The sequence below is a fragment of the Ursus americanus genome, chromosome 14 (assembly GCF_024610735.1).
Source record: "Ursus americanus isolate L20-20 chromosome 14, mUrsAme1.1.p, whole genome shotgun sequence".
Taxonomy (NCBI): domain Eukaryota; kingdom Metazoa; phylum Chordata; class Mammalia; order Carnivora; family Ursidae; genus Ursus; species Ursus americanus.
In genome coordinates, this window is record NC_142140.1 from 41,658,506 (window position 1) to 41,723,501 (window position 64,996).

General features: G+C 46.0%; 1 protein-coding gene across 1 annotated transcript; it reads right to left on the bottom strand.

Annotated features, from left to right (window-relative positions):
• Window positions 1-32,578: 32,578 nt before the first annotated feature.
• On the bottom strand, window positions 32,579-52,102 carry LOC123780036 (C-C chemokine receptor type 3). Its single transcript, XM_045778798.2, has 2 exons — window positions 51,924-52,102; window positions 32,579-35,602 (listed from the first exon to the last, which is right to left on the bottom strand). The coding sequence occupies exon 2, from the start codon at window positions 35,590-35,592 to the stop codon at window positions 34,513-34,515; it is 1,080 nt and encodes a 359-aa protein (XP_045634754.1). The 5' UTR covers window positions 35,593-35,602; window positions 51,924-52,102; the 3' UTR covers window positions 32,579-34,512.
• Between the last annotated feature and the right edge of the window lie 12,894 nt (window positions 52,103-64,996).

Genomic DNA, 64,996 nt, shown 5'->3' on the forward strand with positions numbered 1-64,996 from the left:
ATTGTGTTTCTATATACTAACAATGAACGTGTGGACATGGAAATTAAAAGTACAATACAATTTTACAATTGTTCAAAAATGAAATATTTAGGCATAAGTAACAAAACATGCCGAGGATGTATATGCTGAAAACTATAAAATGCTGATGAAAGAGATAAAAAAAGATCTTCATAAATGAAGAGACTTACTGGGTTCATGGATTAGAAGGCTCAACATAGTAACAACCTCAATTATCCCCAAAATGACATACAGGCTTAATGTAATTCCTTTCAAAATCCCAGACAGGTTTTTTTGTAGATGTGAACAAAATTGTCCTATAGTTTATATGGAAAGGTAAAGAAACTAGAATAGCTATAACAATTTTGAAAATGAAGAAGAAAGTGGGAGGAATTAGTCTATGAGATTTCAAGACTTATATAACCACAGTATCAATGTTATACGGAATTAGCAGAGCTATAGTCACATAGATAAGTGACACAGAGTAGAGAATGCAGAAATAGACCCACGTAAATATAACTAACTGATTGTTGACAAAGGCACAAAAGCAATTCAATGGAGGAAGAATAAACTTTTCAAGGAACAACGCTCAAACAGTTCCCCCCCAAGAGAAAAGGACCTTTATATCTTATACAAAAATCAACTCACAATGGATCATAGACTCAAATGTTAAATATAAAACAATATAGCTTTCATAAAAAAAATATCTTCAGGATCTAGGGTTAGGCAGAGTTCTAGACTTGACACCAAAAGCACGATCCATAGAGGAAAGACATTGATAAATTGAACTTTATAGAAATTAAAAACTTTTGGTCTGCAAAAGATTCTCTTAAAAAGGTGAAAAGACAAGTTACAGAGTAGAGAAAATACTTTCAACTCACATACCCCAAAAAAGGACTAGCATTAGAATATACAAAGAATTCTCAAAACTGAACAGCAGAAAACCAAACAATCCAATTTTTAAAAGAACAAAAAACATTAACAGACATTTCACTGAAGAGGATATATAGGTGGCAAAAAAAAAAAGCACATGAAAAGATGTTCAATGTTGCTTCCTGTTAAGCCATGAGGAGCTATCACTAAATACGAGGCCAAAATCAAATGCTGGTGACAATGCAGAAATAGAGCTCATACCTCACATTGCTGGTGAGAATGTAAAATTTCACAGCCATCCTGAAAAAAGCCTGGCAGTTTCTTAAAAAATTAAACATGCAAATACCATGCGATGCAACTACTGAATTTCTAGGCATTTATTCCCAGACAAATGAAAACGTATGTTCATACAAAAACCTGTACGTGAATAGTCATAGTAGCTTTATTCATAATAGCAAAAAACTGGAAACCACTCAGATGGTCTTCAGTGGTAGAATGGGGAAACACACTGTGGCACAGTCATACTGTGGAATACTACTTAGGAGTAAACAGGCATAAACTCTGATACCACAATAGGGACGGATTTCAAGGAAATCATGCTGTGTAAAAGAAGCCATCAAAAGGTTACATGCTGTATGACTCCGTTTACATAGCATTTTTTAAATTACGAAGACTAGAGACTAGATTAGCTGTTGCCCAGGCTAAGGACTGTGGGTGAGGGTGGGATAGGGAGGGAAGGGGGTGGGGCTCTAAAAGAGCAACATGGGATCCTTGTGGAGATGGAATTGTTCTGTATCTTGACCGCATCCATGTCAATATCTTGGCTGTGATATTGTATTTGACTTTTCCTAGATGTTACCATAAAGGAGACAGGGTAAAGGGTACATAAGATCTTTCTGCATTATTTCTTATAACGAACTGCCCATGAATCTACAATTATCTGAAAATAAAAAACTTCAACATAAGAAAACACACAAGTAAATGGATAATCGCAATATGTGATTGGAGGTCTGAAAGTAAAGAGGTGTGATCTATTAGAATAGCAACTGACACAAAGTTGGGGGTGATAGGCGGTGATTTAAAAAACAGGATTAAAATTCAAAAACACATAATAGGCTGGAATAATGGACCAAAAAGAATGGGATGAAATACATTGGATTTTAAGGTAAAGCCCTGTTTTTATACACATGAAAACCATCTGCTCAAAAGTTGAAGTAATAGGGGCGCCTGGGTGGCACAGCGGTTAAGCGTCTGCCTTTGGCTCAGGGCGTGATCCTGGCGTTATGGGATCGAGCCCCACATCAGGCTCTTCCTCTAGGAGCCTGCTTCTTCCTCTCCCACTCCCCCTGTTTGTGTTCCCTCTCTCACTGGCTGTCTCTCTCTGTCGAATAAAAAAAAAAAAGTTGAAGTAATAAAAGTCCTGTCCTCAATCTTGAGAATTTAGGTCCTTTTAAGTTATCAATTTTAGTGAAAATTGTCTAAGAAAAATCAGAAGTGAGAAAGTCTTTCTCCCTTTCTCTATCTCTACCAGCCCCACCTCCCAGCAGATGTAGAAGGCAAAGTTCTGAACAATTAAGGAGTTCAAGAGTCAGTTCTAATAATGTATTAAGTTAAAAACATTCACAAGAATATTGGTCCTACTCTTGTCTGTTAACAAGGTGAGAAAATTCATTAACTGCGATCACCTTTTACTTGTATCATGAAAGGTCATTCTTGCTTTGCATTTCTAACAGATTTCCAAGACATCTAGACTTTAGACATGGCTATAATTGCTATGAAATGCAGCTGTAAGTATCTAAATGTCTGGTTTGTGAAATTGGTTCTCTTGCTTTGTCATCTGCTGCCCTTGGTAATAATATTCAAACTGGCTTTTTCTGATTTTGGAAGGTATAAATACCCATAATGAAAAGGGCACATATATTTTCTTTGTGAGCTTGAAGAATGTAGAAGGTAAAAGAAACTAATGATGCAGGTAGATTTATCTTAAAACACTGTGTATGGTTGGTTACGGTCATGTCATTATCTTACCTCTGGACCTCTAGTTTTATGAAATAAAAACACTCCTTATTGTTGAAGCTGTTATTTTGGTTGGCTTTTCTGTTAGTTGTGTCTAAAATTATGCAGCTTCAAATGTACTCTGGATGAAACTAATTATTAACTGAAAAAGACTTTAAAATAACTATATTAAGTAGTTCACAACAATATGTCTAGGCACATCTTGAATGGAACCAAAGTATGCCCGAACATATTATTGTGAGAACATAGCACATCAACGGTCCAGAGAAATTCTTCCAAGGTGTCAGAGGGAAAAGATCCAAGTATTTACAGAAGATGACTGTCAACCTAGAGGTTTGATACCCAGCTAATTTATCATTCAAGAGGGAAGACCAATTTAAGAGATCTCAAGACATACAAGGATTAAGGAATTTTACTATCTACAAACGATAAAAGGACTATCCAATAAGAATCTATTGGCAAATTTAAATGCTGATGGAAGAAAACTTGGTTGTTGTTTACAAAGGTCAAACAAACATAAAAACAACCCTCAAGGCAATGATCACATAGTAAGGAGGGGATGCTCGATTAGTGAAAAAATTGTACAAAAATCTATGTTGTGCTTAGGAGGAAAATAAAAATATCAAATAATTTTAGAATCTGTTGGAAACATCTGTAATTAAATACGCACATTTAGGAGCACCTGGGTGGCTCAGTTGGTTGGGCATCTGCCTTCAGCTCAGGTTGTGATCTCGAGGTCCTGGGATCGAGCCCCGCTTCGGGCTCCCTGCTCAGTGGGGAGTCTGTTTCTCCCTCTCCCTCTGCCCCTCCCCCTTGCTCATGCTCTCTCTGTCTCTCAAATAAATAAATAAAATCTTAAAAAAAAATATGCACATTCAAAAACATAAGAGGAACTGCGAAGAGAATTGAGTATGATATCTAGCTTCCAAAATAACACGGGAGAAACAAACACTAAAAACACGGAAAGAGATTTAAGGATGAGCTAAAGGGGAAAAGCTGGTAAACAAAAACAAACAGAATGGCTAGGGTCAGTCTGATCATACTGGTAATCACAAAAAAAGGTAAAAAGTAAACACACTGATATCATTTGTCAAAAGGCATAAGTTATCGGGCACTGCTCACACAGAACTGTAAGAAAACCACACAGGCTGGGGCGCCTGGGTGGCTCAGCCGTTAAGCGTCTGCCTTCAGCTCAGGTCATGATCCCAGGGTCCTGGGATTGAGCCCCGCATTGGGCTCCTTGCTTGAAGGGAAGCCTGCTTCTCCCTTTCACACTCCCCTTGCTTGCCTTCCCTCTCTCGCTGTCTCTCTCTGTCAAATAAATAAATAAAATCTTAAAAGAAAAGAAAAGAAAACCACACAGGCTGAAAATAAAGAGTATTCTAGAAAGAGGTGTTCTGGAAAAAAAATAACCAAAAAGAAAATGCTGAAGAATATCAAAATAGAACTTAAAGCAAAATCCCTAAGAAAAAAAGAAAACTGTATAATTTTAAACAAATGATCTATTAAGAAAATAAGACTCACTTTGTTAATATTACAGTTATAATAAACAATGTAAAATTCACAATTATGTAATTAATTAGAAATTATTACAATTTTATCTTCTTTTATAATTGTCTTATTTAATTTTTCATTTATTTTTATAATTGTATTATAATTATTATAAAATATCAAATATTGGCTTTTTATCAGTTTCACAAATAAGGTATTTTCCCGTGTTTTTTTTTTTAAGATTTTATTTCATTTATTCGACAGAGACAGAGACAGCCAGCGAGAGAGGGAACACAAGCAGGGGGAGTGGGAGAGGAAGAAGCAGGCTCACAGCGGAGGAGCCTGATGTGGGGCTCGATCTAATAACACCGGGATCACGCCCTGAGCCGAAGGCAGACGCCCAACCGCTGTGCCACCCAGGCGCCCCTATTTTCCCGTTTTTTAAATGAGATATGAAGTTGCCCCGACAGACATAAGCCTTTACCATATTTTATGCTTGAGACTACTGGTCACCTTGCAGATCAAGACTTTTGATGACAATAATTTCAAATTCTTGATCATTACCATCAATGATAAACTTTATTCATTTGAGCGGGTGATAAAAATTAAAGCATAACGTTTACAACCATACAAACTTTTGCAACAGTTGAAATTATATTTGAGAAATCTAGCAGTTCTTTCGCTTTCATGAACACATGTAATGTTGAAATTTCTTGTCATACTGAAAACGAACGACTCTCAAAGGTCATCAAATGTTTCATACTGAGTTTAAAAAATGCAGCTGTATTTTACAAATCATACATACATGGTGAGAACAGTTACCCCTGTGGCTGGTTTGGATGCCAGTAAAAGTGCACATCAGCCACAAATGAGCAGAAGCGACCAAACATGTAAAGCAGAGAGTCGGTGCTGTTGCCTAAAGTCGTGTCTGCCAGGAGCCCCAGTAGAGCCTCCCTGTCCCCGCAGCCTCTACCAACCTCTACCGTGCCTTAGCGGCGCTCTACCTCGTGGGCCCCTGGAATACGAACAGACTCTCCTATAATTCCGTAGACCCCTTGTCTTTGATGGGCAGCCATGAGCTCTGCAGCTGGCTGGTGATGTGGGTGTCCACCGACGGACGCCTCCTCGCTCAGGCTCAGCCCATGACCATAGAGCCCAAAGCCTGCAGGGATGTCGTGCGCTTACTGCGCATGCGGGTTACCAGGTGCGCTACCCGGAGGAGGGGCTGCCTGCCAGGACCCCAGAGGAGGTTGCTTAGGATAAGGCCCCACCCATCTGTCCTGAGGGCTGAAGAAATCCATCTGTTGCAATACACCCACAGCCCATTCACGGCTCACTGGCTGGGAAATTCTAAAACTAAGATACAGGGAACTTTGATAAAAGCTGACCATGTCCAAGTTCATAATAGACTTACTAGCAAATATGAACGAAATGGTATCACACAGACCGCATTCCCTGACTGCAATTTATTAAATTAAAAACCATCCTTATATAGATTCTAAAAAACACACAAAAAACACGTTTTTGGAAACGGAAAAATACGTTTCTAAATGCATTATGAGTTAAAAATAAAAGCAGAACACAAATCACCAAGTAATGAGAGTTGAATGAAAACGAAAGCATTGATCCGTAATCCTTGTGGTCTGCAATTCTGAAATCCAAAAGATTCTGAAAACTGAAACTTTAGTTCATAACTCACTTGATGGCAAAAATCTGACCTGAGACTATTTGGTCTTCATTTTCCCACTTCTAGCAAGAAAATGAAGGGGGGGGGAGGACTAGGCACAAATCAGCAATATTAACAACCACAACCACAAAATAAATAACTACATAGAACAGAGAATAACCATCCTAAGAGTAGCTGGCATGACTTTACGCCAATACATCTGGAAATTCGGGCAAAATGGATAATTTTCTAGAAAATTACACATTGCCAGAATTAACTCCCGAAAATTATAAAAACAGAGTAAACCTTTGGAGAAACTGAACTGTTCAAATTTCCTCTCTACCCCAGCAGACTCCCAGACGAGGAGCCATAAATGGCCCATAAACATGCAAATCCGCTGAATTTCCATCATAACCAAGAAAACATAAACTGAAACAGTATTGGGCTCACATTTCCTACCCGTCTGATTAGTAAAGATTACAAATCTTTCCTAAGCAAATGCTGTGGACGGTGTGGAGAGCCAGCCCTCCCCCCGTGGTGTGGGCAGGAGTGTCCGTGGACGCATCCATTTGCAGAGCCATCTGGTAACATCTAGAAAATCTACAGATGCGCAGAGCCAGCACTTCCATTTTGAGGTATCTCTCTGGCCTGGAGAAATGCAACACTGGTGCCCAAGGAACCGCCAGGAGACCAGAGCAGCCGGAGCATAGGGGAGGGAGGAGGCAGGACCCACACTCGGCAGAAGCGGAGTTGGGCGCCATGTCTAGTGGGGGCCGGTGGGGACTTGGGTGGGGCTTTGCCCTTTACTGGGTACCAGCTGGGGAGTTACTGGAGGCTCTGGGTAGTAGAGGGATTGATGTTTTAACGGGATTGCTTTGGTAGCTGCGTTGGACATGGCCTGTTTAGGCACACAGGAGGAGGAAGCAAGTCTCAGTCACGGTGGGTTGGCAACCATAGCAAGCAGGTGGGGGAGGAGGGGTCAGATCCTGGGTAGAGCCCGGGGCCGCATGATGGCTGCTGAGCCCTGCGTAGCCCTGGCCTCACTCCCACACACTGTCCAGTTGCGTGGGTGAGAAATTTTTGCATGGCCTTATGGGAAACCGGTTTCTCTTGGGGCGAGCAGCCTTCCTCTCGCGTTCCCCGTGGAAGTGAGGAGGCCGCTACTGTTTCTGTTTGCTTATTCTGACCCTGTAAGGAGTGGGTGTTTGAGAAGGATTCTAAGAGTGAAGTGGTCTGACGATTCCTAGTCCCATAAAGCATGGAGGTGTCTTGGAATGAGGTAAGAAAGCAAAGCCCGAAATAGATCATCAAAATCCCTGAGATCTTGAGAATATTAGTGGCAGAAATAAGCAAGATGAAATTTTTTAAAAGAATAATAATAGTAAGGGGAGTTTGACTCCGGCGCCAGGAGCAAAAGGCACCCTTCTTCAGAGCAGATCTGGGCACTCACAGTGTTCTATCACTTTGTTCCAAGATATTGAAACGTTTGGTTGTCTCTCCTGAGAGTGTGGGACTTCATAAAGAAAACACAGGAGTTATTTGAAAAGAACCCAAGGCATTTTTTTTTTTTAAGTGAATGGGTTGCCAGGTAGTTACTTTGAACATACATACATCAAATTCCAAATCTCAAAAGGCAACCCAACAGTGTTCAGGGCACAATCTGCACAACCGTCCTTGCCCACCCCTCCTCCAGTCTACATGTTGGTAAAACCCAGAGCTGAGAGCCTTCCAAGATTTCTTGGTTTGGGTTCAGGCTGCTTCCTCTTTTATCCTTGCTGCGGTTTTTTTTGTTTTTTGTTTTTGTTTTTTTGTTTTTTCCTGTTTGTCTGCTCACCTCTTTCTGCATCCCACACATGCCACGCTAATCTACCCTCATTCAGACTGGACTTGCCCCTTCCTTTTATTAAGGCTGACACGTTAACTGCCAAGAGTATTTTTCTTTTTGTAGTTTCCCAAAGGTCAGACTTAAAAGTCGATCATTTCCACTGCTCCGTCCGCGGTGTTTTAGCTACTTTCCCCTGTGGGATATTTCACAGATCCATTTAAATCTGAGAATTTAGAAGCTTAGTTTTCTTTTGCTGTGGTTCTGCAAAATGCCTCCTACTTCTCTCCTTCCTCTCCTCCTTCCCTTTCTTATGAAAGCCTTATGAATTTTCCAATTTTGAGGTAGCCGTGGGTTTAGGCTTGCCGGGTTTATGAAGAGCTCTTAAATACAATGGTGGCCTCTGAGGCTTGGCAGTGGATGTCGGTTAGTCGTTTTGGCTGGGGATTCCACAAAATGACACCGTAGATGTAACCCTTATGCCAATTCCACTGGCTGGTGCTGCGTGGCTCTTAATTATTCACGCAGGTCTCACTTGGCTCTGTTCTGATCTACCTTCTCTCAGTGACTTTCCTCTTTGACCGAGAAAAGTTCCATTTTTCATCATGATGGGTGGAAGCCGGGAGGCCGGAGCTTCCGTCCTGCCTCTGTCAATGAATGCGAGACATAGGCTGTGGCGTGTGACCCCTTAGGGCCTCAGTTTCCCCAACAGTTCAGAGGACAAGATCAGGCTCCATCCCAGCCCTGCCGGTCCGTGGCATTGGGAAGTCAGCTCTTGCCACGCACACTGCATTAAAGCAAGAAAAGTAAAGGGGATCCACCCCCCTGGATGGTGTTTTTTCTGGTGTCTTCTTTGCCTATTTCACTATGACTTTAAGGAAGTGGGTGAGAGACAGACGAGGTTATAGAGATGATTCGTCGCTCTGATCAATGGGGTTTTCGCACCTTCTCCGAGCCCGCCCCGAGAGCGGTTCTCTGACTCGTCCTTGCTGAAGCACAGACGGACAAGCCCACCGGAGAGCTGCTGGTTCCGTAGGTCTGGGGTGGCGGGGCCCCAGGCTGTTTTTCTAACAGCATGTCGCTGATACCACTGCTCTGTAGGACTGCGCCCAAAGCTTACAACTCCTAAATTTCATCCCCTCACCTTGACCTCCCATTCACCCGACTGGCATTCCAAGCACAGAAGACTCACACTCACTTCCATCCACTTGGGGAGTAGTTGGGGGGGAAGGCACCTGTGCTCAGATCAAGTGACTCGGTCTGTCTCTGGCAGGGCCACTGAGTCGCTTCCAGAAGGACTTGTCTAAGAGTTGAGCCTCCTGGTCTGGCCACACTCTGTGGCAGGAACTCCCCGCCTGTGGAAGGAGACTCAGAAGAAGTCTTTGCAGCTGCAGGGGGAGAGGGGCAGAGGGTGAGAGAGGAGAGACAAGGCTCCTGTTGCCTTGGGCTCCCGTCTTGGCTGCCTGTCTTTGAGATCCTGTTGCCTTCTGTCCTTGGATGCCCTGAGGAGCCCCTGTATCCTTCAAATATATTCCCCTGTTGGCTGAAACAAGCAGTTTCGAGTTTTAATGCATCTTGGCTTCCCCAGAGGGCTGGGGTGCTGCCTCCGGAATTTCCGATTGAGTAGGTCCACGGGTGGGACCCTGAGAATCGGGCTCTCTAACAAGCCCGCAGTTAATAGGGTGCTGCTGGTCCGGGACCCTAACTTTGAGAAGCCCTCCTTTCAATAGCCACGTCCTCACTATCTTCTGCTCGTGTGATAATTACTTAAGCCTCATGCCATTCCAGCATCTCTGCGAGGCTTTACAGATTGTAACTACAATCTTGGGAAAAGGGGACGTGTCACTGCTATTTTACAGATGACCAAGTCCTGGTTGTGAGAGGTTAGTCACCCGCCCGCGGTTCCTCTCTCCGAGAGCGCGGAGCTGGGAGGCGAGCCCCCGGCTGCCTGACTCGGAAGCTCGTGTTCTTAGCTGGTGCTCGATTTCACTTCCCACTCTGGCCAAACTGGGTCTGTCGCCACCCGCTGGGCACAGCCCTGTCTGGAGTGCTGTTCTGCCCTGTCATCCTCAGAGGCTGTTCCAAAGGCTCCCTCTCCCGTAAAGCTCCTCTGGATTTCCTCATCTCTGCCCACTCACAGTCCAGACCTTGGATAACATCGTCCTCAGCGCATCCCCTGCACTTTTTCAAACTTTAAATTCAATTCATTAACATATAGTGTATTATTAGTTGCAGGGGTAGAATTCAGTGGTTCCTCAGTTGCAGAGAACCCCCAGTGCTCATCACAACACGTGCCCTCCTTAAGGTCCATCACCCGGTTACCCCATCCCCCTACCCCCTCGCCTGCAGCAACCCTCAGTTTATTTCCTTGAGTTAAGAGTCTCTTATGGTTTGTCTCCCTCTCTGATTTCGTCTTATTTTATTTTTCCCTCCCTTCCCCACCACCTCACATGGGTCAGAATGGCTAAAATTAACAAGTCAGGAAACGACAGATGTTGGCGAGGATGCGGAGAAAGGGGAACCCTCCTACACTGATGGTGGGAATGCAAACTGGGGCAGCCGCTTAGGAAAACAGTACGAGGTTCCTCAAAAAGTGAAAAATAGAGCTACCCTACGACCCAGCAATCGTACTACTAGGGATTTACCCAAAGGATACAGCTAGTGATCCGAAGGGGCACCTGCACCCCAATATTCATGGCAGCAATGTCCACAATAGCCAAACTATGGAAAGAGCCCAGATGTCCATTGACAGGTGAATGGATAAAGAAGATGTGGTACACACACACACACACACACACACACACACACACACACACAGGAATATTATGCAGCCATCAAAAAGGATGAACTCTTACCATTTGCAGCAACGTGAATGGAGCTAGAGGGTATTATGCCAAGTGAAGTAAGTCAGCCAGAGAAAGACAATTATCATGTGATTTCATCCCTTGCAGCTTATATTTGTCTTAGGGTGTTTGGCTTGTATCTTAGCTGCTTGTTTTCCCAGCTCCATTGCACGAGCTTGAGCCCGGAGCTCCTTGAAGGGGGCTGGTGGTGATGCTTCTTCATGTTTGTATTCACTGCCCCGCCCCCCACTCCCAGCACCGGCTCCAGGCTTCAGATCTATCCTGCCTGTGGCAGATGCCTGTTAGGTTGAACTACAGAAAGAAAGAAGGGCCTTGTTCTTGGTGCAGGCTGTGCCACTGGCAGCCAGCAGGGTGTTTATCAGGAGTGGATGACCCTGGGGGGGAAGGAAGGTCAGGAAGCAGGATGGGGAAGAGGGAGGAGCTGGGCTGCCACGGAGTCTCAGCAAACCTCACCAACTTCACTGGAGCCCACTGGTCTTGCAGAGCCACGAAGGGCCAAGGCAGGGGAGGACAGCGGTCCTGGGCAGGGGGTGGGACTCTTTTCAGCCAAGATGTGCCAAGAAGTCTGACAGCTGAGGCTGTGTTGGCAGAACTCCCCACACCAAGCGGCAAGAGGCCCTCAGCCCTGTGGGGAGCTCGGGGTACAGCATCCCTGTAGTTGGCTTGGCCCCCCTCTGGGCCCTGGTGCTCCCCTTCCAGTCCCTGCCACCTGCTTTCTGCATTTTGGACTCGGGCACTTGAGGTGGTCCCTGGTGAGGCAGACCACCCCAGCTGACTGCCCCAACTCACCTCCCCTTCTTCCTTGCCAACCGTGATGATGTTCGAGACAGCCTCCCTTGCAGCTAGAGTAGAGGTGGTCCTGGGGCCACATCCTGGCCCATGAGGCCAAAGTGGTGTCTTCTGCACCCCCCCCAGAAACTCGTCTGTCCTCCCGTTGCCACTGCCCCGTCCTCCTCTCATGGTTGATTTCTTCTTTTTCCTTCCTGCTCAGAATGCAGCCGTGAGGCTGACAGTGGACGGGCCATCTGCAGCCCATGTTGCAGCCAGGGCATGACAACTTTCTCCAGGGGTGCAGAGCAGAGAGATGGCTACAGCAGCTGGGGTGCCTGTGTGAGCAAGACAAGGTCATAACTAGTCAACCCCCCCCACTCCTGCTGCCGTGGCTGGGATTCTGTTGTGTGCAGGTGGGAGACACTCGGTGGAATATGCTGGCTGGAACACTCTCCCCTTTGCTCTAGCCCGAGTCCGCGCTGACCACTCAGTGCATTGTTCTGGAGCATCCAGTTTTCTAGAAACACGTGGGCTGGAGCTGGAGATTTTGGGTCTTGGACATGGGGTGCTGATGAAAAGTCTTAGAAGATAGGGAAGGGGTTCTACTGGGTGGATGTGGAGGGGGTTAGGCAGCATTAAACAAACACAGGGAGAGGGAGAGATTAAGTTCAATCACTGTGGTTCAATCGTGGTCCATTTCCACAGGCCCCACACAGGACTAGGGAGGGGGTATGGGAGACAGTGGGCCTCAAGCTGAGGCTGAATCTTGGGTTCCTCATGGATAAGCTGTGTGATCTTGGGCAAGTCACTTGGCCTCTCTGAGTTTTTGTTTGGAAAAAGATTTAAGGTGACTTGCAAACAGAGGTAACGCCCAGAAAAACATCTCAAGGAAATGACCGAGGAAATGGGGGAGAACAAGCCGATACCGGTGAGTAAAGCCACAGAGGCTGTGCTCGGAGGCTCCACACACTTGCTAGGAGGTCCTCCAGCAATCTGGGTCTCAGTCCAGCAGCCAATAAAAAGAACCAAATGCATCTAGTTTCAGATTCTCAGGACTCACAAAATCGGGCAAGGTGCTACTGGATTCAAGGAGAGAAAGGTCTCCACGGGTCTTCTTAGAGAGGACGTGGGCACTGGGGAAGCCTGTTCTGAAGTATTTATTCAAGAGCATCTTTCAAAAAGTGGCCAAGTAAGTTTGGAAAGCCCCGTCTGTCAGACCTCCTCCTCCTTGGGGAGTCCCACATCAACGTGTGAAAGGCTCCATAAATCTCACAGCAAACAAACTAGCTCCCAGAGCTTCTCGAGCACAGGAGGGCGCCTTCATCTTCTTCCTCCTGTCCTTGTTTCTCTGTAGCACCTGCCAACCAATGCGTCATGGCCGCATGCCGTCGCAACTGCTGGGGCAGTGTCATCAATGGCCTTAACAAAATCTACGGAGTCCGCGCGGCAGGGCGCTGGAAGGAGCCATTTTAAAACGAAACGCTCCACAATGTAGGTCAGTGATGACACGCAGAAGCACAGTTCAGTAGGGGTGTTCCGAGTGGGGGAGGTAGGGACAGAGGGCAGCACCTGCCTGCCTCACACCTGCCTCAGTACATGTGTGCAGATGAATCTCCCCTTCCTGGACCCAGAGGCCAGTCCCCTGCTGAGGGATTAGGGCCCTTCTTAGTGTCTGAGCTCTTCCTTTCTTTCTGGATTACGTGAGTTGAAATTTGTCATTTGTGGGTGTCCTCAAAGCAAAAGTCACCGTCTAGGACACCTTAGTGAAGTGGAAGTATACTACTTAGAACCACACACACATTTTTCCCGACGGGAAGGTCATGCGAGTGGGAGAAAGAGAGGCCTGGTGTGGGGGGTCATTCCCTGGGGCCCCCTGCAGAAACCCTGGGCCTGCTTCTGGAGTGTGGCCAGCATGGAATGGCGGTCTGCAGCCTTGACCTTGGCAGTCCAGGCCGGTTTCTTTGGGTGGGTCAGTTTGGAAGCTTCTACAGAAGCAAAAGTCTGCCTCTCAAAGTCACCCCACCGTCCTCCAGCTCATTGTCTTTCTGGGCTTGGGCGAGGGCTCTTCTTCCACCCTCAGAGCCTGAGGATGGGGTGGAAGTCATACGGCCCTCAGGTAGGAGCGAAGCCTGACAGGTGTCTCCTGGGGACGGGGCTCAGGGACCTGTCTCATCCAAGGAATGAACTGAAGACCTAAACCAGGGAGGTATGAAGCTCCCAGGCTCCTGATAAAAAGTCAGATACCCCGGCGGCACACCAAACTTCTCTGTATCTGAGTTTTCAGGGGGAAGATCCTGGGTATCTGTATTTTAACAAGCTCCAGGCAGCTCTTGTGACTGGGTGGGGCTGGGGGCTCACCGTCCTGCTCCTTATCTCTGCTGTGAAGGTGGCTCCCCATTATTGCTTCTCATCTGGAAATGTCCCAGGGAAGTTGGCTGCGGGGAGGGCAGGCCAGATGGAGGTGTCTTCCTGAACTGGCAGGTGTGCAGCGCTCGAATGGGCCTTTGCAGTCCCAGCACTTCTCAGTTTATTTGACCTCTGCATCTGGGGTTTGCCCAGACCCAGCTTGCCCACGGAGCTTTCGGTAGGACCCCGAACCCCAGGCACCCTCTCCCTTCCGCCTTAGTGCCTAGCTGTGTTTCTCAAACTTGAACCTGCCGTCTGGGGATCTTGCTAAAATGCAGATTCTGATTCAGTAGGTCTGGGGTGGGGCTTGACAGTCAGTCTTTCTGCTCAGCTCCCTGGTGATGCAGATGGTGTAGGTCCACGGACCTCACGCTGACGAGGGAGGCCCAGGCCGGCTAGCACTGTTGTTTGGTGCCTTCTGACTGTTCCATGTGCAGAGTAGGTCATCCATTTCCCCCTACGCATCCCCCACGCTTAGCTCAGCCTGCGACCCCCACCCCCACCCCGGACATGTTGTTTAAGTTAAGGTGGGCCCCAGGGGAGCTACCAGAAAATTATGAACCCGACCCAATCGATCTGCAGGGTTCCATGGCCCAGAGCCGGGACCAAGGGAAATTAGAGGAAAGCATCTTTGCCCCTCTCTCAGCCCTAGGCTGCCTCAATTTTGATTCCCGTCTCTAAATCCCCTCACCCCACTCATTCTTTGCCTTTCTGTCTTCACTTCTATGGGATTGAAACTAACAACCTTCAATTTTCAGTACCTAATTTCCTTCTTGCAGGTTTTAAATTATCTGTGTGACTCATCTCTCCCTCTGCTTTTTGAAAGTCTACCTCTCCCTGTCCCCTGCCCATCCCCACACCCACTCACTCCCTGAATGTGTCACCTTGCTTTGTCATGGCACCCTCCTCTCCAGGGCACACAGCCTCTTGATGCTTCCCCTGTCCACACCTTGTTAACCCCCTCTTGGTTGTTTCCACACCCGGCCTCAGCTGTCACTCTCTTCTGTCACTTGTTGTGTTTCTGCAGAAGACCCACACAGCCTCTAGGAGGAAGGGGATCATTCACTGGTCGTGGAGGCTCCCACACAGGCTGGGACCCAAATGCAGCTTAGAAACTCATGGATTCTTACGATTTCATTGCTCTTCACCTCACCCCATGTCACCGGGTAATGTCCAGGTTGTCCTAACTGGCATCTGTGGGTCAACCCATAATGGGAGGAAGTGGGGACTGGCTTGGAGCTGGGGTCGGGGAAGTGGCTGGGCTGCCCAGTTGCACCGTAAGGAGTGTCCGTGAGGGTGTCCTGACCCAGGTCCGGGATTCCACCCAAACAGCTCAGTGCAGTGGTTGGTGCCTGGTGGCTAAAGTTACAGACACCACCTTAATGTGTGTCCCAAACCCACACGATCTGTCCTTTAGGGCCACACCGTGGATCGGGAGTATCAAGAAGGCCGGGGTCATCCAGGACAAGGGGAGAACGCCCTCCATAGCTCAGCAGGATTTCAGGCCCCCCATGGATGCACTAGAATTCACAGGGTGTACTCTCAAGCTAGAGCCAGAAAACATTGCTCCAGAGACTTAAGGGGTGGGTGCCAGAGTTTCTCTTTTCTCCGCAGTGAAGACAGCCTGGTACAAGATACAAGACTAGCATTGGAAGGCATACCATTCCAGGTGGTGCTGGAGTTTGAAAGAAGGTACATACGCTTTCCCCTTTATATTATTATTTTCAGTATTATTTATTTACTCTTTATTATCTTATGATTTATTCTTATGTTATTATTATTTTTTAAGTGTGTCGAAAGCGGAGTCGTAAGCTGATAGATGATCTAGCACAGTTTGCTTTGCTAGAAGCCACCATCTGGGGGGAAGCCTGCTTTCTGTGGTGGAGACAAGCTCCTTATCTCATCAAGGTGTGACTTTCAACACGTGTGTCTGTTGGGTTGTTTATCCTTTCCTAGCACGCTTTTTAGAACTCTGTACATTGCAGATTTCAACACTTTATTGGCCGTGTTGGTGACAGTGTTTTTCCCCAAACAATTATTTTTACATTGAGCTTGCAATGGCCTATTCTGAAAAAATTTGAAAAATTTATGTCATCAGACGTGTTTATCTTTCTTTGATAGCTTCTGAATTCCTGGGCCATTATGGCTAGTCTAAGGCAAAGCTATTGATATTTGTGTGTTCCAGAAGTTTCTTTTTCTTGGGTTTTCTAGGTGTCTGGACATGCAAAGTTTTACCGATGTTTTTTCTTGTTGTATTCATCATTTTTGTTAGACCCTCTAATATAACATTAAATTATAATGATGGTGGCAGGCATCTATATTTGGTTTCTGAACCTCATTGGTTTAGTTTTAATATTTTACCATTTGGGGGGATATTTTTTGAGGATTTTTGGTAACAGATTTCATCACAAATAGTTCCATGATTTCCCTTACTTTGGAACTAACTGCTGCACTTTTATCAAATAATTCCTCAATTATTGCAATCATTTGGGTATTGTTCTTTAATTTTTTTTAAGTTTTTACTTATTTATTCCTTTAAGCAATCTCTACACCCAGTGTAGAGCTTGAACTCACAACCCCGTGATCCAGAGTCACGTGTTCTCCCCGCTAAGCCAGCCAGGTGCCCCTGGTTTCTGTTCTTTAATTTGTCAATCAAATGTATTAGGAGAATGGAGCTTCTAATTTGTACCACCTTTGCGTGTTTATGTAATACCACGTGACCATAGATTATTACTCTTCTGATGCACTGCTGAATTTTATTCAGTCATGTTAGGGTTTTTACGAACTTACATAAGTAAGATCCACATATAGTTGATTCTATCTTTACAACAGGCTGACCTCACAAAATTAAATAGGAAGCTTTCCATCTTTTTCTATGAGCTGCAAACATTGAAATATCATAAAAAATATCATTTAAAAAATCTATTCTTAAAAGGTTGGGTAGAACTTAGCTGTGAAAACATCTGGTTCTAGTGGGTTTTTTTTAAAGAAAGTAGATATTACTTTTCTACTTTTCTATTATTAATTGATCTTTTCATGTTTCCCTCTTCTTGGCTGAATTTTGGTAATTTTGAACTTTCCAGGTAGTCTCCTGCATCCTCAAGATTTTCAAATGTATTGCCATGACGCTGTATGAGAAGTCACCTGTAATTGTACAGTCCCGCCCACATTGATGAGTATGTCTCCTTTCTTATCCCTGATGAATGGTCAGTTTATGGTAGGGCAAATCAAAATGGAAAAAAAGAAAAGACTCCCCCCCCACACACACACATGTGCAAACATACATAAGCATTACATTCAAAGCAAAATACCACTTTATGCCCATCAGCCTAACCACAATGGGAAGAGGGGGAATGCCCAGGTAAGGAGTTTGTGAAGCCGAGGCAGAAGTGGGCTCTTTCCTCATACACAGGCTGCAGAAAACGTAAGTTATTGTAATGGTTTTAGAAAATAATGGGGCAGGGTCTTTTTTTTTTTTTTTAAGATTTTATTCATTTATTTGAAAGAGAGAGAGTGAGCACAAGCAGGGGAAGGGTCAGAGGGAGCGGGAGAAGCAGACTCTCCTGCTGAGCAGGAAGCCTGACGTGGGGCTCGATCCCAGGACCGCAGGATCATGACCTGAGCCGATGACAGCTGCCCAACCAACTGAGCCAGCCAGGTGCCCCGGGCAGGGTCTTTCAAATTGAGAACCCATATCCTGTGTCTGCCCCAATCCCACTCCTGGCATTGATGCCATAGAGATAAAAGTACCAGTGACTGGTGTGTAAGGATATTTAAGTAGGGGGGAAAAAAGCCTGGAAAGTGATTAATTCTAAATACAAGAAAGGTTTAATCAATTGGGGTCCATCCACAGCCTGTTATAATGCCTTTAAAAAGAAGGAATTCGAGCTAAACCAGCTGATTTGGAAAAATTTTCTGCAAGGTGTTGTTGGTTGAGGAAGTCAGTTGCAAAGAGCTACGTATAGGGGTTGTAAGCAATGGCAAAAAAAAAAAAAAAAAGAAAAAAGAAAAAACAAAACAAACAATCCTGTGTGTGGATGTGGAGAATTGGGACAGAGAACGTGGTCCTCGTGGGGACTATAGGCAAGGTGACAGGGAATGGAGAGACTGGTAGGAAAAAGAAACAAAAGCTATGCTAAAAAGAAAAACATACCATCACCCATGCATGTAGAAGGTAATACCATAAATATAAAATTATATGTGCAGATGTGTATTTTTTATGAAGAAGCTAGGAGAAAGGTGGAGATTTAAGTATCTACCTGTTGAATGGAGGGATGCCCGTAATTTACAATACAGTGAAAAACTAGCAAGTTGAATCAGTACCGTACAGTTATATAGCCACGAGAGCAAGCAGAGAGAACTCCGTATGTGTGGGTATGCTCGTGTTTCTGTTTGTAGGAGCGGGGGGCGGGGGGGCAGAAGGACCGATGACCACTTTTGCCAGTCTCATCTTTATCCATCTTTATGTATTAAGATTTCATGTGCTACGACATGTATGTATTATTTTGGTGATCTGAAAACCATCAAAAAAGGAAAAAAAGCACAAAAAGAGAAAGAAAAACGAATCTGTAGTTATTACTAACATTTTAAAATATAAGCTTCTGGTGCTTTCTTTATTATGAAAGGCTGTCAGATACTTACCGATAGGAGTAGGTTGTCCCCTTCTTGTGATGTTAGCAGCCACCGATGACCGTTGCCTGTGCGTACTGATTGATTACAGGTTACAAAGTGGTGATATTACCATCCTATTGTTGCTTCTTGATTTATTAGCTGAACTCCTTCTAGAAAGAGAAACGTCCTCTCCTCTACTATTTGATTGCAATAGTAACTTTAAGGACTCTACTGGTTAGATCATCTTGCCATGCAGAAGTCAGTACTTAGTCTTTACACACACACACACACACACACACACACACACACACACACACCCCATGGCAGGTAAGGTAGCCGCAGATTCTTTGGCGTTTTCCCAGTGAGACATGAGCTCTATGTCCCTTCCCCTGAATTGGAGTGGGCTCTGTCCCTGCTTTGACCATTATTTCAATGGCAGAAGTGATGCTGTGCCTGCTTCCGGGCCGAGGCCTCAGGCCCTGGAGGCTTATCTCTTGGAGCATTGGCGCTCTGAGCGGAGGGCAGTTACAGAAGCAATCTGGCTGTTCTGCTGGAGATGCTGTGCACGAAAGCCCGGGAAACCGCCTGGGGCGAGAAAGCCCAGCTGAACCTGGCCTCTCGGCCATCCCTACTAAGGGGCCCAACTGGGAATGAAGCTGTCCCAGGTCCTCCAGACTCACCTCGTCACCACGTGAACATCATGGGGTAATCCCAGTCAGTGCCACACGGGGACGAGTTGCTCAGCCAAGCCTTTACCAAGTTCCTGACCCACACAATTGTGAGACATAACGCAGTTTGTTGTCTTAACCCACTCGGGTTTGGGGTTTTGTTATGCAGCCCTGGAACACACACACACACACACACACACACACACACACACACACACACAAGCACCACATTCAACACCTGTTCCTCAGAACTGACACATCCCAAAATCACCCTAGTCTGAGCACCATGCTTGACCCTATCCTTGTATCTTATCCCCCAACGACTCTACACTTTCTCTGAACCCACCGTCTCTAGTCCAGTCCAGCGACATCCTCTACCAGATCAAACTTCTGGAAATAACCCACCCTTCGTGTCCACATCAGTTAAGTTTCTTCAGCAAGCTACTGATTCTGACACTTACGCTCCAGATAGACTTGTTGGAAGGACATACAGCAAGGTTACAGAACAGAAGCATGGTCTGGGCAGCCTGGCTTCGGGAAGGACAGCCACTGTGAAAACTCGGGGAGGTCTCAGCAGCTGGAGTTCATGGACATGCTCTCCAGAGCCTTGAGATAACTCACTTCTACCCACCTTTGGCCCCACAATGGTTTCATTCAAAGGTTGAAAACGATTTTGTTTGAAATTTTCGAATCTGATCACTCAGCATGGGTCAGCTGCACAGCCAGGGAGCCGAGCTGGGTGGCACGTCCATGGTCACTGTGGAGATTTCTGTGAGCTGACCGACACCTTTCTGGAAGTTCATCATAGTCCACCTGTTGGCTACATGCGCTCACACACTTGACCTTTCTTCCCGATGATCCAGAGGTGACCCTGGATAATAGGTCAACTGCAAAAGCACTCAGCCCTTCCATGGGGGGCGGTGGGGAACCGCCCAAAGTTGTCACCCACTGCTGCACCTAGAAATACATTCTCGAGTTCCCTGTCCATGCTCTCCCAGGGGTGCCAGTTTCTACTGGGGTTTCACTGTGAGCCTGTTGATAGTCTGCAGCTTGGGAACCAAGTGTTAAATGTAACTGTAACCAACATTACTGATACACAATACTGTGAGAAGTAAAGAGGGAAGAGAAGCACAGGCAGAAACAAGACTTGTTTTTGCAACTGGTATTTAAGACCCTCCACAACTGTTTCATGTTCCCCTTTCCTTTGGCCACCACCTCCGTGGGTGGAGTCCTTTGGAGCGGCCCAATTTATCATTCCTCAGCCATCTGAGCTGTCCCTGGATGGTCTGTATAGGACTACAGTAGTTTCGGTTAACTCTTATTTTGGGATATAATAATACAAGATGCATAAAATGTTCCACTGGATGTCACATAGAAAATTTCCAGAATATATATCTTTTGGGGGGTGGGGCATTTCTCTAATTGTGCAAGGAAACGACAGCAAGGTCAGGTGGCATTCTCAGTTTCCAATGAAGGGGAACTTTTTTGGGTCACTTGGCACTAACACCCTGAGACCAGCGGGGCCTGGAGGTATGAGGACAAGAAGTCACATTTATGAGTGGATCGTTAGGTAAAAACATGAGATATGTTATCATCTCTTGTCTATGTCCACCCATCTCCACCTATGCTTCTAGCCTCCAGAGGCTAGGTCATCTTAATCTTCAAGATCCTATCTCAGCTGCTAACTCAGCTGAATGTCGATACAAGTTTAAAAAAATCCAGTGATTTTTCAGGCACAGTTAAGAAAAAGAAGAGCATTCTGCCAATGCATCTTTAGGTATCTCTTAAGACTTCCCGATACATCTATAGTTCTTGAAATAACCACACAGATGTTGCTCTCCTTTTTTCTATTTTAACTCCTTCTGAGTCACAAGAAACAAAATAGCACACAGAGATTTTGACAAGCACCCAGGGTGGATATAGTTTATGTGAGAATTCAAAGCCATTCAAAAATGTGGTTGAGGGGGTAGGTAAAAAGCATGGTTAAAATAATCTAATTTTGACTTCGACTTTGACCTTAGTCACTGAAAGGGCAAAAATCTAGATGCCTGCCTCAGTGTCATTTTGGGAATTTCTGAACTTATGGCTGCTTGGCGGTCATGTGATCATGCCAGTTCCAATGGGAGAAATGCATGCAACAGAAGCACAAGCTCATTGTAAATAGTCGGATACTCACTTCCAATAATAGGAAGCATTTAGCGGTCACTGAGAGTGAAAAATCTCCTTCCCTGCTTTATGTGTTGAGGTCCTATCAACCAATTGAAATATGAATGTACATTGACTATTGCAAGAGCAAAATGTGGCCAAAACTAATGATAATACCAGCTGTCCTTTTAAGGTACAAAAATTAAGATGTTTCAAATGGTTAAACAAATAGACAAAACAAAAGGGAGTTAAAACAAGTAAAAAGAGAGAGTGCATGTCACCTGCACAATATAGTAAGCACACTGTGTCAGCTTTGGGCAGAGAGATGTATGTGAGCATATAAATAACATTAAAAGGCAGACAAGAAAGAAAGGAGGTCACGGAGATTCAGTGGAATCACCCTGAATTCTCTTATGCTTTTACTTTATTTGCCTGTCAAGAGATTTCTGGGTCTTCTACAGATAACAAAAAGCGAATCTGAAGGAAAAAAATATGTATTTAATGGAAAACCTTGACTGATGCCAAGTGTTGTGTAAGTATCACAGAGAACAGAAAACACGGGGTAATGTGATGAGTGGTTTAGGGACCACAGGAATGCTGTGTTTTATTCACACCTTTCAGAAAGCACCCACAGCACAGCATAATGCAGCAGAACTGCTGGGCGTAAGCAAAAAGGTAGAAGGCCGCTTGTAATGTTCGGTTTTTAGCCAAAGGTAAACTACATGGCATCTCCAAAACAGTGAAACTGCTTTGGTACACATTTATCCCAAATGCTCAAACAAATGGCATAGCATCTATGCTGTGTTAGAAAGACTGCTTGATCAAAAGAAGTAGAATCAGGGTATCTGGGTGGCTCAGTCCCTTAAGCATCCGACTCTTGATTTCAGCTCAAGTCATGATGTTGGGGTCATGCGATGGAGCCCCACATCGGGCTCCATGCTGGGTGTGGAGCCTGCTTAGGATTCTCTCTCTCCTTCTGCTCCTGTGCTCTTCCACTCATCCCCCACCCCCTGCTCTCTTTCTCAAAGAAAGGGAAAAAAAGAAAGTGTAATCATACACTTGACAGATAACAGTACTGGCACAGAATCTGCTAACAGCCAACAGTTGCATGTGGAAAAATAGCTGATTTACTGGAAGCCTTTGAAGAAGTCATCTTGAAAGCACAAGTATTTTGGACTCGACATGCTATAAGGTCCTGCTGTCCTTCCATTCCAGAGCTGTGCATGCAATGAGAGTTGAAATGCAGACAGAATCTGAGACAATTTTTTAAAATATTGAATGCTGGTCACATTGCTTCATGGCACGTTATTAGATTCAAGGTTTAAGAAGAAAGTTTCTCAAGCACTTGTAGGGAACCCCAAGTGCATGGGGAAATATTAGAAATTTAAAAATGAAAGTGAAGGTGATCATCATAATCCTGTGTCTTCGCTTGGGTTCCCTAGAAGGCAGAGCCCAAGGTCCAGGCTTTTGTGCCAGAACCTCATCAAGGTATGTAACCTTACGTGGCAGAGGTGAGGGACGGGGTGGTAAAGCAGGGAGGGAGCAAGAAGTACAAGGGTGTGCTGTGGCCTTTGCCACAGGTGCTGGAAACTGAGGTGCTTCTCGGGATTGTCCATCTGGGGGATAGAGGCAGACACATTTCTCCACCAACTGCTCTCTCCCATTGGTCAAAACTCCACCCACTGGACCTGAGTCCCTTGCATTTCCAGCTTGCACATGTATGGGTGCCTTGTGTGATGGATGTGTCCTGGGATAGGTAGTGAGAGGCATGGCCCTGGCCTGGACTAAGTGCCACCAGGCTGCACCTGTTGTGAGGTGGGCTGGAGCCCCAGCAGAAAAAGCTGAGAAGATTGGAATTGGCTCCTAAGAGGTGTTCAGATAGTTGGCTTCTGAGAATACTGTACCAAAGGCACCTTCTTCAAACAGTGCTCAATGAAATTGCATTATCACTAGCGATGGTATCTTTAATTCCAGGAGTTGAGGAAGAGATAAACCTTGGTTGATGACCACAAGAGATAAAGAAAGGAAAGCTTAGTAATTTGGTGATAACAGCACTTTCATGGGCGCTTCTCCCAAATGGCACAGCAAACACAAAACCTTGCTCCTCCACCAACCTTGGTGGGAGGTGGTAACTGTGTAGTTTCTTACATGTGCCACGTACTGACCACAGGAGCCACGGAATGCTGATGGTGCAGGGGAGTGATGATCTCTGCACCATGATGTCAAACATTAAGAATTAAAGTATTCACTTTGAAAAATACACCTGCAGTGATAATTACACATTTTGATTTATTCTTCAATATCAGCAATTTTTTTCTTTGGTGGTGTCTATCCATTCAGGCCTTAGATGTGGCCAGGTATTGAGTTTTCAGCTAACACCGAACCATTCAGCATTTACCTAAAATGTGCATTTGGTTGGCCTCTAATTAATATTATCCTAATACTCTAATAATATTTTAGTGACTGTACTGGGCACTGTTTGCTTGGTGTTTGGGTTACTGAAAAGCGCGTGGTCAAGTGTGTGTTCATCTCTGTCAATTGTTGGGCCCTTAGAGTGGGCAATAAGGAATTCTGTTATGGCTTAATCTCACTCTCCTACTTTTATTTTCTTTTTGCTCTTATTTCCTCATCTAATAACATCGAATACTTCAAAGATACTTTTTGTGAAAGTTGTAACAATGTGTCATTAAGAAATACCTCTCCCCACCCCTGCGGATGACTCCGAGGTGACCACTGGCATTCCTATTGGCCATTTCTCCTGGAGCGTACCTTGTTGGTGTATCATGGTGTATCACTTTTAGACATTTTTGATTGATTTCCTGTTCTTGTAGGTGAGGGTTTTGCTCCCTCACACTTCCTTCCCCTCCCTTTATCTTCTCAGTAGGGTTATTTTCCAGTTTCTGGTTGAGTCGGTACTCAGCATTCACGTTATTATGACTACATTAATATTATTCACTGTGGAGCCAATGTGTTGTGTTCCTGGAATTGATAGCACATTCTTCCCCACCCCCTCCCGGAGCTGATAAGGGGTTTTTTGGGTACCTATCACCAATTTTCCAAAATGCTCCAATTTGATCGTCGATTATTGCCTAGCAGTAATTTTTCAGAATGCTCAAACCCCACAAATTCTATGTTCTTTCTCGAGACTGGTCTGGACTGATCGCTCCAGGGGTCCTGAAGTTCCCTTTGCTGCTCTCCTATGTTGAGCCCTGTTTCCAGGATCCTGGGACCCCCTCTTTCTTGCTTACTCCCTCATTTTTGCCAAAGCACATACATTGTCTCTTCTTGAGGAGGGGTAAACTGGAGGCAAATGTTAAAGTCCTTACCTGTCTCGAAGGATCCATTCTCTCCCTTCATACCTGATCTTTACTTGGGGTCCGAAAAGATTTCCAGGTTGAACCCAACATTGTCTCAAAACTGTGTAGTTGTTGCCCCACCATCTTTCATCACTCAGCATTGTTGAGGGTCTGATCCTAGTTCTATTTCACTTCCTTTTTATTGACCATTTTTTTTCTCCTTGAAAGCTCTTTATAGACTTGTCTACCCCTGCTGTTCTAGAAGTCTGTAAGGGTGTGCTTTGCAAAGAGTCCATGTCCATTTATTGAGCTGGGCACCTAGTGTCCCCTCATTCAAGAGAGTACTGTACTTCTGTTCCGGGAACTTTTCCTGGCTCACTACTACCAAGACGATACGATAATATGCTTTCTAGCATTTTTTTCCCCATTCTATACCAAATTCCTTTGGACAAATTTTGGACACCATCCTACGTGCCACGCCCCTTCTTTCCTATGACCAGCCTCTGAGCTTTCTCTTTTCTCTCCCATTGTACAGCAGCTAAGTGTGTGGGCTCTAAAGCCAGGTCTTGGTTCTGGTTATTGCTCCATGGTTTTGCTGTCTGCTCAAGGTTCGTTTTTCTACTCAGCTTTATCTTTCAAGCCTTTAATTAACATACCTTATACAATTTCTGATACTATAGGTTTTTAAAAATTTTAAGCTATTTTAATTCAATTAATTAACATATAATATATTAATGGTTTCAGAGGTACAAGTCCGTGATTCATCAGTCTCATGTAACACCCTGTGCTTCTTACATCACATGCCCTCCTTAATGTCCATCACCCAGTTACCCCATCCCTCCACCCCCCTCCCCTCCAGCAACCCTCAGTTTGTTTCCTATGATTAGGAGTCTCTTATGGTTTGTCTCCGTCTCTGGTTTCGTCTTGTTTTACTTTTTCCTCTCTTCCCCGATGATCCTCTGTTTTGTTTCTTAAATTCCACATATCTGATATTATAGTTTTAATTTCCAAAAATGTTTTCCTGTTTTCCAATTTCTTTTTTTTTAAGATTTATTTATTTATTTGAGAGCGAGAGAACATGTGCATGTGCAGAGGGGGAAGGGACAAAGGGAGAGGGAGAGAATCTCAAGCAGACTCCATGCTGAGTGCAGAAACCAATGAGGGGCTCCATCTCACAACCCCAAGATCATGACCTGAGCAGAAACCAAGAGCCAGAGGCTTAACTGACTGAGCCACCCACGTGCCCCAATGTTTTCCAATTTCTACCTACCTGCCCACCTATTTATCTCTCTTTCTCTCCCCCTTCTCTCTTTGCTTAGAGATCCACACCCTTCTTTTGTTTCTCTGAGAATGTATACCATGTGGTTTTGTTTTTGTTTTTGTTTTTATGCCCTCATATTTCTCTCTCTTTTGAGTTCCTTTTCTCCCAGATGTTATTCCAGTTGCCATCTTCCATGTAGACAGTTGTCCTCTAATGTCTGGCAATGCTTGGCATTCCATTTATATTTAAGACGACACACCACAGCTGATTGGAAGCACTGAGTGGATGGTGCTTGTCCCCTGCTGGGCTTTACCATGGGTGATGGGTCTTTATGTTGGGGGACCCCTTGAACATCAGTACCTGTAGGTGTCTTTCTCTGGGGTCATTTGTTTCTGCAGAGAAGAATCTTCTAATCTCCTGGTTGAGGGACTATTGCCTGACTGCGAGTTTTTGAAGGTGGGACTGAAGAAGGGGACTGGCAGTCTCAATATTTGGCACAAGGTCCATTTGGGAAAGGCTGGGACTGAGTGACAATACTGTAAAGCTCTTCCTCAAAGGTATGTGGTTTCAGGAGACCCTGGCTTTATGAAATGACTCACTTCTGAGAATTTGGAGAGGCCATATTCTATAGTAAAGCAACTCAAGATTGGTCTTTTTTTTTTTTTTTCCAGAACTGAAAATTTCTTGAGTAAGACATGATTTAATTTCTGGGGTTCCCATGATAAACACACCCTTCAGTCCTGATTACCACCCTTTTCAGATGGCTTTTATATTGGTAAGACCTGTTGTTTCTGGCAGATAAAACGTGCAGGCTTTGTATGCTCTCTACCTCAAGGTCAAAGGTTATAGTTCAATGATAGCCCCTCCCACTACCATTCTAGATGGCATTCCTTCTCTAATCTTGTATTCTGTGCACTAGAGAGAACGAGAGTGAGGTAGATTGGCCAGAACCCACATGGTGGATGTAATATCTTCTAGTCTTCCTCTAGGTTATTCCAAGGGATCCTGACCTTCTACACTCACATAGTGTGGACCAGCATTTGGTCCAAATCTGTGTTCGTCCAATCAGCAAACTCTTAGAACCCTAGACATGGAGTTCAGTATTTCCAATGAGTGCACACATCTGTAAATTCAGCCCAATCCAAAATTCTGCTCTGCCTACTCTTATTAAGTGCTCTCAAAATCCAAACCTGGACTTTTGTTAATTAAGCAATTAATTCAAACAATTTCTGTAATTTCTTCTGGAATTTTCTTCCCTACTCCGATTCTGCATTTTGTCTTCTGGTCCATGTGAAATTAAAATCCTACTTAATTAGGTGCACAATCTTGAGGAGTGGGCCATGGGGCAAACCGTTAATTTTAACATCTTCAGGAAAAATGGTTTCCTGAGGAGAGAGGGGTGTAGGAGGCAGTGTGCCAGAGGGAAGTGGAGGATCAGGATTTCCCAGGACCTCTGCATCCTTCCAGATATCCCCATTCACAAGTTCTCAGTCTGTCTCAATTCATGCTCTAATAGTCACACATGCTTTTTTGGCCAGCGTGTGCATTCAACTCATATTATAATTAAGACACCTGCCAATTTAGGCTCTGAATTGGTTTCCAACATTCTTAACCTGGCAGCTGCAAGTAATAGAGAGTTTCTTTCCAACATGGTCACAGAAAGGCTCTAAGTTTAACTTGAAGATAAAAATTTCAGTATTTGGGTTTTAGTTGAAGTATCTTAAACTAAAGTTTCTCCGTGCCTTCAGAAGCATCCATCCTACCTACTGGTTCTGGTGAGAGATGGCATCTTCCTGCCACCCATCACCCACTACTGGCCGGGCTCTGTCCTCATTGGACGACTGATTGTTTCATTACCAGTTCCCATGGGCTGCCATCTTCCCACTCCAGGACATGAGTGTGAGCCTCACCTCCATGGAAGTCTGCGTCTGCAACCTGCTCCCTAGCATTCCCTTCCAACTCAGTTAATTTTCTTGATTTATAAACATCCCCAGCTTCAGCTAAGAATGACTGCATGGGCGTGGTCTGGACAGCTTCCAGAATGGAAGGAGGAAGGGCCACCTGGCCTCAGGAGATCATGAAGCCTCTCTGTAGGCCACAGCCACGATAGGATCAATGCCTTCTGCCCATCTCTGTATGTCTCCGTTTGAGTTTTCGAGTTCCAGGTGGCCTCACTTGTGTCAGGCTAGGGTCAGAAGCCCCTGGGTCAGACAAGTCAAGGGGACCTGGGAGGGGCCTGATTGATGATCACTGTGGGAATCATCATGAGCCAGACAACCCCCACAGGTTGTGTCTGGAACAGTGTTGCTGCTGACAGGGCACGTTCAAACCTGAGGCTTTAAGGTTCTTAATTCAAAACTCACAGTGTCCTTGCTTCCAGACCTCTCACTCCTAATCTTCTGGATTTCTCCATTCCACACCCATTGTTGGTCTCTCCTCCCCAAACATTCACCCTCATCCCAAGCCTGCCTTGCTTAGCCCATTCCCCCAGCTCTCCTCAGGGTGTAGCTTCCTGCCTTTAAGATCCAGCCTCCTGCCTCCTTCTCCAGGAAGTTCTCCCAGAATGCTTACTCGACACCTTATTTTTTCTCTTTTTGCCAACTTCTTTTCCTGTGCTATATATCATCTCCTCGTGTCACTCAGGATCCCTATGGGAAACAGCCGACACACTCAAATTGGGCAATTTGAGGAAAGTTTAATAAAGGGGCCATTTACAAAGGTGATAGCAGGGTGGGGGAAGACTGCAGCCCCCTGAGTAAGATGGGTAGCAGGGGGCTCATTAGCAGCTGTAAAGGGGTGAGGGGTGGGGGAAACAAGGTGGAGAGGTCCACCGAGGCTGGCTGGGGCCCACCAGGGCCCCAGTGATGCCTCAGGAGGGGCTGGGGGAATAAACACTCAGACCTCACTCTCCCACTTTCTCCCAACCTCCTGCAGGGGCTCCCTATGGGCTCAATCCAGAGCACAAGATAGAATGCCGGCCACCTCCGTGCCGGGCAGCTTCTGGGGCACAGAGCAGGGTAGAGAAGGGCACAGAGTGGATCTGAGTGCATTGGCCAGGATGTCCTATACACTCTTTGATTAGGTAAAGCGTCATCTCATGGCCAGGAACCGAGGCTTTGTTTTATCTTTCCCTTCAATGCCCCCTCCACTCCCACCCCCATAAAGACCAGGGCAATGTAGATGTTCAGTAAATGTGACCAGCTGAGGCTGGACAGATGAACAGTCTCCAGACTGAGCAACACAGGATGGGCTCCTTCCGTTCTCCCTGGTCCTGGGCCAGCGGAGTCGCCGTTCTGATCGTCAGATTTCCGATCGCGGCCGGGGCCACACACACTGGCAGCCGGGACGGCTGGGTATTAAAAGATCCCACACAGGCCCTAGCAACTGTCTATTTCCACCCCGCAAACAGCTGCACGTTGAATCGGCGTTTCTCGCGGAGGCAGGCTCTGCTGTCCTGCTTTTCTCTGTTCTCTTTCATTCACACGCGTTTTTGGCATACCCATTGCTTTGGCTTGGGCATGGCCCTCTGGAATAAGATTTCGGTTTTGGTTTAGGAAGAGGTAATGGAATTTTAAGCCTTGAACTATAACCAGTTTACCAACATCCTACATCACGGAACTAGGAATTCGTCCAGATCATAATAAATCAGACCCGGGTTTCCTTTCTTCTGTCACTCCTTCTGGGGCACTCACTGCATTGCACACTTTTTAGGGATATAAATGGCATCCCCCAAAGTCTTGCCACACAGTTGGACCACATCAGATATAGACATTCCTGAGTTTCTTGCTGTAATATCAACACCTCACCTCCCCCCTAGCGCACGGGCGTATTCTCCACTTACTGAAAAGAGCAACCGACCTTCGGCGCCTCCGGCAAGGGCGGACGCCCCCTAGTGTCCACATTTCCCACTGCAACTGTGACCGAAGCTGGTGTGAGCAAGTAAAGCTCGAGCCTCAGCTTATTGAGGTCAATTTGCCAGGACCTCAAACTAAACCGGAAAAAAAAAATGTGTCCTCTCTGAAAACTGAGTCTTTCCTCAGTTCCAAAGGTCTAGATTGAGAGAGGCAGCCGTTCTGATGGCATGGGGCAACGGCCAGTGGACTTAGCTCTTCCTTAGCTGGCTGGATCCCGTGCACAGAGCCTCTTCAACCAGGGTGACTCATACCAAGCAATGACAGGTGGAGTCATTGGCATCATTCTGGCAGGCTTGAGGTGAGAACCAAGCACCCACCTGGCTCCCTTTCTTCCCCTCCAGGGGAGGGGACACCAGCAGCCTTCTACAAAGAACCCCTTGTCAAATATCTCATTTTCATCAATGCAACCTCTGTTCTCAATATAGTTGGGGGGGGGTCTAAGGTATCATAAAACCTGTTTTTACAGTTCCTGTGTAAGTTCTGCTTATAGTCTACTTTGGAATACAACATCTATGGAGTTCTGCTGCCTCAATAAAGCTTCCAGTGTGCTGCCTGGGTACATACTGTTAGCCTTTGGCATTGGAGAGCAGCGTTTGGCTGGTACACCACCTAACCTTATTTTGTGGGGACCCTGCTTCCAGCGTCAAGGTAGGACTAGGCTGGGCATTGAAGCAGCTTGTCTACAGACCTCACAATCCAAGTTCTCCCCCACAATCTGGTCTCCCTTGTCGTGGCTATGCCTATCAGAGCCCCAGATCCTGGGCCACGGCATGGGGGATCAGGGGTCAGGAAACTTCTTCTTCTTTTTTTTTTTTTTTTTTAAAGATTTTATTTATTTATGTGACAGAGAGACAGCCAGCGAGAGAGGGAACACAGCAGGGGGAGTGGGAGAGGAAGAAGCAGGCTCCCAGCGGAGGAGCCCGATGTGGGACTCGATCCCAGATCGCCAGGATCACGCCCTGAGCTGAAGGCAGACGCTTTAACGACTGCGCCACCCAGGCGCCCCAGGAAACTTCTTCTGTAAAGGACAAGAGGATAAATTATTTTAGGATCTCTGGGGGGTCCGGTCTCTGCCCCAATTACTCCGCTCTGTCATGATATGCAAAAGCAGCCACACACACTTTATAAACCTAAGAGCGTGGCTGCGTGCCAGTGAAACTTTATTTACAGAGCGGGCGGTGGGCTGTTTTTGGCTCGTGGGTCACAATTCACGGACCCCTGGAAGAGACCAGTGGATGGAGAAAGACAACACCCTAACTCTACTGGGGACTTACCTGGGCAGAAATGGAAGAAAATCCCAGTGAAGTTCTTGAAAGCCCACAGCTATGAAGGACAGGAACCTGCTTTGTTAAGCACCAGACTTTAGAATTTTAGCTCTGGATTTGAAGGAAATCTCAGAAACTCAAGCTGGAAATGGATCGCCTTTTCTCAACCAGCAGAGTGTGATGCTCAACACAGTGGAGGAGGGGCAGGGAAGTCAGCGCTGAGGCACGTTCGAGACCACCTGCCATTGTCAGGGTCACTCCAGGCTTGCCACAGGGGTCCTCCCTACTGCACTTTTCTGCCTTTGTGCCTTCCCACAAATTGACCCACCTGCCTGCACACCGCGCTCACGCCCACCCTTTGCTTCATGGAAAGTTGTTCACAAGCCTGTTCAACTATGCGGCCAATGTGTTATCCCTCAATCCCTCCCCGAGCGTGCCCAGCTGGCTTCCGACATCCAGCATCCACGTCGTGCTGCCTGGGAGCTTTCTGCAAAGCTGGGTGGGCCTCTGCCAGAGCCAGGCAGGCCGGAAGTGCCCGGGAATTAGCATCCCCCAGGAGCCGCCATCAGCCAATGACTCGCAGGGGTGCAGTGTAAATACCCCGACCTCCTTCCCCCTCCGATGGAATTGCTGAGTGTGAGTGACAGTGTTGCCAGGAGTTTTCTCTTGGTGTTGAGCTCCAGTCACCCCCAGTGGAAGGTACGTCATAATGAACCCTTTGTTGGCATCTCCCCATTGCTGTCTTACTTCCCCGCTCCCTACTGGAGTTCCCTGCACTTTCCAAATAAATACTTTGTTCTCAAATCCTTGCTCAGATCTGCTCTTGGGAGAAGCCAACCTAGGCAGAATGTGACTTTCTCTGGGTACTTTTCTTCAATGCTCCCTTCTACCTCCTCCTGCAGGAGAAAGCACCCATTGTGTTTCCTTATAGTCATTGGCTTTGGATGAGTCCCTTCCACCGAACAGCGAGCGAGTTTTCTAGAAGTGGGTCTTATTCATCTTTGCATCACTGGTGTTTTCCCCTAGTCTGTCGTACAGGGTTCAAGATGTGTGTTGACTGGCCCCCGGAAGCTTGATGTGGTGGTAGAATGGATGCAAAGCGGGCAGTTGGCGGGGGGGTGTCCGTGCTGCACGGCTGAGCCCATGTAGCTGCTATGAGCTGTGTGTGGCTATTTCAATTAAAATTGAATACAAATTAAAAATCCAGTTCCTCGGTCACAGTAGCCCCATTTCAAAGGCTGCACGTGGCTAGCGGAGATCCTATTGGACAACACAAGTATAGAACACTTCTATCCCTGGAGTTAGTTCTATTGGACAAGGTGGGGCTGGAGGGCCAAACGGAGCACACCGAGTCTGTGATTTGGTAATGTGCCCTTCTGTGTGGGTCACAACGCTCCTAAAAGCTTTCAGGGACCTACGTATATGACCAAGTACTGATATCCTGCACTCGTGCTCACCTAAGGACAGACACTACCTCACAAGACAAGAGAAACCCGTGATGGATAGTTAAGCCTTCAGATGATTGCTTTATTTACGTTCTGGTTGAACCACAAAAAAAGGCAAAAGGTACAGCAGAGTTTCCAATGCCCTCAGAGCTGGTAGAATGGATACCACATCAGAAGAGCAGCCTCGCCTTTTTTTTTTAAATATATAATTCTGAAGTTTTGTTTATGTTTTCAATTGGTAACGGTCCCACAGTTCAAAAACCAAAAAGCACAAGGGTATTCAGAGAAAAGTCACACCTCTCCTATTCTCCACCTTCATCCCTCCCTAAAGATAACCAAAGGCTACTGTTTTCTTTCCTATCCTTTAAGGGATGGGCAATGTACCCAAGCACAGCGAATAATCTGTTTATTATTTATTTATTTATTTATTTATTTATTTATTTATTTATTTATAACATAGGATACATTCTGTTTTGTCTTTGCTTTTTTTCCGCCAGTCAATTCTATATTGCTCCCGGGGCTTTGACCCTTCCTTCACCGCTGTCTCTTGGCCAAATTCTTCTCTAGATTCTTCTGGCACCTCTCTTATCTGCCACTGACCTCTCCTTGCCTCACACATGTCCTTCTCTTCTAACCAACTCCCTGCATGGTTCTGGGGTCACTACTCTATCCTGTGTTACCGGATTTATCTTCCTAATGCACCATGGTGATTATTATTCTCCCCTGCTCTAAACCCTTCAGTAGCTCCCTTTGCCTGCCCAACAAAGCCCTCGATGCTTTGCCTGAAATCCATAGCCCATCCCAAGCTGCCCACCCCACCCTCCCGTCCTCACATGTGCACGCCCTCCCCCCTCACCTCTGTATTGGGCATTCCACTGGCTTCCGGTGCCTCTCCCAATCCCCTCCCTTTACAAATCCTGCCCTTTTTAAAAGACCTGCTCAAAAGCTACTTCTTGCTTGAAGGCTTCCTCCCTCAGATTACAGCTGGGAATGGTCTCTCCCTTCCTGGCCCAGGCAGAGCATTGAGTGGGTTTCTCTTTGTTCTGGAGTTACTTGTTTCTATCTCACACCTCCTACCAGATGGAAGGTTTTACAGGGCAGGGATTGTGTTTCTCTTAGGCACTTTTTGCATCCGTCACTTAACCTAAAGCAATGCGTGCTTCTTGTCTGTATCACCTAAAACACAGCTGTCGGATGAATGGTGAGTCAGGTGCTTAAGAGGACGGTGTGTGCACATTTCAGGGCTCCAACAAGTTTCTGCAAGCAAGGCCGTTCTTCTCTCTACTGAAAATACCAAATTGCTCTTCTTCTACTGAGTTCCTTATACGAAATCTGATCATTTGGTGTAAACAGGAAATCCATTCACTAATCAGCATACTTGGGGAGCACCTGGCTGGCTCAGTCCGCAGAGCATGCAACTCTTGATCTCCAGGTTGTGAGTTCAAGCCCCACGTTAGGTGTGGGGATTACTTAAAAATAAAATCCTTAAAAAAAAAAAAAAGAGTACTCGGAACAAGGGTGACATGCCATTATGTTGCTTGAGAGTACATATACATAAGCTAAAAAAAAAAAGAAGAAGAAGAGAAAAAAGCCTTTCATCAAGCGAGGACAGAGCTAGGCATGGTAAAAGGATTGTGATTGATATATTGTATTTTGTGAAATATGTTTCATTTATGCAATAGCTGGCTGAAGTTAAGGTTTAAATGTAAAAGGATTTACCTGGTAGTAGCTGCGTGTAGTAACTATCTAACATTCGGGGCATCACAATATATGTAACTCTTCAGAGAACCAGCAAAGCTCTGCATTTCCGGGTCGACAGTAAGTGAACTGACTAGCCAGCGACCCCTGGTAATGCCTGGGCCACGCACTATACTGACACTGTTGTGTATATATCGTAATGTCTTTAAGAGTTTCAGCATGCAGCTGGAAGGTGAAAGGGCTGGTGTCGAGGTCAATGTGATTGACGTAACATGTTTGCTTCATGGGTCCAGCACATAGGTCTTAAAATACAAATGACAATTCCTGCTCCCCTGTTGATGGGGATGGAGAGCTTGCTCTGTCTGACTTCTCGCTGGGAAGGAAGGGGATGTATTTGCCCAGGTAGGTGGCCACGTGCCTGCGGAAAAAGTGGCAGAGATGATTCCGGAACCTCTCCCCGACGAAGGCGTAGATGATGGGGTTGACGCAGCAGTGCGTGTAGGCGATCACCTCCGTCACCTGCATGGCCACGTCCAGCTGTTTGCTCTGCTCACAACTGGCCTCAAAGAAGATCGTTTGAAAAGCAGAGAGAAGGAGGACCAGGTTGTAGGGTGTCCAGAAAATGAAAAAGACCACCATGATGACAAAAATGAGCCGGATGGCCTTGTACTTTTTCTTACTGGGGCATCTCAGCAGCGTTTTAATAATTCCAGAGTAGCAGACACCCATGATAAGCAGAGGCAGAGCAAGACCCAGGATATTCATTCTCAGAGCATGGAAACGCTTCCATTTGTCTTCTTGGTCTTTTGGGTAAAGAGGCAAGCAGACAAAATGTTGGCCCTCGTCTTGGGACTTATGGAAGATAAACTCAGGGAGGGCTGCTAGCCCTGCCAGGCCCCAGGTGAGGACACTCGTGATGACACCAAAAGTGACAGTCCGGGCTCGAAGGGCAAACACGGCATGGACGATGGCCAGGTACCTGTCTACGGTCAGCAGGATGATGAAAAAGATCTCGCTGTATAAGCCCACGTAATAAAGCCCAGAGAGGAGCTTACACATGAAAGCGCCAAAAACCCACTCATTCCACCCAGCGTAATGAATCCAGAACACCAGGGTGAATAGAAAGAGCAAGTCCGAAATAGCCAAGTTGAGCAGGAAGATGTTGGTCATAATCTGGAGCCTCTTGTATTTCGTAAGTATCAGAACTACCACAGCGTTGCCCAGCAGCCCGACCACGAACACCAGGGAGTACAGCGGGGGCAAGAACTGGGATCCCAGCTGCCTGATGTTGACTTTCTCACATGGCAGCGAGTCCTCGTAGTCGAAAACCGTGGTCTCCGTAGACTCGTCCATGGTCTTCATCATTGCCGTGAAGGCCTCCATTATTTTGTCCCTGTGATAGAAAAACAACAACGATAGCAAAAAACACCAACCGCACAATTAGGCACGATCAGCCTTGGTGAACCATAACCACTGATTTATCCATTTACCCATGAAATCACAGGCGATTTAACAGCCTCGACATTTAAAGTTTCTTCGGCGTGTATTTCAAGGTATGTTGGAGATGCTGGGCGGAAGTGGCAGGAACGAAAGACGTGACGTTTTGAAAGTCAGCGCAATTCACGATGGGAAAAGACACAGAAATGTGAGGGATGGTGGTGAAGAATGGGGATGTTGATTTCTGCAAGCATTTGAGGGAGGAAATACAAAGCAGGAAAAAACAGACTGGGGAATGAGAACAATAATATTATGGTGATTATTATTGCTGTATCTTTTCAGGCATTTTGAGTTTTATGTATTATAGTTTATATATGACTTTCAAAATCATCTTCCAGGGGCACCTGGGTAGCACAGTCGTTAAGCATCTGCCTTCGGCTCAGGGCGTGATCCCGGCGTTCTGGGATTGAGCCCGCATCAGGCTCCTCTGCTGGGAGCCTGCTTCTTCCTCTCCCACTCCCCCTGCTTGTGTTCCCTCTCTTGCTGGCTGTCTGTCAAATAAATAAATAATATCTTTTAAAAAAATCATCTTCCCTATTTAAAAACCAAATGCTAATAATAATAATAGTAATAATAATAGTGGTTGTTATTATTACAAATAACCTCCCCTCTCTGTGGTCCCTTAACAGGGCGCTGTTCATCACAGCTGATAGGGAAATCGAACCTTAAAGAAATTTAGTAATTTACCCCAAATCCTCTAACAAGTAAATATAAAAGTTTAGGCTAGGTCTTCGGTATCTATGAACAATTCTTTTCTCACTCGATTCTAATGCAGTGACTTGCAAGTTTACCTTTTGAAGACTTCACCATTATAATTATTATTAACTAGTGTGACACATTTCTAAGCAACAGTAACCCAGGCTGCTGCCCTTGACCTGCTCCTGCTAATGCTGAGATAAGCCAGTCCTGTGCCAATAGCAAACCCCTTGGAGTTCCTCTTTCATAAAGGGAGGGGTAGGCCAATGGAATTTCTTAGAAGATTTGATATTTTTTCAAACTAGGATCCCTAGGGCCAGTGGCTGCTTTTCTTTTTTCTCTTTTCTTTTCTTTTCTTTTCTTTTCTTTCTTTTCAGATTTTATTTATTTATTTGACAGAGAGAGAGACAGCCAGCGAAAGAGGGAACACAAGCAGGGGGAGTGGGAGAGGAAGAAGCAGGCTTCCAACAGAGGAGCCTGATGTGGGGCTCGATCCCAGAATGCCGGGATCATGCCCTGAGCCGAAGGCAGACGCTTAACGACCAAGCCACCCAGGCGCCCTGAGTGGCTGCTTTTCTTAAGATTACAGACTTTACTGGAGAAGAAGGAAAAACAGACTAAGAAGGAGTTCCACGGAGGGCAGTGAATCCCTGCACTGTTTCCTTGGAAGAAGTCCTACTGTCTTTCTTCTTCCTCTGAGGAAGGGACAAGTGTGAGGACATGAATATATGTCAATGGGCATTTCTCAAGGTAAGTCTTAGAAATGCAATAATTGGAGCCAATGGCAAGGCATTATCTTTGCTTCTTAATAGAATACTGGGACCCCAGTGGTCAGCACCTGTCAGGGTCCTGTGTAGTCAAAGGGAGAATGGACGTGGGCAAGAGCCATTCCCAGCCATTCCTCTCACCAGCTGTAGGACATGGGCGAGAACTGAACTTGGAGCCTCGTTTACTTATTCCCAAAATGAGGATCATGATACCAACTGAAGTTGTGCTCAGGATCGAATAAGATAAAACAACAAGAACAACAACTGTATAAAACTGGTAGGAAGTGGGACTGAAAGAAAAGCCAAGAGAAGCCATTTCATATAAAATCAGGAAGGAAGTCGGGTCTCTTGGATAGAACTTGATCTGTTTCCACGGCTCTGTCCTAGTACACCCCACTGATCAGTAACACATCCAGGCTTTTGAGGTGGAAGATGGGACTGAAAACAACTGATTTGTATGATCTTATCAGCCTTCTTATTCCTAATGGCGTAATCCACAGCCGCTGAGAAAAAAATACCCATTATTTTGTCTGTTACATAGTCACAATCACAGAGAGCATCCCTCTCTAAACGTTAGTGGCTAAAGCAAAAAAAGAAAAAAAGAAAAGAAAAAGAAAAAAGAAAAAAAACAGCTGCCTGCTTCAGACGGCAAAAGCATAGTAGCCTACACTTAATTATTTCTAATATCTTTCCTTTTCTCTGAGACAGATCTAAAAACAAGTCAAAGTAAAAAAAAAATCCACTAAGGTTTTGTTTGACGCGATAATTATGTCTTTAATTCATGTGTCCACTTTCAACACAACCACAATAAAAGTATAGACTCTTTTTGGGGGCTCTCGAGTGCAACACACAGGGAAACATTCAGGTTCTCTGCATCAGAAGCCAAGTCCTTGGTTTCTAGTTACGTGGGTCAGAGATATGAAAACTGAAATGGTTTTCAGTCCACATCAAAATGACTATTTCAGTCTGAAATAGTCGAGAGGTTTGAATAAGCCTCTTAAAAGTGTCTTTTTTGCATTTTGGAAATATGGTAAGAGAATAGTAAGCAAACAGCACCAGTAATAAAGAAAGGCAAAAGCAAAGTACAAACCACCCCAAATTCCCCGTTTCTCTATGCAGATATGCATACATGGATACAAGTTTCACCAAGAAAATGAGTTCATCGTACTTTAGCTGGTTCACTAAAAAATTGCTCACAGTACAACTCAGCTGTGCAATGCAATGAAGGTCCTTTAGTCTCCAAAACAATTTGGATCTTACCAACTTTCCACTGGGAAGCAGGAAAAAGGATTCACAAATTTTAGTCCGAAGTGGTTTAAACTTAGCCTGACCCATTCATTTGAAGGATGACTTTAGTTCTGCTCATCCTCTTTACGTTGCCAGTTTATTAATTTGGGTTTATCTTCTCGTGGGTCCTTCCTAAGATGGCAGTGCAGATATGCGGGAAGGGCCAGCATGGGCAGAGGGGGACGAGGGTGCCTTGGTCTCCTGTCGGTCCTGTTTCTGTGGCTAGCGTCTGCTGAGAAAGGACGACCCAGTCCCAACCCTGAACTTTTGGCTGGCATCCGCCTCTTTGTAGCGAACGGCCTCGTGGTCTACTCATTCTCAGTGGTGTCTGGGCACAGTGACCTCTTCAGCTCTGGCTGGAACAGAGGACCCTCTCTGTTCCTGCCGCAGGATCGGGCTTCTGGCCCAGGCTAAGCATCTTTTCTTAGACAGACACATGGCTCCTTGACTCCATGTTCGTACCAGGTACAAACTAAGGGACACTCAAGGGTACAAACTAAATTATTTTTCTGCCTGACCACCAGCTGAACCGCGCCGGCCACCCATGAGGGTATGGAAGTGACTTGCAGAGAGACATCGTCCCGGAGGGTCCCCCTCAATTGATCAAACAGCCCTTCGCAGCCCCCAACTCTGGTCAAAGCCTGGGTGGGGAAGATAGGAAGCTACAAGCATGACTGCTTCCTTATGTGACCTTTGACTCTCTGTCACAATTCCTGGAGTCGGAAGGAGACGAGCCTTCCCCCCTCCCCCCAGATCTTCCACGTTTCGTGGGTAATATGTAGTGGCTACTCTCCATGGGAACAAGCAGAGTTCTACCTTCACCAATTTAAAATTTTAATGAATGTGGCAAGGCTGAATGGAGAATAAACATCTAGAATTAGAGATGCTTCTTTTTTTTTTTTTTTTAAAGATTTTGCTTATTTATTTGAGAGACAAAACGAGCAGGGAGGAGGGGCAGAGGGAGGGAGAGAGAGAGAAGCAGACTCCTTGCTGAGCAGGAAGCCCGATGCGGGACTCGGTCCCAGGACCCAGAGATCATGACTTGAGCCGAAACCCAGAGTCTGACACTTAACTTACAGAGCCACCCGGGCACTCCTAGAGATGTTTCTTTAGAAAATATATTGAAGTTTGGAACGCCACTGTAATCATCCAAAAAAAAAAAAAAAAAGTAATTGTTGCCCCCCAGTGCTGGTGAGGTTGGAGCGACCCTGGAGCAATTATACGTTCCTGATGCAACATAACTTGGTTCAATAAATTTAGGAAATCGTGTACAGAGTAAGAAGCAACAAGATACACATGGCTTTGATCCAGTGGTTCTACAGCTGAGAAGTGACCCTAAGGGGAAGAAGTCCACCAAACCAAAACAGGATGTTCACTGTGGCCTCGTTTTCATGATCTAGAGAAACAAAGAAATGGAAACAGTTTAAATGTTTGACAAGTGAAGGAGACTTTGGATAAATTGTTGCCCACTCAATGCAATAGATTATTATGTAGTCATTAATAAAACTAGGTTTGGCAGGGCGTGAAGGATCTGCCCTCGGCTCAGGTCATGATCCCAGGGTCCTGGGATCGAGCCCCGCGTCGGGCTCCCTGCTCTGTGGAGAACCTGCTTCTTCCCCATCTGCCCCTCCCCGCCGCTCCTGCTCTCTCTCGCTCCCTCTCTTTCAAATAAATAAGATCTTACAAAAAAAAGAAAAAAAATCCAAAAACTAGTTTTGGAGGGGAACCTGGGAGGCTCAGTCCGTTAAGCTGAAGTGTCGGACTCTTGATTTCAGCTCAGGTCCTGATTTCAGGGTCCTAAGATTCAGCCCAATGTCAAGCCCCGTGCTGGGTGTGGAGCCCGCTTTAAGATTCTCTCTCTTCCTCTCCCTCTGCCCCACTTTTTCCCTCTCTCTCTATTTCAAAAAAAAAAAAAAAAGGCAATGGGCAAATGATGAAAATAGTTGTAGAAGGGAAGTGGATGGTGATCCTGTTTAAAGTTGCAGGATGTGGAATGTTCCTATAGTCCCTTAGCCATTAAACCGTAACAACAAAGCAAGCGGCTTCCAGCAGACAGTGCTGGAGATTTGGCAAACACATTCTCTAAAGGTAACTGGGTTGAAAACGTGGGCAAATGACAAGACGGAGGGTTTAGTCATCAGAACCTGAAACCACAAACTGAGATCTAAGAAACTTGAAGTGGAAGTCACACTAGGTAGAGCATTTGAAATTTGTTTTAAAGATCTTAAGGTTTGGTTCTCGTCCATCTTGGGTGGAGTTAGCGTGAAAACCACCAGCCCCCCGGGGGAGGGGAGATTTTTCTTAGAAATGGCTCTGTAGGTCTTGAGACCTGAACTGGCCGGGCTCCACGGAAGGCTGAGAAGCCCTTCAGATGACCTGGCACGCACATGCCTGTGGATATGTGGGCGGTGTAGACACCGGCTCCCAGGATGCTTCTGGTTATCCGGTGTGTAACACTGTCACTCCCACATTTTCCTCCTTCCCGCTCTGTGAGTCTTTTGAGCAGGTGCTGAAGTTGGAGGAGAACCACGGGGCCCTGCTCTCCTCCTGCTGGCCCCAGACATTCAGCCCATGTGGCTGGACTCTGTGTGTTGATGTACCTGAGTAAACATGGGTTTACAGTAATTCGCACCTCCCTGCCTTTGAAGGAGAGGAGACGGTTTCCCGGCACCCTCAGACACCTCCCCAATGCAAGCCGGAGCGTCTCCTAATGAGGGTCCACTCAGAGAGCCTTGCTCAAATCCAAAGACATCCCGCAAAAACCAGTGAGCTGTGACCCCCACTCCTTTGTCTCGAGCACCAGTCCACACAGTGCCTCTGAATGGAAAAAATACTCCTTTTTCAGCCTGGGTCAAATAATGCATATGGTCAAATTCTCGGATGCATTCTTTTTTCCTTATTGTCAATAACCACCTGCGAAGGGACAAAAGAGCGGGAAGAAAATGGTCTCTGAGTTCGGGAAGTTTACTTTCTTTACACATAACCAGTGTGAGATGAGAGTCAATGATAATCGAGCCTTCCTGAGGCCAAGCACTTTACATATGTTTGCTTGATCTCACAACTTCGCAAGGTAGGTTTGTATATCCCCATTTTATAGATGAGCAAATAGAGGCTTGGCAAGGCTCGATCCCTCGCCTGAGGCTATTCTGTGCACGGCAGAGCTGAGACTTGATCCTGTGTCCTTTTGCCGTAAAGCCCACACTGTCATGCCTTGGGGTTCCATTTTAGGGAGGACCTCCACATCCCGAGATCACATGAATGTTTACATATATTTTGGTATCTTTGTGGTCCCATATTTCACCCATATAAATCTCTAATCTGTTTTTAATTGAGTTTGATATGTGGCATGAAGTGCATTTCCATTTTCCTTCACTATAAATGGGTGAATAACCACTGCGTCCTCCGCAGGCTGGAAACGTCACCTTTGTTATATATTCTTTAATATTCCTGATTCTGTTTGTGAACTTTACATTCCACTCCTCTAGTCTCTTATTTTGGTGCCAGAAACACTCTTTTCATTATTTGGATATATTAGGTCTTTTACGTAGACTGTCTGATTATGCGGCTCTCTTTCATTGCTCATTTCCGAATATGTCTTGTCAGAGTTTTCTGTCCTATTAGATAAACTTTAGGATCATTTGGTTAATTACTTATAAAGATATACTTTCGAGTGGAATTATATTACATTTATAAATAAATTTAGGGAGAATTGATAACTTTGCAATATCAAGTTGTCGTGTCTAGGAACATCATATACGTACTTACTGTACTTACTACAGTTCTTTTAGTTATCAGGCTTGCACATTTCTCATTGTTTTTATCTATCGGTTTTGGTTTTTTCTGAGGTTACCTCGAATGAGATATTTTTTTCCCTAATGAATTTTCTGATCAATGGTGGGTATGTAGGAAAGAAAATAACTTTTTTTTTTTTTTAAGCTCATCACCTTACTGACTTTTTAAAATGATTTCCTTTAGGACTCTTAAATAATCACATTAGCTGTGAAACAGGGCTAACATTATAACCTCCTTGTTTATATTCCTCCTCTGTTTTTCTCACCTTGTTGCTTTCGTTGGAATTTCCACAGTGATACTAAGTAACAGTGATTCTTGATTTTAATGGGACATGATCCCCCCAGCCTTTCAAAGGCTCCAAAGCACAGATTAATTAACAGGCCCTTCATTGTCCTCTAGGATGGTCTAATGTTGATCAAAGCTCTTGAGAATTTCAGTAAGGCTCTTCAAGAGTGGATGGCAATTTATTTTTTTTTAATAAAGATTTTATTTATTTATTTGACAGAGATAGTGACAGCCAGTGAGAGAGGGAACACAAGCAGGGGGAGTGGGAGAGGAAGAAGCAGGCTCATAGCGGAGGAGCCTGATGTGGGGCTCGATCCCAGAACGCTGGGATCACACCCTGAGCTGAAGGCAGACGCTTAACGACTGCGCCACCCAGGTGCCCGTAGATGGCAATTTAAAAACTAAATCATTGGACATAAGCCTGAAAAAAAAAAACAAAAAACAAAAAACAGGAGGCTTTCTGAATACTTGCGTTCTTTAGGGGATGAGAAAATTAACATTTTTTTTTGTTACACCTGTTTAATGTTCTTCCCAGAAACTTATTTCATATGATTTACTTTTTAAGACAGCTGTGAGAGGTAGATGTTTTTTTTATTCTTATTTTATGGCTGAAAAAAAAAACTGAGCTCAGGAAAAAGAAAAATTGAGCTCAGAGCAATTCCATAACTTAATGACACAGAGAGCCAATGGCTAAGTTGGAACTTGAGCCCAGGTGTTCTAGGCTTTCTACAGCCGCACCTGCCCGTCAGCATCCACCCACTGGGTGGGGACCTTCAGTGTGACAGCGAACACCTTTCTCAGTTTCAGCATCGCTTCCTCACCGTGGACGTCTACTGTACGTGGAAGTCATGACCTTCCCCCCCCCCCCCCCGCCCCTGCCATAGCTTCAATGCTACAGCCTGTGGTCTATGGCAGCCAAAGCCAGAGATGCTCTGAGCTGATCGTTTGCTGGACTTCTCGGGCTCGTCTGAATGCTTTTAGAAGTAAATGCCCACAAACTCTAGTCAGATGGGTGAAAAAAAGATACTGCTGATTTAAGATCCATTTTATAACAAAACTTGACTGAAGTGGAAATTCATTATGCTACTAAGGGAGAGGGCTGATCCTTGACAGTAGGGGGAGTTGGGTTAAAACCAGGCATGTCAGATAGAAGACCATGTGCTGAATGATATTCCAGTTTAGTGAAGTCACTAATCTGGATTGCGTGTGCGTGTGTGTGTGTGCGTGTGTGTGTGTGTAAGTGCTTTGTCTCTTTGAGGGGATCAGCCTCTCAGGTGAACTTGACAAATCATCCAAAGAATATAGAGAAGAGAGCAGGTGTGAAGTCACCGCCTGTCACCCTGTCTCTACCTGCCCATCTGGAAGAGCCCTGCCCACGGGTGACTCCCAGTGGGGATTGTTCCAGCAATAAACACCTGGTGTTAAGATCAGGTCCTGGGCCTGAGACCCTTTCGACCTCATTGGTATCTGATGCCAAGAGAATTCATAGCTATAAGATTTTCTTTCTCATGTATCCCTCGTCCTCCTTAGTGTAGGATAATGATTCATTACTGGGTCTGAAGAAATGACTGTGTGACCTAGCACAAGTAGCTTAACCTCTCTGTGCCTCAGAATTCTTATGGGTAACATGGTGATGAGAAGAATTACTGCCTCACGGGGTTCTTCAGCTGTTTATTCAACAATTACTTATTAGCACCTATGATAGGCAAGGCACCAGTCCAGGGACACAGGCAACATCAGGGACCAGAACAGACCAAACTTCCTGACTCCATGGAACTTTATTTTCTAGTTGGGGACACAGAGAATAAGTAAAAACAACAGGGCCTCAGATGCTCATGAGTGCTACAGAGAGAGATAAAGTAGGAGATGGGGAAAGGCCATAGGGTGGGGTTGGAGGTGGGAACTTTTAAATTGGAGGGGGGTCAGCAAGGAGCCCAGTGAGGTGATATTTGAGAAAAAAATTGGGAGGAGTGAGGGAATGAGTTGGTATCTGGGGGATGGGAGCTCCGGGCAGAGAAATAGCAAGTACAAATGTCCTGAGACGGCAGAGTGCCTGGGTATGTTCTTAGAAGCGCAAGAAGCCCAGTGTGGCCAGAGGAGGAGTGAGGGGTGAGTATCTGGAGAAGGTGTCGGAGAGACGTGGGGGAGGGGTGGGCAGGGGTTCAGAGTAGCTATGCAGCCACTGAAGAATTTTGGCTTTTCTCTGAATGGGGTGGGGACCAATGGAGAGTTTCCATTAAAGGCGTGACAGGACCCCATTTATATTTTATAAAAACTGTTCTGGCTGCCATGTGGAGAACAGACTATGGAATTAAAGTTAGAAATGAGAGACCAGTAAGGAGGCTGCCGTGATAATCCAGACAAGGTGTGACACTGGATTGGACGTGGTAGTAGGAGTCGAAAGGCGCGAAATAGACAGATTCTGCATAAATGAAGAAGGTAGCACCAAAGGGGGTGTTGACAGATTGGATGTGAGGGAGAAATGGTCAAGGCTTAGAGGCTCCAAAAGTCTTGACCTGCACGACTGGAAGGATGGAGTTGCCATCCGCTGGGACAAAGAAGGCTGGGGCATGTCGAGTCTGAGATGCCTGTACGCCATCCAAGTGGAGACGTCTAGTAAGTAGGCTCCAGGGGAGAGCTGTTGGCCAAAGATCTGAAGTTGACAGTTGTCGTCATACAGATGGTGTTTAAAGTCATGAAGGGAGTGTAGACAGTACAGGGTGGCGTTCGCAGGTCTATCAAAAATCAGAGGTCAGAGCAACAAGGAGGACACAGCAAGAGAGTCTCAGAAGGAGTGGGCAGTGGGAGAAACACCAGAAGAGCTGGTGTCCCAGAAGCCAAGCAAAGAAGGTGTCAAGGAGGGAAGAGTGGTGAGGACAACAAGAGCTAACACACGCGAGAGCTAGACAGTGGAACAGACAACCGGGCAAGTGTGTGTCAGTTCTGCTCCCACCCCCACCCACTGACCTTCTCTATCTTTCAAGTTCTCAGGACTTTTCGAAATTTCTTAAATCTTGTCCGACGTAGTGTAATATGACTTTAGAGGAGCAAGTGTCTCTTCCGCCTAAACAGAAATGTTTATCTTTCCACAAATATCCAGTCGGTAGTCCATTACGCAAGGTTCCAGAAAACCTACAATGATTGGTAGCCAGTAGTTTGTGTTAACTAGACATTTCAGCCTTCATTAAAATCTTTAGTTACTCTAAATGAGGAGTTTGAATTTCTACAGACAAGTGTGGATCTCAACCAAATGAAAGAACCTAATGGGAACCCCGGATTATATTAATTCACTTACTCACTGACATGTCCAATGGAAAGATATCAGAGGTCGGGTTATCTTTCACAAAGATGACAGGTAGGTGATAAGTAGAGATAGATGATGATTGGTAAATATGTAGATAGATAGATAGATAGATAGATAGATAGATAGATGATAGATAGATGATAGATAGATAGATGATAGATAGATAGATGATAGATAGATGATAGATAATAGATGATAGATAGATAGATAGATAGATAATAGATGATAGATAGATGATAGATAGATGGTAGATAGATGATAGATAGATGATAGATAGATAGATGATAGATAGATAGATGATAGATAGATAGATAGATAGATAGATGATAGATAGATGATAGATAGATGATAGATAGATGATAGATAGATAGATAGATAGATAGATAGATAGATAGATAGATAGATAATAGATGATAGATAGATGATAGATAGATAGAATTCCCAGAAAACTGAGGACAACCAGGAATCAGAGGGAGTTCTACTGGGCATTTCATTCTGACCACCTTAGGATGCTGAGAAATGATCACTTCCCGTAATCTGCACACAACACTTCCATTAACTTAATCTATATTTATATGAAAGAAGTTGTGTTCTTTCCAAGAGTAACATGTTTATTTCAAATTCCGTGCTATTCGTAATTGAGTAGGTAATACACACAATCGTATGGTTCAAAACATAATACTATGAGAAGATACACAATAAGTAGTCTCATCCTACTTTATCCCCGCACACCTCTCCCCCACCAAGAACTGTGAAGGGTCTAAGATCTTGCCCTACCTGCAGCTAACAAGCAAGCCTGCCACTTGTTCACAGGTACCAGAGGAAAGCACACGACAATCAGATAAGGACGAAGGGCTTGTAACGGCACAGCAGGCATGTGGCTGGGTGTCCTCATGGGTTCTTCGTGCTGCCAAGTTGCACGAGGGCCACGTGGGGTGGCCCGGGGCCGCTGCACACAGCAGGCTTGCCTCACAGCTGAGGACTCTGAGTGTAGAAACCCCCCAACTTTTACATTGGGCTGACCACAAACCCGCCCATTCTTTGCCTGGGAGGGAAACATTTCCATATGCATCTGTAGACGAATATAAATATATTTTCTAATCTTACCCTGTCGGTTGCATAAAAAGAGAACATTACATTCATCATCATGCACCTTGCTTTTTCCACCTCACAGCATAAGTTTTTCTTATTCTTTGTTACCGCTGTCGCAAACCCATTGTGCGGCTATTCCAGTTTATTTAGCCAGTCCCCTGTAGACAGATACTCTTTGTTATTTCAAATAATGCTGCAATTGATAATCTTACACGGGAAGGTTTTTTTTTTTTTTGAAAAAAAAAAATAAAAGACAAACCACAAAACCCAGGGGCTCCTGAGTGGTGCTGTAGGTTAAGTGTCCGACTCCTGGTTTCAGCTCAGGTCATGATTTCAGTGTTATGAGCCCAGTGTCGGACTCCACACTCAGCTCAGAGTCGGCTTGAGATTCTCTCTCCCTCTCCCTTTGCCCCTTCCACTTGTGCCTTCTCTCTCTCTCTCTCAAATAAATAAATACATCTTTTAAAAAAATAAATAAAAATTAAAAAATAAATAAAAATTTAAAAAAACCCATCCCATGCTAACTTTATGGTCCACTAGAATTACAGGTCAGCATGTGATGGGATTTTCAAGTGGTCTAAGACTACCTCCAGAGCGCTGTGCTAGGTCCCAGGCGAGCCATTTACTGGGAACTTTGTGTGACTGAAATGTAGCAGAGAGGAAACCCTATCCGATAAAGATGAGTTGAAGGAGCCAGAGGTGTCCCCCCATCCAGGAGAGAAGACGCCGCAGGGAGGAAAGAGAGCAAGATAGTGGTGTGTAGATGAGAATCAGAATGTGATTCCCAGCGGTGCCCTCTGGAACCCACGGGAGGTCGTTCCAAGAGGCAAATTCAAACACTACATAAGAAGGAGCTTTGGGAGCAGCGTTACCCAAAATGAAATGGGTGCCTCGTGCGGCACTAAGCACACTGTGACCCTAGCAGAGGGTGGGTAGCTGCCTGGCAGGGATATCACAGAAGGGGATTTCCACAGTGAGAAGACGTTTGACTCCAGCGGTGGTTATCAGCCCGGACTGCATGGTGGGAGAGCTTTTGAAATCCCAATGCAAGGCTGTACCCCTGAGCAGTTAAATCAGAATTTCTGGAGGTGGGATCCAGGCCACAGTGACTCTTAAAGCTCCCCCACCCTTGGATGAAATGACATGAAGTCTCTCCTAAATTTTATGCATCTGTTTTCTGTCTCCGAGTTATATACCCTCCAACCTCCTTAAGCTTAGGGGAGAAGAAAAGGGGAAATGTAGGGGTAGACTGAAGAATGTCAACACTGTGACACAGCAAACCCGAGAGCTAATTCAGTTTCAGTCTGCATCAGTAGATCATCCAGAACAAGAGAAATCTACCCACGTGATTCTCCATCCACATCTCTACCCAGCTCCCCCTTCATTTATCCACCCAATTACCTATCCAACTAGCTACTCAAATTGCTTCCCGCCTATACAGTTAAGCCAGGCCTCCCACTCCTTTCACTTTTTTGTTTTGTTTTGTTTTACAGAGAACCTGGAGTAGTCAGAAAAAAAAAATAATTACCTGGCACAACACAATCCAATGGAACTTCTCAGCAGGGATGGAAACATTCTGTTTCTGTGTTGTCCAGCAAGGCACCGCTAGCCAAGTGGCTGTTGGGCATTTGAAATGTGGCTACTGCTATTAAGAAACGGAGCTTTTCATTTTATTGAAATTCAGTGAATTGAAATTTAAGTAGCCACACGTAGTCACCATGCCGGACAGGGTGGAACCAGTGACTTGTGCCCATATAATGCCCGACAATTAATAGCTGCTTAATAAACACTTCTGAAATGGACACAAGGATGGACCAGAATTATTTTTACTGTTTTTTACTGTGCAGACTCCACCTGTGAAATATTACCCCATTTTAAGAGTGTTAGTATCCATCTGGAGTATAGGACAGGCTAGGATGAGAAAGGTCCAGAAACATCAGAACATCAGCTACAGTTGACAGAACTCCGAATGTTTTGTATGAAAAATACAAGTCTTCTAGTTCTTAGATTAATATTAGTTCCTCCTCCTTTTTTTTTTTTTTTTTTGGCCATGTTTGTATCTCTTTGGTCTGGACCAAAGTTTTCTAATCTTTTGGGGCGCCTGGGTAGCACAGTCGCTAAGCGTCTGCCTTCGGCTTAGGGTGTGATCCCGGCGTTCTGGGATCGAGTCCCACATCAGCTCCTCCGCTGGGAGCCTGCTTCTTCCTCTCCCACTCCACCTGCTTGTGTTCCCTCTCTCGCTGGCTGTCTCTCTGTCACATGAATAAATAAAAAAAAAATCTTAAAAAAAAGTTTTCTAATCTTTTTTATTTTTTTAAAAGATTTTATTTATTTATTTGACACAGAGAGAGAGAGAGCACAAGCAGAGGGAACAGCAGAGGGAGAGGGAGAAGCAAGCTCCCCGCTGAGCAGAGAGCCCAAAGTGGGGCTCCATCCCGTGACCCTGGGATCATGACCTGAGCCCAAGGCAGATGCCCGACCGACTGAGCCACCCAGGCGCCCCTCTAATCTTTTTAATTAAAGGTTTGAATTAGACAATGTTTTAGGTCCCTTTGAGATGGAAGAGTCCCTTTGAGATAGACTGATGTGATAGTTTTTCCTGCAGAGGAGGAAGTAGACTCCCCACAGCACAGCAATCTGACAACTTTGAAGGAGACCGCATTTAACCCCACGTGGGGAAGGGCTTGCCAGGAGCTACCAGGTTGCCTGGGAACAGGACGGGCTGCCTGGCGAGCCAGGAAGCTCCCTCCCTGGAAACACACAAGAACCTCTCAAGCTTGAAATCATGAACCAATGCAATCTTCTTGCTAGCGGCAGACACATCCCAGCCCTGTGTTTTAGGGCAGCATGTGGACTTCCACAACTGCCGATCATTATCACTAGTGACTGGAGCAAAGGCTCCACCCCATCCTCGGAATGTGGTCAGTTCATGTTAAGTGCCTTGGTTTTATCCAGCTGCCAAATGATTTTGGATATTTTCACCAACTTCCTTGTAAGAGATTAGATTTACTCCCCATATTTCAACATCAGGTGTTTCAAATGTGGTTGAATTTTAATTGGATACAGGCTGACATGTTATGTAGTTGAAAGAGATGATTGTGAAGAATATGTTTTCATAGGGAAGGCATGACTATAGTCAAAATAACGTGGTTGGGGGTGTTCAGCATGACCGGAGGGCTCAGCTTCCTGGCCATTCATACTACCACCTCCACCTGGGTCATGGAGAAAGAACTGGTGTCTCTGCCTCTTTTCGAGGTACCATGTTTGTTAGAATGGATATCACACTTTTATACCATTTTTTGTATTCTGACATTTTAAACTGTATATTCTGCGCCTCATTCCATATGGTTAATAATTGTTTGAAAATGTAATTTGTAGGGTTGCCTGGGTGATGCCGTCAGTTAAGCGTCCAACTCTTAACTCTTGGTTTCGCCTCGGGTCATGATCTCAGGATCCTGGGCTCTGTGCTCAGCATGGAGTCTGCTTGAGATTCTCTCTCCCTCTCCCTCTACCCCTCTCACTCATGCTGTCTCTCTCTCTCTCTCGAATATTTTTTTAAATGTATAATTTGTAAAGACTCCAAAATATTGTATAGATATACATGGTTACGTAATCATTGTCTTATTACTATGTGGCCAAGTTGTTCCGGGTCTACACTTTTATAAATAATGCTGCAATAGACATCTCCGTATTTTTTAAAATTATTTCCTTAAAGTAGATTTCCCAAAGCACAATTTCTACCTGTGATCATATTTCTAAGTCTGTTGATGCACTTTGCCATATTGTTTCCAGCAAGTGTAGAGCAATGTATATATATTCTTGGCACTCATAGTTGATGGTGGGGGTTTCAGCAAGCATCCATCAACACCAAGAAGACAGAAAAGAAAAAAAATTGGCCAATTATATGGCAAAAGAGATGTCATTATTGTGTAACTAGCATCTATTTAATTACCGAGAAATTTTTTTAACTGTAATTAGTAGTCATTCGTATTTCCTTTTCTGTGAATTATCAGTTTGTGCCCTTTACCCATTTCATTCAGTTGGGTACATCTGCTTTTTTCTTATTGAGTCATACGATTCTTCCCCCAGGAGAAATAACTCAGCCTGCATGGTTCAATGTCATCTTCACCACCTTCTGAAAAGAGTGACAAATACCCCCATAGCTTCCATGTACCAACGACGCCATTTTCCCATCCCCCTCCCCGAAGACGCCTGTCAAACAACAGTTAACTTCCATCCTCATCAATCTAAGTTTTCCCAGAAGATTAGAAGGACTTTCTATCCCTGTCCTCTAGTTACGGGTCCAGGAAAAACAGTCAACCTTGTAAATCCAGACACAAAGACCAAATCAGTTCATCAACTGATTCATCTCATTGCCTTAGAGTGGATTTTCAATGAGCACTTAAAAAAAATACATTATACACACACACACACACACAAATTGTATACAAATGTAATATATAAATGTATGTACACACACATATATATGTAAATTCTATTTTCACTGACCGTTTCTTGCAAGTCAATATCCATAAACACAAAACTACTAAGTGTAATCCTTCCGGATTGGTCACGCTCTCAACAACTGAGAATTTATGAAAGCACAGGGAACACACTGGGGGCACAGCCAAGGGCATGTTGACTAAAGAGGTATAAGGGCCAAATCGGGATGACTGGGAGAAGCAAGCACATCATGGTCATGGGTGGGAGAAAAGGAAAGAAAATGGGAGAAAAGCAAGAAGAAAATGGATAAATGTCACAACAAACTCTCCCACTTTGGCCCCGTACTACCTACTAAATTGCAGTAAGGCCCCTCTCCTCTGCCTTCTCAATCCAAGAGCCCTCCTGGGAGGTAGGGCTCCCACCTGCCTAAACCCCTCTCTCCAACTCCTTGTTCCTAGAAACCCGACAGTCTACCCAGAAATCACGTCTAAACATCTATTGCATTTAGTAAGTTCTTGCCCAGATGAGAACAGAAAGAAGACAAGAAGTACCTGCTACTTTAGCAAAGTCCGTTGTGCATGCAGTGACAGCTGAGGTCTGGCCACTCATGAAACGAAGATACCATCTGATCAGAGATATTAGTAAGGTAGAAAACAATACGGCTTCCTCTTTTAAACAGACTAGCTGCTCAGGTTTTGCAAGTGTTCAGAAGATATCAAGTTTGGTACAGTTCTTCTTTTCTACCATTGACATGACATTCTAAAGCCCTCAGTTGAGTAATCGTCAAGATGAGCGCTGCTGAGTCCAACAGCTATTTTAGGGGTTCTGCATTCTCTTGACATTGTTCTTTTTTTTTTTTTTTCCCCAGAAAGTGGAGATAGTTCTTGAATAAGCATTGCCTTGACCCGGGGAAGGCAGGGTAAAAAGCAAAATCGAGTGACAGATGGTGACTACATCTGACAGATGATGGCAAGCGTCACATCACATATAAAACGGTCGAATCACTATGTTGTGCACCTTAAATGAATGTAACATTTTATGTCCACTGCTCTTCAGTACTAAAAGGGATTTTTTAAAGATTTTATTTATTTATTTGAGAGAGAGAGTGAGGGAGAGAGAGCAAGCACGAGTAGGGAGAGGGGCGAAGGGAGAGGGAGTAGCAGACTCCCCACTGAGCAAGGAGGCTGATGCAGGGTTCGATCCTGGCACTCCAGGATCACGACCTGAGCTGAAAGCAGATGCCCAACCGACTGAGCCACTCAGGCACCCCAATACCAAAAGGATTTTTTGTAAATGAGATCAGAATTTTCCTGTGAAAGGGAACATGTGGACTGTGGGATACCCGAATTATTCTACAGAACTCAGCAGGAGACTTCAATAAGTCAAAGTGGAGCCCAGGGTTAGATGTCCCAAGAAGACCCGAGAATGCCTTTCAGCTGTGGCCCCCACAGCAGCATAACCTTGCGCTCCTCATTAGGTCTTCCTGGACCTCAGCCTTCTCATCTGTAAATCATAGGGTGGACTTGGAATCAACTAAAATATGGGAAAAGGCTCTGTGGGATATATAGGGCTAAGCACACAGAAGCTCTGGGTAGAATACGGCTGTGACACATGCCTGCTCTGCCGCGGTGTCCAGGGGACTTATCGTGATGCTGGGCACCGAGCACGCGCCACCCAACATTTGTGGGAAGAGCTCTGATAAACCGGCTGCGTGGATGTGTCAGTAAAGTTCAGCGAGTGTATCACACGTCTGCTACGTACACAGGGCTGCACTACCTGCTTCGAAGGGTAAAGAGAGAGAAAAAAGCAAGGACTCTGCCAAAGACGGCTCACGGGCATCCTGGAGGCTGGAGTTTGAGGGAGCTTGCCAGACAGCCTTCAGGGTCAGGCGGGTCCTAGCAGCCCTGCCAGAGCAGAGTTAGAGGAACTGGAAGCCTCTAGTCTGAAGAATAAAATAGGAAGTTGTTTTACATTATAATGGAGTTGGCCTTTCCCTGGGGCTCTCTAAGGCCAAAGTGCAGAGGCCTCCGGGAGGCAGATTTCTGCCCCAGAGAACTAGAAGTCTCAGCGGGGGGGGGGGGGGAGGGGGGGTCCTGCCAGGGAGGCCCATCCTGGGAGCCCCCTGAAGAAGCTGGGGGTGCATAGCCAGGGGCACTGTGCACTCACCCCTGTGAGGGCAGCTCCCCGGGGCCCGGGGCCAGCCGTCCCCCCCCCCTTGCCTGCACACCAATGGTCCTGGGTGAATACCCATGGAACAAGGGAAAGAATAAAGAAAGGACCTCATTTTTGTAATTGTTCTGGGAAAGAGATTCACAACAGCTGAGTTTTCGGTTTTGAAAAGGAAAGAAAACTGTATGAGTATTAGACACCTAATAGAAATAGAGGAGGAAAAGAATCTTCGCATAGATGAAGGGAATAGGAGGTAATAAATGAGAACAAGGCAAAGTTACATCAAATCGGGTACTTACTACACCCCACGTCATCAGCTGGGGCAGCCAGGCGGACACAGCCGGGCTGGAGTGCAGACTGAAAGGCCTGGGCAGAGCGTCCTCCCCTCAGGTGAGCCTTCCCACCGACCCTCCCCAGAAGGGCCCTATTTATAGGGCAAATGGCAGGGTTTGAAGTTAAGCATTTGTTGGCCTACGTGCCGTTTGGAGCAAGCTGCATTTCTCTGTTATCATGTTTTTAGAGTTTCAAGGAGCCTGGGCTGTGTGTGTCTGCACCCCACTCCTGGATTCCATTCTGGGGCGGGGGGTGGGGTGGGGGTCGCAGCCCAGCCTGGAGCAGGAGGTGATGTGAGCCCAGATTTGTAGCTCTTGGCGTCCAGAACAGAAGGGCCAGTTCTGACCTGGAGGCCAGATAATATATTTGAAATAACCGGGCCCCCAAGGTCATTGACACAGCACGAGTCTCAAGCCACATTCCTCAGCTTGCTCACTACGCGCCAGGCAGGTGGTCGGTTCTGCAGGACAAATCACAGAAACGGCCATCCGTATAGAACAGTCATGCAAATTTTATTGGAGAATAAGGACAACTCTCCGCACGTGGGAGGCTGGACTGGAAAATCCCAGGGTCTCCAGCTGCATTTCTCAGGACTCTCTTTCTGCCCCCAATCTCCCACTCGAGACCCATGGGGGGACTCAGACCTGCCTCTCTCCCCTCTGCTGGTCTGCGCCCCAGTCGAGGCTCTGCAGTCGAGGTCCAGCTCCCCTAGGAGGATAACCCTTTCTGCTTAGAAAGACTGGACTCCCAGTCCAGGTAGTTGGCACCGTGCTTGACTTCCCCACCTGCGAACAGCACACGTGGACAGGAGCGTCAGGCGAGGTGGCCCACGCAGATGCCTCACTCAGTGCCTGCTTGCGGGAAAGGCCCAGCCAGTGCTGACCAGGACTACGGCGCCTCACCCCGTAGGAGGCATTTATGGCCCACCTAGTTTTCTGGTGCTCGGCACCATCTGAAGAGAAGTCAGCACCCCTACCCTCCCCACCTGTCCCCTTTCCTCTCCGGTTCTGAGCAAGGGAAGACCTTGAGAGGCCACGCATGACCCTGTTGCCCAGTCCGCAGAGCTGGATGCTTTATCTACTGAGGCAAAGGCAACACCCAGAGCCAGAGGCAGCTCTCCTGCCCGGGGAAAGAGGACGGGGCCGAGCCAAGCCTTCCCTGCTGTTCTTCCCAAACTTTCCAAATTCAAGTCACTGTGCCCCCTGGAGCGGGGAGGATGGGAGCTGGGTGTTCACGCCGAGGGGCCTTCGGGAGGAGGCAGGTGGGTGACAGGGCTAGGGCTGGGTAGGGATTGGCCTTCTGTCGGTATGTGGACAACCGCCCCTGAGCTCCGTCTTCCGCCCTCACCATAGACTTAGAATTCTTCGGGAATGATTCAAGCAACCGAAGAACTTCTTGACCTTGTGGAACAAGCCAAGTGCTGTGAATGGTGGTCAAGGAAAGCTGACAGGAAGCGGTCTAAGAAGGGGGTGGATCTCGGGCAGAAAACAGTAGTTGGGGGTGGATTGCTGGGGAGTGTGGAATCCAGCGGGGGCTTGGCCAGTCCGGGGAGGGACCTCACAGCGCGCTCTGTGTGCAGGCCATGAACCATGGGAGCCCTTCCCCTGGCGGCTCTGGTCAGGGGCATGTTTTCTCATCAGTTGAGAGATTAAGCTTTAGAGAAAGTTAGGATGGGGGTTCATTTATATAAGGATAAAGACAACCGATATGGGGACGCCTGGGTAGCACAGCGGTTAAGCGTCTGCCTTCGGCTCAGGGCTCGATCCCAGAACGCCAGGATCAGGGCGTGATCCCGGCGTTCTGGGATAGAGCCCCACATCAGGCTCCTCCGCTGGGAAGCCTGCTTCTTCCTCTCCCACTCCCCCTGCTTGTGTTCCCTCTCTCGCTGGCTGTCTCTCTCTCTGTCAAATAAATAAATAAATTTCTTAAAAAAAAAAAAAAAAGACGACCAAATATGATGTTGATGGAGACCGGACTCGGGAGCCTGCATGGGGCACATGGTGAGTCTGGGATATGTTGGTCAGACTCCACACATCAAGGTTTCTCCTGGGCTTGTTTTGGTACCAAGAACCTCAGAGCCTACAGGCTGGAGCTCCTCATTACCCATCTGTTGGTTAAACTAACTAACCCGTCCCAGTGTGTTTGATGTGTCATATGAGCCGGTGTTAGCGTGACAGCCGGCCCCAAGTCTGACACCTATGTCCTCCAGGAATCGCTGCGTTACCTCGTACGGCATTTCTACTCGAGGGTGTTGTGTGGGACGGGTTCCCACATAAAGACAATCCTCTCAGACACTATTGGAAAACATTCATGGAGATCCACAGTCTCTAAGAAATCCTGCAACGCAGAAGTAGTTTAAGCTTTGTTTACCCAGCCTTTCCCAAGCCTATTCTTAATGTAGGGGAAAAAATTGTTTTCTTTCAAATAACACCTGTTCATATTCTTCAAGACCAGAATTCCTTGGGGCTCTGGGAGTTGCTGGTCTGATGGTTGCTCAGCATATGGACACAGCACAGTGCAGCTAGCTGCGAACTGCTTTCTGGCCCATTCTATCATTTTCGCGGGGATCTCTGGAGCAGCCCACGACACTCTTGTTACCCCTCGTTGTAGATGAGAAAACTGAGAGGCATCAAGGGGCTTGACAGAAGCCACAGGGAGGATGAAGGGCAGTGCTGGGCTCCACCCCGAGTGTAGACTACCCCACTGAGAACTCTCTTCTCCTGCACAGTCCCCCCATCTGAAGGACAAGTGCCCGCTGTGCTTCAGCTGACCACGAGGTTGAGGCTGTGACCAAACGTCCAGGCAGAGCCCAAGGAGGTTTCCCTGAGGTCCACAGGGGCTTGCTCTGTCTTGGCTCCTCCCAGGAGGGGCCAGAGAATTTTGGTGCATCCTTCAGCCGCTCAAGGCTCTACGTGCACAGGAAAACCTAACCCCAAACACTTAATACTCTGTGATCTTCCAGATTCTTGATGTCACATAAACTAAAGCAGAAACATCTCAGAGGAAAAACAACCAAAACCACCACGGCCACCACAAAGCACACAGAGGGCAGCTTGGGAGTATAGGAGCATGGGCGGGAGAAAGGAACAAACGAGGGACCTTCAGAAGCTAGGAGAGGGCCCGAAGTCTCTTGCAGGATGGGTCAGGTCAGCCTCAGCCAGAGCGTGTGAAAGGAAGTGATGGCCAGAGCGGGGAGAGTATGCGCTTCCTTGAATTTCACCCAGCTTCTGGTCACCAACTCCTGGGTACAGGGTCTCGGGGCCCATCTGGGACACAGAGGCTGAGCTCGGACCACACACATCCCGTGGCCAACATTTTCCCAGTGGGGTTAAGTGGACAGGTGGAGGTAGACGGCCCGGCCTGCCTCTGGCTCGCTGGTGGCCCAGTCTATCTCTGAGCTCCCTCCGTCCACAGCGTGCTGCCCTTCTGGAAAGCTCGAAATGCTCCAGAAGCAAGCTTTCACAAACATGACCTGCCCCCTCCCGGCCGGTTCACGGGAGAGGCTGGAGGGAGCACGTGGAAGCTGTTACGTGGGGAGGCAGTGGACTTGGCAGGGTGTGCAGAAAAGGGAAAAGCGTAGTCTAGCCTCAGCACAGGCCTCCTGCTCAAATCCAGAATTAGAGCAAAGCTGGAGCAAACCCCACCCCCATTTGGGGGACCCGAGCATGCACCTCGCGCCCCTCCAGCTGCGGGGTGTGGGATCGACCACGGGCCCCCATAGGGCGCTGCAACCGGCGCTGTGCTTGCCCTAAGGCCCCATGTCCCATGGTCCCCATCCGCCCGTGACCTAGGGCAACGGGGATGCTGAGGCAGGCCCATTCCTGGGACACCTTCCTCCTCTGCCCACTGGCTTCAGCACGAGGACTCCCAGGGCGATGCCAGACATCCCTCCGTCTGCGTCTGCGTGATGGCCAGCATGCTTCCCCTAGCCCGCCCTGCTTCGCGGGGGCCTCCCAGCTCTCCCAGCGTCCCCCCTCCCCCAGGCCTCCCCCATTCCCCCTCACCGTGCCTCCCCTCCCAAGCCCCGATAGGTATAAGACCTCCTGGGTGTCCACTTTTCAGGGATCTGGACTCGAATTACCTGCCTATTCTGATGGGCCTGGAAACAGACCCCGGGCCCCACTGGGCCATTCCTGTGAGGCTCTGGGCTGCTGCCACTGTGCCTCCAACCATTTGTGTGTTTTGTTTGGGTCTTTTTTTTATTCTTTGGTGTAAACACCAAAAATCTGGTGTGCAAATGAGTAAATCAATAGGATGGTGAAGGGAAAAAGTGTGCAATGATTTAGAAACCGTGCAGAAAATACAGTGTTCTCTCCAGGGTAGGGGCTACCTTACACCCCCGAGGAAGCAGGAGCAAACTTGCATAATGTCAGTGGAGTAGAACAGTGAAGACCTTTTTCTTCCCTGTTCCCTTATACTCTGGGACGGGCCCCTGGAAATGCCCGTGGAAGGAGGAGGAGGGAAAAAATAGATACAATAGACAAGAGAAACAGGAGCTTAAAAGGATGGTAGATGAGAGATCTTTACGCTCATTTCTTCTTTCTCCAAACAGCAGCCAGAAATGTGCCTCCCATTGGAGAAAAGTTCTTTTCTGCTTTGTTCACGACCCAGGAGTATGGAGTCTGGGAGACTTCTATGAGCCCCAGGGGAGGACACCCGAAGTGGGACATCGGGGTGGAGAGGATGGACAGTTCGTTTTCACACAATGAGATTCATCTGCGTCCTTTTTAAATGTATCGAGCTTCTGTTTGGCGCAGTGTGAATCCTGCCTGAATTAAAAAATGTGCCCGAGGCTCTACTCCGGGAAAGATAAAAGGGCCAGTGTGGGGGTTAGAGGAAGGGTCCGTTAGTCCGGAACGCAAGAGGACAAAAGGGACTCCCAGCTGCCAGGAGTGACAGGGCTGGGGGCTGTTGTCCACCATGGGGACCTTGCAGGAGGGGAGGAGGGGCAGAGAAATGATGGTTTAATAATAAACACAGCTTTTCCTGAGCACCTGGGTCACACCAGGGCCTCCGCGAAGGGCCTCACGTGCTTGGTCTTGAGTAAAGTTCTCTCCGTGAGCCTATGAGGTAAGTGTGCTTGTTTTTACCATTGCTTGGAGGAGGAACTGAGGCGAGTTGGTTAAGCAATGAGCCCAAGATCGCCCAGCCAGAGCACAGTGGGGCTGGGCCTCGATCCCCCTGCACCGGATCCCCAGCCCTCCCCTGCTCCCCCTACCCTGCTGCCTCCCTGGAGTTCAGGGTGTGGCACCGGGCTGGGCTGGGGGAGTGTGCAGCTGGCCCGGACCCCCGGCCACTCCAGCAGCCCATGCCCAAGAGCCAGCCGCCGGCTTCTACCTCCCAACACCTGCGCTTTAATTCTACATTTCTTCAAGAACAATCGGAAGAAAACCTGCATATTGTGCACATGGGGCGGGGCGGGGGGGGGCGGCTTGGCCTGCGGTCACTCGTGCTGACTTCCTCCTGACCTGTCCTGCTTTCTTACTCCCTTGCTAGCTGGCTGCTTCTGAGAACACTCAGAGAAGAAACTGAGGGTTGACCGAGGGAGGTGGGGGAGGGGGGGATGGGTTAGACGGGGGAAGGGGATTAAGGAGGGCACTTGTCACCGTGAGCACTGGGTGTCGTATGTAAGTGATGAATCACTGAATTTTACTCCTGAAACCAATATTGCACTCTATGTTTACTAGCATTTAAATTTAAAAAAATAGATCAATCACTAACATGTGAATCCTCACCTCAAGGGTCTGGGAACCTGATAGAACATAAGGAATTTACCATAGATGACAGCTGCTTTTTTACATCAACTTAGGAAGATACCATTTTTGGACAATAAACTGCACCCATCTGATGAACTTCGACACTCATATGTATCTGGGGAACACCTGCCACAGTCAAGATATGGCACATTTGCAATCACCCCCAAGAGATTCCTTGTGCCCCTTTGCCGTCCATCCCCCACTCTGCCCCCAACTCCAAGCAACCACATCTTTCCAGGTCCTAAGATCAGTTTCTCTGCATCCCACCATCTGAACATGAAGCCAAGACCACATAGTCTAGGTTTTTGAACGGCGCCACTTCAAGGTACTGATTTCTACATCAGTTAAGAAAATGCTAGCTATTCACAAACTCCAAAATGCATAACGAGCTTAAACAGGAATTTCGGGATCCCGGTGGCTGATCAGGATCACTCGGCAGCGGCGGTCTGCCTCCCATCATTCATTCAGGGGGCGAGGCACCTTACATATCGCTCTAGCTGGCACCAGGATCACGATGTATACAGCCGCCTCACCCAAGAGGTCGGGGAAAGAGGAGGAAGGGGTTTTGTGAGCAGGCCTAGAAGTTTCTCACATCACATTTGTCCAACTGCACGGGCGAGAACTCAGTGATATGACCACTGAGTAAATGCACGAGAGGCTGGACGGGTAGTCAATCCCCGTGCCCAGGAATTACTAACATTGTCAGGTCTGCATGCAGCTCTCTGAAGGTGAAGGGGAAGCCAAGAAGAAGAAGGAGCAAGAGATATTGGCATACAGTGTGACAGCAACCTCATTACACATAAACAGCACACGGTGAGAACAACTATCGTCTTTTGAACAGTCTCATGCCAAGTGTTCACCATGGTTTGTCAGGTTATCGTCACGATTTATAGGTTACAGGTGAGGATGAAAGCCACGTGAGATTACATGACCCACCGTGGCTGCACAGCCATCCAGTGGCAGAGAATAGGCTTGTGCCCGGGTCGTTCTGGACTCCTAAGCCTCTGCTGTTAGCATGGAAAGAACAAATCAACAACAGCATTTTCCCACTCCCATGGGAGCTAAGAAATAGCAGCAGCAGATTTCAAAATAACCCAGGCCATCAAGATACCAAGATTCTGTTGTTGTTCAAAGATTCTAGAAGGATTCTAGACTCTAGAGTAAGCTTCCCGCAACGTGGACCTCAGGGCAGGTGGTCAAGAAAGCAAGTGCATAACGGCCCAAGAAGTGGAGGAAGTTATTGACTACTTACAGTCCCCTCTGCATTCTAAGGAGGATGAATCACAAAGAAGGTTCTTAATGAGATGATGGGATCAAGGAGGGCACAAACTTTTTAATTTGAGAGAGGAAAAATTTCTGTAGGTAAGAGAAGGATTGAGTGGCATTGGGAGTGGGTGCGATGTGTGGTCTGGGAAGAAAGATGCGGCTGACACCCGGGGGATTGACAATGTCATGCAAGGCCCAGGGGAGACACCCAGCAATGGGGCAGCAGATTGAGAAAGAGTTTGGGAAAAGAAGACAGGAAGTGCAGAAGGGATTTCAGGAGGGATTTCTGTGTGGTGTGGGATATAACCGTCCTGTACCAGTCAGGGTTTGCTCATGGAAAAGGCGTCTGCAGGTAACTTTGGCCAGGAAGAGAATTAATATAGGATTTCAATGCCTTCACAATTAGCAAACATTTTCCAGTGCCCGTGGAACATTTCCCAGCATAAACCACATCCAGGGCCTCAAAAAAAAATTTTTTTTTAAATTGAAATTGCACAGAATACATTCTCAGACCAAAATGGAATCAACTAAAAATGAATCACAGGCATGTTTCTAAACACTTGGAAATTTAAAAATTTCAAAATGCACTTCTAAGCCATCCATGGGTCAAAGAGGAAGTCTCAAAGGAAATAAAAAATGCATAGAACTAGACGAAAACAAAAATATAACCAGTTGAGATCGGCGGGGTGCAGCTGAGGCAGCTCCGAGAGGCCAACATGCAGCACGAAATGCTTAGGTTAGAAAAGAACAGCCTCAAATCAGTAATCTAAGTTTCTTTCTCAAGAAACTAGAAAAAGCGCAAAATAAACCCAAGGAAGCAGGAAGAAGGACAAAACAAATCAATAAAACTGAAAGCAGAAACAACACACAAAATCAATGAAACAAAAAGCTGTTTTTTTCAAAAAAAAAAGAAAGAAAGAAAGAAAAGAAATCATGAAAAGTAGTAAACCTCTAGCAAGACATGAAAGAGAGAGAGAGAGAGAGAGAGAACACCAGTCATGAATCTATGTCAGGACGGAAGAGGGGATATCACTATAGATTCTTCAGCAGAAAAAAAAGGGATCAAGAGAGAATACTACAAACAACCTTATGCTCGTAAATGCAAACTCTTACAGGACATGGGTCCGTTTGCCGAATAGTAACACAGAGAAACCCTTTGACAAGATGGCTCACCCATTCATGGTAAACAGTCTCAGTGAACTATGAACATAAACTTCCTCAACGTGATAAACAGCAACTACAGAGACCCAGCGACTACCTCACCCTTGCTGGTGAGAGACTGGGTGCTTCCCTCTACTATCAGGAACGAGGCGAGATGCCCGTTCTCACCACTCTTACCAACCACAGATCCTAGCCAGTGATAAGAAAGAAAAAGAAATAAGAGGTCTATCAACTGAAAAGGAGGAAATAAAATTGACAAGGTCATTTGTGGAGAAAATCCAGAAGAATCTACAAAAAAACTCAGAACTAATAATGGACTTTAGCTAGGTTGTGGGGGAAGAAAACCCCAACAAACAAAAAGCAATCACATTTTTGTATATTAATGAACACTTGGAAACCAAAACTGAAAACATGATACTCTTTACAATTGCTCCAAAAGGCTTTTAGAGTATACTTAGGTATCACTCTAACAACAGGATTTGGTGCTGGACACTGCAAAACGCTGGTGAAGAAAACCAAAGACCTAAATAAATGGAGAGAGACAGACTATGTTCATGGATTGGGAGACTCAACATAGTAGAGAGGTCAGTTTTTCCCTCAATTGATCTATAGGTTTAAAACAATTTAGACTGGGGCACCTGGGTGGCTCAGTTGTTAAGCGTCTGCCTTTGGCTCAGGGTGTGGTCCCAGGATTCTGGGATCAAGACCCACATCAGGATCCCTGCTCCACTGGGAGCCTGCTTCTTCCTCTCCCACTCCCCCTGCTTGTGTTCCCTCTCGCTGGCTGTCTCTCTCTTTGTCAAATAAATAAATAAAATCTTAAAAAAATAAAAATAAATAAAAATAAAACAATTTAGATTAAAATACCATCGAGGTCTTTTTGTAGAAAAAGACATAGACAAGCTGTTGTTCTTACATTTACGTGGAAAGTCACAGGACTTCGAACCGCTAAAAACAATTTTGAAAACGAGGACTAAAGCAGGAGGAATCACTTTATCTGATATCGGGGTGTCATACAGAGCTACAGTAATCCAGGCAGTGTGGTTTTGACAGAGGGACGGACAGATCAATGGAACAAAACACAAAATATAGAACAGGATTCACAAAGATGCCCAACCGCTTTTTGACGAATGTGCCATGACAGCCTTTCCAACAAATCGCACTGAAGCAAGTAGATATCCATGGGCAGGTAGAAAAAAATAAGCCTCAGCCTCAACCTCAGATCTTACACAAAAGTTAACTCAACTCAATCACAGCCTTAACTGTAAAATGTAAAACTAGAAGGCTCCAGAAGACGACAAAGGAGAAATCTTTGGCATCTGGGCCAAGGCCAAGAGGTCTTAGACTCAACGTCCAAAGTGCCATCCGTAAAAAGAAAAGCAGATAAATTAGCCTTCATCAAGATGAAAACCTTTTGTCTGTGGAAGACTCTATTGAGCAGATGAAAATACAAGCTCCAGACTCAGAGAAAATATCTGTAAACAACTTATCCAGCAAAATATCTGTATCTAAAATGTACAGCACTCTGAAAACTCAAAAGCAAAAAATCCAGTTAGAAAACGGGCAAAGACATACACGGATGTTTCCAGAAGAAGACATACAGATGGCAAGTCAGCACAGGAACACATCTTCAATATCATTAGACATTAGAAAAATGTAAAAGAGGGGCACCTGGGTGGCTCAGTCGGTTAAACATCTGCCTTCGGCTCAGGTCATGCTTCCAGGGTCCTGGGATCAAGTCTCGCATCGGGCTCCTTGCTCAGCAGGGAGCCTGCTTCTCCCTCTGCCTGCTGCTCCCCCTGCTTATGCTCTCTCTCTCGATCTGTGTCTAATAAATAAATAAAATCTTCAAAAAAAGAAAAAGAAAAAGAAAAATGTAAATGAAAACTACCGCGAGATGGTAGCACACACCTGTCAGAATGCCTGAAATAAAACACAGTGACAAAACCAGATGCTGGGTCACTCACACATTGCTCTTGTGGATATGAAAGAATACAGCCACTCTGGAAAAGAGTATGGCAGTTTCTTACAGAAGTAAAACATGTGCTTACAGTATAACCTGGCAGTCACGTTCTGGGCGATTTATCTCAAAATTTAAAAATATCTCAAGATTTTTACATTGAAATACAGGATGCACCTAGTAAAGTGCTTGACAAACACTAATCTTGGGTTTTCACAGATGTGTACGCCCGTGTGACTGCCAGTCAGGACATTGCCAGAAGCCAGAACGTTCCCTGATTGAGTACTTCCCCGACAGGACCCACAGAGATCATTGCTATTTTCTTTCTATCACTATGGATTAGTTTCAACTGTTCTTGAACTCGATAGAAATGGAGTAATATAGTATATAGTAGCAGCAGATTATCCTTTCATATTGTCACGTAGCATTTCATCATATGAATATACCACAATGTACCCATTTTATTGTTGATGGGAATTTGGGATTTTCAGTTTGGGACTCTTCTGAATAAAGTTACTAGCAACACTCCGGTGCATATCTTTTGGGTTCATATGCACTTCTTTCTCTTGGGTGTGTAGCTTGCAGTCGCATTTCCGGGTGGTAGGGAAGTAACATGTTTCACTTCACCTACTGCTGAACAGTCTCCTAAGTGGTTGTACCCATCTGTATGTTCGCCAGCGGTGTGTGAGAGTTCTGATCGACCCATGTTCTCGCCAACACTTGGTATTGACTGTTCTGAATCCTTCCCTCCTTACCTCCTTCCCTCCTTCCCTCTTTCCCTCCTTCCTTCCCTCCATCCCTCCATCCCTCTTTCCCTCCTTCCTTCCCTCCTTCCCTCTTTCTTTCCCTCCTTCCCTCCCTCCTTCCCTCCTTCCTTTCCTCCTTTCCTCTTTCCTTCTCTTCTTTCCTCCCTCCTTCCCTCCTTCCTTCCTCCTTCACTTACTCATCCCAGTGGGTATGTGCTGCTATCTCTAAACTA

Bases quoted from the DNA above. Each gene is read 5' to 3' on its own strand.
- LOC123780036 (XM_045778798.2), bottom strand. From the start codon at position 35,592: ATGGAGGCCTTCACGGCAATGATGAAGACCATGGACGAGTCTACGGAG.